This window comes from Emys orbicularis, chromosome 14 (genome assembly GCF_028017835.1).
Source record: "Emys orbicularis isolate rEmyOrb1 chromosome 14, rEmyOrb1.hap1, whole genome shotgun sequence".
Lineage (NCBI taxonomy): Eukaryota > Metazoa > Chordata > Testudines > Emydidae > Emys > Emys orbicularis.
In genome coordinates, this window is record NC_088696.1 from 37,896,406 (window position 1) to 37,967,751 (window position 71,346).

Below are 71,346 nucleotides of genomic sequence, written 5' to 3' on the forward strand. Positions count from 1 at the left end.
GGGCTGTAAAATATCTCCACATCCTAGTTTTTAAAGTTCTGTTAAATCGCTCCACAACCCCTGCTTGGACTTCGTAATAAGTAACAAAACGGTGAATGCCATTAACGCCGCTTTAACAATCTGCTTAAAGGTTTGTTTAAATTTTTTCCCCCCCCCGATCGGTTTGTAATTTTTGAGGCATGCGATCTTCACTGAAAATAGGTTTAAAGGCCTTGGATACCTCACCACCCATGTCAAGGCTGATTCCCCACTGTGGCACTTCGAGTGCAGAAGGTGGGGCCCGCAAGGATTCTAAAAATTAATACTGGCCACTCCAGGCTGGTATTAAACTCCCAAGGTTACAGCTTCTCTCTGACCTTGGATTGGTAGATGCTGCCACCACCCAAGTGCAGAACCCCTTTGAGAGCCCAGGAAGGCACACTTGGGATACCCTCAAGCCCTTTCACACCCCCTCTGGGGAAGAGCTGAGAAAGGAAAAAACGAGAAATCAGCTGTTGCCACCAGCTAATTACACAACATGTGCACAAACCTCTTAAGATTCAGGAATTCAATCCTGTTCTTAAAAAAGGTAAATTTTATTAATAAAAAAAAGAAAGAAAATACATCTGGGAACTCAGGCTATTGATGGATTTTAAAAGAGCAACTACAAGGATTAAGCACAAGAATAGCTTTCTTGAGGTCCATCTTAAAGGTTACAAGCAAAACAAACAAAACAAAAGCACCGGTGTTAGCACAGAGGACTCCACAAGCCGTAACAAAATAAAAGGGATAAACCTAATCGCGTCTTCCTAGACATTTCCTGATCTACTTACATAACTGGGGTTTTAAATGAGTAGTTTCTAGGTATGATACTGATAATTTTCATACCTGGCCCAAGCTTCTTACAGCATGCTGTTGCCCTGTCCGCCTCTCCCCGGGAGAACAACAGACAGACAGACAAGGCTTTTTTCAATTTTAAAAAGTTCTAGCCTTCTCATTGGCTCTTTTGGCCAGGTGCCCACTCACTTCCTTTTACCTATGCATCGCAGTGAGACTTTTTAACCCTTTACAGATAGAGCAAGTAGAGAACAGCTACTAAGAGGAATTTTATAGCTACTGGCTGGCTGGGTGTCCAGAAAAGGAAGCTACCCTCCCCCCCTTCATTTATCACAACCCGTCTTGTCTTTTAGGCCTAAGGCCCAGGCATATTTGGATAGAATGTCGATCACTGTTAAGATGTACTTAAAACCGCTGTTGTGTTTGGAGAACCAGTGCATATTCACCAAATCTGCATGCCATTGCGCATCCACATCTGAAACTATGGTCTTGTTTCTTTTAAAACATATTGGAGCCGGTTTGTGTAAAGCGTAAGCGTCCTGGTCTGAAAGCCAAGCTGTTGCCTGTCTTCTATTCAAAGTTTTACTATGCTTTTTGGCCGCTTGAAAAAGAGGGTTCACCCCACTGAAGCTCCCAACTTCCCCAGGGGTGTAATATATTTTCTTTAACAGAGCTGGCTGCGTAGACATGACTGTTACTTGTATCGTCTCTTACTAACACAAGTATGGAGGGGACACATTCATATTGACAAATTTAAACAAGTTTTATTAATTGCCTGGTTGAACACGCCCTTTTACAGCCGCCTGTGAAAATGCATGTCATGACCCCTACCATTAGGGAGTCTGAGCTGGTTCATTCTTCCATTTTGTCCTTTTCTGGATTTTCCTGTTGAGATCTGTGTCTCAGACATGAGCAAAACCAGCTGATGCAGGATAGATTTACTCCTACAGGGCTACCGATGTGCAAGTTCTCAAAGACCTCTAGAAAGGCATCATCGAGCTGTCGAGAGATTTTCAGAAAAGAAACCATGTAGGCCCCTTATACTACTGACAGTCCCAGCCCTGCAGAGCTACAACCTGAATTACCCGTTTGACAGACGGAAGCAGAACCGCACAGAGGTTATGTGACATGCCTGTTGTCACTCAGGGAGTCCGCAGCTGAGATGGGAACTGAATCCAGGTGTCTGAGCGCTACCCCCGCATTTTAAACACAAGCCTGTTTGAAATGGGACTTAAATGCGCCTTGTGCAAACCCTCCCCGCCCCCAAGTGAGCCCGGAGCAGAGCCGGCTCCAGGCACCAGGCAACCAAGCACATGCTTGGGGCGGCACCTGGTAAGGGGCGGCGGGGGGAGCGCGGTGCGGCATTCCGCGGGGGGGGGCGCTTTGGTGGGGGGGGGGCAGGCTCCGGCGGCGCAGCGCTCGGCGGGGGGGGGTAGCGCGGGCGTGGCACTGGGGGGGGGTTCCGGCGGCACTCGGCGGGGGGCGGGCTCCGGCGGCGCGGTGCTCGGCGGGGGGGGCAGCGCAGGGCTCGGGGCTCGGCGCTCGGGGGGGGTGTTCCGGCGGCGCTCGGCGGGGGGGCAGCGCGGGGCGCGGCGCTCGGGGGGGGTGTTCAGGCGGTGCTCGGCGCGGGGGGGCTCCAGCGGCGCGGCGCTCGGCGGGGGGGGGCGGCGCGGGGCGCGGCGCTCGGGGGGGGGTGTTCCGGCGGCGCGGCGCTCGGCGGGGGGGGGCGGCGCGGGGCGCGGCGCTCGGGGGGGTTTCCGGTGGTGCTCAGCAGGGGGGCGGCGCGGGGCGCAGCGCTGGGGGGGGGCGCGGCGTGGGGGGGGGGCGCGGCACGGCGCTCGGCGGCGCTTTTTTTTGCTACTTGGGGCAGCAAAAAAGTTAGAGCTGGCCCTGGCCCGGAGAGCCTACCAGCTCCCTCAAGTGCCGATGACAGCACCAGTGGGCCAAACGCAGCTCTCACCCCTGTAAGGCTGAGCAGTGCAGCTGAGTTCAGTGCAGTCACACTGAATTGGAGGGCTGCAGAGCCACGCACAGGAAGAGCTAGCAGAGAAGTCAGCCGCATGACTGTGGCTAGAGCCGTCTAGAGAGCAAGGGAGGAAATCCATTGGTCTTTCACTGATGGCACATGCGGCCCCCGCTGCTAGTGTAATAAACTCCGTTTCCCACACCCCGTTTCTAATGCTGGACGTGACTTTAGTCATAATGGAAGGTGACAGTGTTCGAAACAAACTCTCTGTGTTCACCGCAGCAGGGGTACAGCAGAGGCAGCTTCTCCCCCTTTCCCGCACCCCCAGCTCTAGGGGCCAGAGCGAATGGTCATTTACTCCTGAGATGGCGAACGTGGGTATCAGTTAACATCCATTGGTGCGGTGCTGGTTTTGCAAGGTGGGCACGCCAAGCTAAATTCAGCCCCGGTGAGCAGGTGCAATCCAGTGAAGTTACCAGGGGCGTGGATTTATGCCAGGGCTGCATTTGACCTGTCTTCATTAGGAAGACCCCCCACCTCATTCCACAGAGCCATCAGACGGCAGTGATTTTCACTGCCTACCAGCCAGTGACCTCGTGATGAAATGCTCCATTTTCCACTGCCAGTCCCCTGAGCAATTCTGTTCCTTTGTGAGTATGACATAACTGGAATATGCTTTGTGCTAGATATGCCATGTAACATATCTTTGCAAAGATTATGATCTAGGGAATATATTCATCCTAGTTGTAGGCAAGTATCATTTTTATATCTGAAGTTATGAGTGTTGGTTCTATGCTTGTATTTGAAGTGTTGCTGTAGGGACACATAAGGGAGGTTTGGCCAATATATTGTGAAGGGACTATTCAAGCAATGGGGAGTACTTACCTAACAATGGACTTTGGGAGACGCCAATCCACATCTGAGCTCTCCTGGGAACGTTCAAACGAACATGTAAACAATGGCGTCGGCCTGCAAAAAGCTGAATCATTCATGGACATGTGACGTGCCCAGGTGGCTACAAACTCCATCTTGTTGCTGTAATTTTGCACAAAAGAACAAAGGGTTTCCGCCCACAAGAGCGAGAATATAAAAGGCCCTGGAAGCCTCTCCATTTGGTCTTCAGCTGGCTCAAGAGATAGCCTCTCCACCCCAAAGAGATGCCTGAAAGAAAATGGAACAAAGGACTGTAACTTCGGGGCTGTGAGTGATTGCTGGACCCAGGCCATAAACTACAACATTGGTCTGAAAAGGATTGTACCTGAGATAACATCTAGGGGGCGAAGTTAGTATTTGTAACTAGATCCTTAGTGTATTAAGTTAGCCTTGTGTGTTTTGTTTTATTTTGCTTGGTAACTTACTTTGTTCTGCCTGTTATTACTTGAAACCCCTTAATAAAATCACTTTGTTTATTAATTAACCCAGAGTAAGTGAGTAATACCTGGGGGAGCAAACAGCTGTGCATATCTCTCTATCAGTGTTATAGAGGGCGGACAATTTATGAGTTTACCCTGTATAAGCTTTATACAGAGTAAAACCGATATACTCGGGGTTTAGGCTCCCAGAAAGACTGAATACTGGGTGCTGGGAAAGTCCCTGTTAACTGAGAAGCCCCTGGGCTAAGTGAATCTTAGTTTCTGTGAACTGCAGGGGGGCGTGGCCCAACCTCTTGGTCTGTGCTGGAGCCGACTGGTGTGTCTAACTCAGCAAGACGGGAGTGGAGAGAAGCCTTTTCTGGCAGGGGGTTTCTTCTCAGTGGTATCCCAGCACATCTAGTGACTGTCTTGAGGGAGTTTCTGTGACCCAAACGGTCACACCCTGACAAACCTGAATGCAAAACAATTCCTGCCAATGCAAATTAGCCAATAGTACTAAAGTCATTTGTATCCAAAACAGGCCAAAGTTGATCCTTTGACACAGCTGTAAATGACGAATATGTAAAAACAGCACAGGAGTCACCTTTGTTTTACATAAACACATATGCTTTAAAGCTTATTCAGAGCATTAACAATAGCTGCTATGCCTCCCTACAGAAACTCGTGCCCTGAAAATGTGGCAAAAGAAATGGGAAAGGGAACCTATTGTAATTGGTTCACTAGGGCCCATGATCTGAATTGGACTGGCGCTCTCCCAGAATCAAGGACTGATGGATGCGAGCAGACCAGTTACTCAAGACTTGTCGGAATAATAGCTAGGCAGTTTAGACTTGTACTCTTATTCTGCTGCTGCTTTTGGGCTCAGCAACGTGTAGCCCTAATCCAAAACTCATGACTGTAGGCCAGGCTGTTGTACAAATTAGTCTCTCTAAGACTTGCTGATATCCAGTCCATGTAGCAAGTCTTTGGTCTTCCCCTTGGTCATCTTCCAACCACAATCATGGTCAAGGCCATCCTACCACTATAACTCTTTGGTGTCTCTCCGCTGAACGTGTCCCTACCAATGTAGCCTAGCCTCCCTCAACTTGTCTTCACTTGGAGCAACCTGCTCTAGGCCCCAGCTTACACTTATACAATGGATCCTATTATATCTGGATATTTCATTCCACGGTCTAGATAGGTAGTTTTGCTGAATCCAGAACACCTGGTACTTCTATAGCAGTTGATAGTATTTATTATTTGTATTATTATAGCGTCTAGGAGCTCCAGTCATGGACCACAACTCCATTGTTGCTAGGCGCTGTACAATCACAGTCCAAAAAGACAGTTCCTGAAGAGTCACAGGAGCCAAGGGAGGACTAGCTTTCAAGAAGAGCACGGTCAGCCAGTCAAAGGCGGCTGACAGGTCAAGGAGAATGAGGCTAGAGTACTGGCTCTGAGCTTTGGGTCGGAAGAGTTATCAGAGACTTTGGTGAGAGTGATTTCAGGACTGCAAGGAGTGGACTGAGGCAGGTTTAAGATGGAATTGGAGTCAAGGAACTCCAGACAGCGATTGTACATTCAGTGAGCCCAGAGATGAAAGGAAACGGGGCAGCAGTTGGAGAGGCAAGCTGTTGATATTCAACAACCATGTCTCAGTCTGGACACACAAACAGAGGCACCCCCAAATCAATGCATCCACCCATCCTGGTGCACTCATCATAAGATCCAAGAACCTTATTCGTGGTCACTTGTGAAGGTTTGGCCAAAACAGTTTCCCTGGCAGCAAGATGGCTTTCTCCACCCAGAGACCCTAAAATACCCATTATTAGGAACTGTAAACTCACATTATGATTTATTCCTGGCAAGGACTGTTGCTTACCACACCAATTTGCACAGTGAGCGTGCTGAGCATAGTTTTTTTTTATAACACATCAGTATTTAAACCAGACTTTGAAAACAACACTGCACGTCAGGGGCGTAATTCACACTCCTGCTGCTGCTGGGGAAGTGAGAACTTTCTGCAAGAGTGGGTTTGGCAGGGCAGCGGATGCAATGGGCAGGCTCCTTGCATACTGTGAATGAGCTCAACTGGAAGCTCTTTAGGGTCAGGAGTAGTTCTTTACTATGTGTTTGTACAATGTCAGACTGAAGGAGGCCCTGAGCCCTGAATAGAGCCTCTAGGCTTTCCTGTGTGATGATAATAGTAATCTGTAAACATTATTCCTTGTACAATGCATCTGTGCTCTGAAAAGTGACCCTAACAATGGCCTCCTGGAACTCTGTCAATTACCTTTCAGTGATCGCAGGACAAATTTGCTCAGTATACAAGTAAAACTATGTGGGTTTTCCCATATTCACCATCCCCATGCACTCTTGATTCAAACAGGGCTCACAGCTTCTTTGGATCATCACCTGTAAGGGTCTGCAGAGCAAAATAGCCCCTGTCTGACGTGTGTGCAGCTCCCCTGGTCTTCAGTGGAGGCTGCCTGGGTGTAATATAAACAGCCTGGAATTTAGTACGCATTTCTAATCTGCATCCAGGTCATTCTCCCCGCAGTGTTGGCTTCTGCTGGGCTAACAGGGGTAAAAAGCAGCAACAACTCGGCTTTGTCAGTCCAGCCAGCAGATGTAAGTGCATGCAGGAAGCAGCAGAAGTGAGGGGGAAAGTGCACTAGTTCCTCTTCAGAGCAGAGCTGCACTTGAAAGTCATGTTTCTGAGAATGCTGAAGGAACCAAAACCAAAAAACGTATCATCGCAGGGTCCAGGGTTTTATAGAGCCCACAAAGCAGCGGCAGCTCCGCTAATGTGCTTCAAGCCTGACCTGCTCACCCAGTCCTAGTCTCTGCACAGCTCTGCTGACACATCTTAGTCTTGCCTTGCAGCACCTCCCTGCTCTTCCTGTCCTGGGTCCCTCAGCTGATCAGAGATTCCCCAACCGTGCCATCTCATAGGCTGGGTTTGTGATGTGGGAACTACACTCCAGGAGCCATAACGTTCCACGCGCCCCACACGAAGCGAGGGAGGTACAGGCACTCGGTGCCAGGCCGGGGAATTTACCCTGCAGGGTAGATGGCATGCTCAGCCTGTAGGAGGCAAACTCACTGCCAGCTGCAATCTGAGCCAGCACTTGAATTCCCCTCTCCACAGCCGAGAAGCTGATGCCTTAACCTGGCCGCTTCTCTACCAACTGAGAAAACAGTGAACCAAACCTGGAGAGGAGAGGGTTAGGAGAAAATTGCAGAAGAGGTGTTAGCTCAGCTCCTTCACCTCTTCAATAGCTCTCTGCCTCTGCTCTAGGGTTCCGCACAGAACACTACACCTGGAGTTACAATGTGCGGAAAGGGGAAGAGATTCTTTTGGGCCTGGTCTACACTAGGCTTTTATGTCGAATTTAGTGCCGTTACATCGAATTAACCCTGCACCCGTCCACACCACGAGGCTATTTAGTTCGACATAGAGGTCTCTTAAATTCGACTTCTGTACTCCTCCCCAACGAGGGGAGTAGCGCTAAATTCGACATGGCCATATTGAATTAGGCTTGGTGTGGATGGAAATCGACGGTAATAGCTCCGGGAGCTATCCCACAGTGCACCACTCTGTTGACGCTCTGGACAGCAGTCCGAGCTTGGATGCTCTGACCAGCCACACAGGAAAAGCCCCGGGAAAATTTGAATTCCTTTTCCTGTCTGGGCAGTTTGAATCTCATTTCCTGTTTGGACATCGTGGCGAGCTCAGCAGCACTGGCAACGATGCAGAGCTCTCCAGCAGAGATGGCCGTGCAATCCCAGAATAGAAAGAGGGCCCCAGCATGAACTGATCGGGAAGTCTTGGATCTGATCTCTGTGTGGGGCGATGAGTCCGTGCTTTCCGAGCTGCGCTCCAAAAGACGGAACGCAAAGTTCTATGAGAAGATCTCTAAAGCCATGGCAGAGAGAGGATACAGCCGGGATGCAACGCAGTGCCGCGTGAAAATCAAGGAGCTGAGACAAGGCTACCAGAAGACCAAATTGGCAAACGGACGATCCGGATCCCAGCCCCACACATCCCGTTTCTACGAGGCACTGCATTCCATCCTAGGTGCGGCCGCCACCACTACCCCACCACTGACCGTGGACTCTGAGGATGGGATATTGTCCAGGGCCGGTTCCTCGGACATGGTAGCGGACGGGGAAGATGAGGAAGGAGATGAGGAGGACAAGGCAGTCGACAGCGCTTACCAAGCTGATTTCCCTGACAGCCAGGAGCTCTTCATCACCCTTACAGAGATCCCCTACCAACCCTCCCCAGCATGTAACCTGGACACAGATTCAGGGGAAGGATCAAGCAGTAAGTGTTTTAAACATCTAAACATTTATTTTTAACAAAACTGGAATATTAAGAATAAGAACAATATGTGATTCATGATTTCTTCCCCCTGGGCGCTTAAGTATTCAGTTCCAACTATTTAAAAAAAATCTAACAGTGTCCGGTTGTGCATGATTCTGTTGCCCAAGCCGCTCCACTCTTTAGTCCCTGCCAGTGCAGCTAAATTAAAATGCGGTCTATATGACCGGGGATTGAGTTGAAATCCTCCAGGGACATCTCGAGGAAGCTCTCCTGGAGGTAATGGGAAAGCCTGTTCATCAGGTTCCTGGGGAGAGCGGCCTTATTGGGTCCTCCGAAGTAGGAGACGTTCCCGCGCCAGGAGATCCTCAAGTACTCCGGGATCATTGCCTTGCACAGCATGGCGGCATAGGGCCCTGGTCTTTGCAGGCTTTCCCGAAGAATCCTTTCCTTATCGCTGTCCGAGATCCTCATTATTGTTATGTCGCTCATGATGACCTGCTTTGAATTAGGTAGGGGACTGTTAGTATTGGGACTGCTTGCAAGTTCCTTTACAGAACTGTAACCGCTGGTTTACAGCCACGCGGTGGAGGCGGGAGAGGGGCAGCATACAGGGATCTTTCCCTGGGATATCCGCGAGGGGGTGGGACAGGGCCAGAGTTCATGCTTGGCCGATGGCTAGCAGCAGAGACTGGCATTGCTTTCAATGTGAATGGAGGCCAGTGGTACTACTAAAGTTTTAAGCAGCCACAAGTCTACGGCTTACCATGTCTGCCTGCTACAGAAATTCCGGTGTCCTGCCCCGCTTCCCAGATCGGCAGTGCAAGACCCCAGGCACTGAAGGCGAGGTCCGAAAATTCGACCTTGTCCTGAGTGCGCATGTGATAGGTGCGGTGCATGGTCTTGTTCACAGAGAAAGACTATGTTCTTTGTTCACAACTACATTTATGTTTCGGAGGAATTCACTACCTTTTTCTCATTCCCACAGCCACATCTGCGACTGTCTCCCAACCCAGCCTGGCATCACACTCCCAGAGGCTAGCGCACATTAGGCGGAGGAAGAAGAAGACGAGAGAGGACATGTTCTCAGAACTAATGGGCTGCTCCCGAGCCCAGGCAGCACAGCAGAACCATTGGAGGGAGAATTTGTCCCAAATGCACCGGACACACATGGACCGTGAGGAGAGGTGGCGACAGGAAGACCAGCAGGCGACTCAAACGCTGCTTGGACTTCTGAGGGAGCAAACGGACACGCTCCGGCGCCTTGTTGATGTTCTGCAGGAATGGAGGCAGGAGGACAGAGCCCCGCTGCAGTCTATCAGTAACCGCACTCCCCCGCCACCAAGTCCCATACCCCCCTCGCCCAAAGTCCAAAGAAGGAGGGGCGGCAGAGTCCGTGAAAACTCTCACTCGACCCCTGCAGACTGCTCAAGCACCAGAAGGCTGTCATTCCCCAAAATTTGAAAAGTCCTTTCCTGCCCGCCTCACCCAAGCCCCTGTCCGAGTTTCACCCCCCAGTTTCATGTGTGGTTGTTAATAAAAAATACGTTTCTGTTCATTACTGTTTCAATCATGTTCTTTTGTGGGAAAGTCTGTCTGAAGGGGGGGGGAAGGGGCTTGGTAATTGGACAGGACAGTCACCTTTTGCAGGGTACAGAGGCGGGGGCAGGTCCAGCAGCAGGGCACATACACAGTGCAGTGACTAGTTACCCTGGTCAGTCTGGGAGGTGGTTTTCATGTTCTGTGCGGGGGTGGGGGGGGGTTGCTCTGTGACTTTGTGGCGGGGGAGGGCAGTTGCAGATCTTATGCAGCGGTCCTTGTCCTGGATCACAGAGCCACGCAGCAGGGGATCTGTAACCCTCCTCCCACTGCCATAAAGTCACATAGCCCCCACATACACGCAGTCCCGCTCAGGAGGGCTGGCAGGCTCCGTTGAAACAACCAGTCCGCCCTTGCGAATCCTGTCATTCCTGGACTTTAGAAGGATCATTTGCATCAGTACACTACACCCGCTCTCCACCACAGTCTGCGTCCCAGGTTTAAAACATTCCCGCGAAAACAGTAATAAAGACAACGGTGTTCATTAACAAAATAAAACTGATTTTATTTTTTGGGAAGGGGGTGGAGGGGGTCTGTAACTGGAGAGGATAGTCAACATTAACTGGGTAAAGAAACGGGGGCAGGTTCAGCTTCTCTGTACAGAAACTTAAAAGTCACTGGTTACCCTGCTCACTGTGGAACCAGGCTTTCAAAGCCTCCCGGATGCACAGCGCGTCCCGCTGGGCTCTTCTAATCGCCCGGCTGTCTGGCTGGGCGTAATCAGATGCCAGGCTATTTGCCTCAACCTCCCACCCCGCCATAAAGGTCTCCCCCTTGCTCTCACAGAGATTGTGGTGCACACAGCAAGCTGCTATAACAATGGGGATATTGGTTTCGCTGAGATCACAGCGAGTCAGTAAGCTTCTCCATCTCCCCTTGAGACGGCCAAAAGCACACTCCACCACCATTCTGCACTTGCTCAGCCGGTAGTTGAACAGTTCTTTTTCAGTGTCCAGGGCACCAGTATAGGGCTTCATGAGCCAGGGCATTAGCGGGTAGGCTGGGTACCCAAGGATCACTGTAGGCATCTCCACATCCCCAAGACTTATTTTGTGGTCCGGGAAGTAAATACCTTCCTGCAGCCGTCTAAACAGACCAGAGTTCCTGAACACGCGAGCGTCATGAACCTTGCCCGGCCATCCGACGTTGATGTTTGTAAAACGTCCCCGATGGTCCACCAGTGCTTGCAGCACCATTGAAAAGTAGCCCTTTCGGTTAATGTACTGGCTGGCCTGGTGCTCCGGTCCCAGGATAGGGATGTGAGTTCCATCTATAGCCCCACCGCAGTTTGGGAATCCCATCGCGGCGAAGCCATCTATGATGACCTCCACGTTTCCCGGGGTCACTACCTTTGAGAGCAGTACCTTAACGATTGCGTTGGCTACTTGCATCACAACAACCCCCACGGTAGATTTGCCCACGCCAAAGTGGTTCGCGACAGACCGGTAGCTGTCTGGTGTTGCAAGCTTCCAGAGGGCTATGGCCACTCGCTTCTGGACAGTCAGGGCTGCTCGCATCCGGGTGTCACTGCGCTTCAGGGCAGGGGACAGCAACTCAAAGTTCAAGGAAAGTCCCCTTCCGCATGCGAAAGTTTCGCAGCCACTGGGATTCGTCCCAGACCTGCAGCACTATACGGTCCCACCAGTCCGTGCTTGTTTCCCGTGCCCAGAATCGCCGTTCCACAACATCCACATGACCCATTGTCACCGTGATGTCCTCGGCGCTGGGTCCCGTGCTTTCTGACAGGCCTGTGCTACTCTCAGACTTCAGGCCCTCACCGCGGTGCCGTAGCCTCCTCGCCTGGTTTATCTGCATCTGCCTCTGGGAAAGGTGGATGATAACCTGCGAGGCGTTGACAATGGCCACAACTGCAGCGATGGTCGCAGCGGGATCCATGCTCGCAGTGCTGTGGCGTCTGCGCTGGCACCGACCGGAAAATTGCGCGAACTGATTTCCCGCCGGCGCTTTCAGGGAGGGAGGGAGGGCGGTAGTGACGGACGGATGACTACAAGTACCCAAAAGCACCCTCAACCCTTTTTTTTTAACCCAGAAGGCATTGGCGGCTCGACCCAGAATTCCAATGGGCAGCGGGGACTGCAGGAACTGTGGGATAGCTGCCCACAGTGCACCGCTTCCAATGTCGACGCTTTCCCCGTTAGTGTGGACTCACAAAGTCGAATTACTGTCCTTAGTGTGGACACACACGTTCGACTTTGCAATATCGATTCCACATATTCGATTTAAGTGAAATCGAAATACCCTCGTAGTGTAGACGTACCCTTGGTCTGACTTGTTCTCAGCCCACGGCTGTGAGAAGTGGGTGATGTCCCTTACTAGGTAGGCCCCCACGACCAGCTCCTCCACCATAAAACTTCCTCCCCTAGGGCCAGCTCCTCCACTGCCATACAGCAGCCCAGCTCCATTAACTTCAATGGAGTCACTGCCCCTTGTGCACCAGCAGAGGACCCAACCTCTAGCATTTCCTTTTTTAAAACCGTCTGTTGGTTTAATCTCTACATCTGCATGAGAGCACTTCCTTCCCTGCTGCACAACACTGTCTCCGGGACTTTACGCTGCTCTCAGACATGCATGCCTTGTGCAGCGATCTAGGCACAGAGCGAGGGACGGGAGACCATATGCACTAAGGGCAAAGGGAGAAACGAACCTGCTTGAGGAAGTCACCATCCTGCAGGAGGCTGCAAGTAAGTCCTTTGGTTTGAACTGTGTTGGCCCAGTTCTGATCTTGCATGCAGCAGAGTAAATCAGGAGTGGCTCCAGTGCAGTTACATTGTGTAAAAGTGGTGTGAGAGGAGATCAGGCCCACTTATATTGTGCTTGGTGGTCCCCTCAAAGGCTCTCCTGGAGCCACAGGAGGCAAATGGGGTTGTCAGCCTCTTGGATGCAGCCTGTGAAATGCCCAGTGTATTAAAGGAAACAGAAAAAAGTGTCAGACCCTAGAACTGATCTGAGTTGGGGTGTGCGGTGGGTAACGCAGGAGTGAGCACTACAGAGAGATGATTGGACTTTCACATTAACTCTCCGTCTTAGAGATTCCAGTGGCACCTATTGCTGGGGTATCTAAGGGTATGTCTAGCCCCTCACAGGGCTAAGGGACTATTTAACTGGGGTGTAGACGTTCGGGCTCCGGATGCACCCCGAGCTCTAGGACCGTCCCACCTTGCAGGGTCCTAGAGCCTGGGCCCCAGCCTGAGCCCGAATGTCTACACCACAATGAAACAGCCCATTGGTCTGAGTCCTGCGAGCCTGAGTCAGCTGGCAGGGGCCAGCCGCGGGTTGTAATGGCAGCGTAGACAGACCCTAAGTGCTCAACAGGTTATTTCTAACTGCAAAGGGCTGCCCATAGTGGATCCAGTTGTTTGCCTCTCCCAGTGGAGCTTCCAGTTCTTTCTTATTGTCCCGCCCCATGTCTGCTGGGGTGCAAAGGGGTTTTCTTCATCCTTTTCCAGTTTTTCCCTCCCTTTAAGCTGTTTCATTGGGGGAAGAAGGGAGGTGCAGCATACGAACCCCAGTGGGAGGAGGGTCACAAACATGCTTCAGGGGGCTCCAACCACCTTCCCTTTCTTTCTGGCTATAGGGTAGTGGATGCTGGAACCGTGTTCTGCTGTAACACGTAGTCCTAGAAGGAGAAGAAGGTGCGAAGCACCAGGGCCGCCCAGAGTGGGGGGCAAGTGGGGCAAGGGGCCCCCGCGAGAATATAGTATTGCAACTTTTTTTTAATGGAAGGGGCCCCCGAAATTGCTTTGCCCCAGGCCCTCTGAATCCTCTGGGTGGCCCTGCGAAGCACTGATCTGTTTCTTTCTTTAGCACACTGCATCTTTCTCTCCTTGCCGAAGTGAAGTGATAAGAAGAGGGTGGGTGGGTATGGCTACCCTGGAGTTGGAGATGTAATTTCCAGCGCAGTGAGACGTTCCCCCACTAGCTCTAATGGCACTAGCACACTAGCACAGTATACACTACAACAGCAATGTGGCAGCCACGGCGCACAGACTGTCTGTCTCAGTACAATCCCACCCAAGCCCCTGGGTGTGTATTCAGGGGACTAGCCACCTATGTAGCAGCAACGACACTCCTATTTCTAGCACAGGAGCTAGGAGCTAGTGGGCGTACATCTACCCGAGCCAGAAGTTACACTCCCAGCTGCAGCCTGGATGCCCCCTGTGTGTCTGTAGGAGAGGCAGAGTTCATGCTTTGCTGGGAAAGCCTCAGCCCCGGTTCCCTGGGAGCACGGGCCAGCTCGTGGGGCAAGCTCTGTGCTGGAGAGCATGCTAGGCCACAGAGCCTTGGCTCTTGAGTTCAAGCTGTAAAAGCTTGAGCTTTGGAGGTCCCTGGTTCCATCCCCGGTGTGTCAGCCAAGATAGCAACTGTCACGAGAGCACTCTCGGAGCAGCGCTCCATGCCCCAGCTTGTGCTCACACTCAGCTGTAGGCCAGACTGCCACGGCAAGGAGCATCTGCCCCATGCAAAACCCAGCCTCCGCTCCATCGATGGAAAGATCTTTTCCATTGGTTCATGCGCGTACAGTGAAAATGACATTTACCAATAAAACTCTAATCCTTCCAAGCCTACTTGTTGGGGTTGGGTAGCTTTAATCTCTGCTTGTGGAATCAGCACATCTCCCTTTCCGGTCCGTGCCAGGTTGTTGCAGGGCCCCAGGATGGAAATGGGATTGACAGCAACTTGTGCCATTGCATTCACGCCCTTGGTGCACTTTCTGCTGTTGTACCCAATGGGCCCAATTCTCCTCTCACTCGGAGCGATGTAACTCCACCAGCTTCAGTGGGGCTACTTCTGATTTCCACCAGTGACAGAGTTAGAGTCTGAAACTTACTATGAAAATGAAAAACTGTAAGTGGACACTTACTATTATTGACCAGAATAAAACAACTCCACCGATTTTAAATCCAAAACCACTGCAGTGAAGCTCAAAACTAGCTGACGTCACTTTATCACCTAGAAACAGTGCTCAGACTAGCGTAGCAAAGTAACACTTTTCTCTATTTGATTCTTACCTATTTTCAGACGTGCTTACTAGCCAGTTGTGTTTCTAAATATTGCTGCATACCAATATGCTGCTGTCTATTCCCTTTCCATGGCCTAATAAGGTAAAGGCAAAAGTTAATTAAAGTGCTTGGATCAAAGTTGTGCTCTCCTGCCAAAAGAGGTTATAAGTGGGTGTTTGTGTCCACTTTTCTGTTACATTGGAATCACTATTTATTGCATTACATGTATGTATTGCTGTTTCGTATTGGTTTAATATTTTTGACAGTGCTTTTGGGACTGGTCTACCTGTGCCCTGAAGATGCCACTCTAAGTGGCAAAAATTAATTTATTTCCCCCTTAGATTGTACATTAAAGTAACACAAATGAGCTGTCCAATGACAAATGGATTTGGGGACTGGCTGGGTCAGAGGGAAGACACGGGGATAATGGAGCCTTTCACCCCTAGGTTGCCCATTCTAATCTGCTCCAGGCTGCAAACCACTATCAGCTGGTGCCTCTGGGAAATGAACCTGTTCTTAGTGGACACATGTCCACATCATTACAGCCGTCCTCCTAATTGCTAGGCCTCCTTCGTGGGACTCTCACTAGTGAAGACTAAAAGGCCATGGTGACTGAACTATCATCTCTGGGCTGTCGCGAGAGGATCCCGGCAGCTTTGAGCTGCAGTGGCAGGGCAGTGGGGAGCAAGTGGGGGTACTTGCACTGCTGCAAACACTGATAATAATCCTCAGCCCTTTATGTAGGCGCTTTTCATCTGTGGATGACAAAGTATTTCTCAAAAGGAGGCCAAAGTCCTTATCTGTGGTTTATGGACAGGGAAACTAAGGCCTAGAGACTTGTCAGAGAGAATCAGTAGCAGAGTTAGGAGTAAACACAGGTCTCCTAATTTGCAGGCCAATGCCCTACTCACATCACCTCTCTAGGCAGCCAACAGCTTCCAACTCCAAGACCATCAATTCAGCCCCTTGCAGCAGAACTGAGATATTGGTTAAAATGCATCAATACTATGTTGAAAATTCATACTGAAAAATATATCATTGAATACAGTGAGCATATACGCAAAGCTTAGGGAAGGGAGGGTCCCTGGATGAGGTTGCTACCCTAAAAAAATACCTCCCCTTCTATTTTTGTATATTCACCGTGTTTATTGGTAACAAAGAGCAGGGCAGGAAGGGGAAATTTTTACCATGCTACAACTAATTTCATTCTCATACCATATCTTCCACCCTTATCACAAGTGTACTTCCTCTTCTAGATTTAAGCAGTAAATCCAGGCTGCAAACCACTATCAGCTGGCAACCCAAGGAGTTGTGCTGGGCCAGCACCGGCCCTCCTTGGGTTGCCAATTCCAAGATCACACGAGCTACCTTTAAACTTTCAAATCATCTGCCAGCAGTTGACACCATGTTAACGGCTGTCTGAGAGACATTTGTCGTTGTGTGAGCTATACATAGCTAGTGCGTAGTTAGAGTAAGAGTGAAGCTGAGGAATTGGAGAGACACTTCATGGCCCTCTAAGAAATTCCTTCTTTTGGGGCACACAAGTTGCTCAGTTCCCAGCCTGGGAGCATGATGTATTTATTATTCGTACTACAGCCGAATCGACTGCCCAACTCAGACTGAGTGGCTATTGTGCTAGGCGTTGGCACATACATAGGAAGGGACAGGCTCTGCCCCCAAAAGTGTATAATCGAGCAAGATAAGAGAGACAAAGGAAGCAGCATTTAAGGAGGGCAGAGAGATTAAGTGTCTTGCCCAAGGTCACAGAAGACATCAGTGACAGAGCAGGGAATTGAACCCAGCCCACTGCCTGAAACACAAAACCACCAGCTGCAAGTCAAATAGATGATTTCTAGTCCCATCAGTGGAACTCACATTGCTAAATTCTCCCACCCACTGGTTCCAGTTGTTAGAGCGTTTTCCCTTCACCATCTCCCCTGGTTCTTGTCACGCAGACAGAAAGCAGAAGACCAGAAGTCCGAAGGGCAGACAATGCAATGTTTATTGGGGTTAGTTTTCAAGCAAGCATGTTCTGAAGCCCTCACACCAGTCGGGCTTCTCTCTATAAGTCAATAGAGTCTGTTCCCCAGTGTTCCCTTTCCAGCTCCGACGCCGCAGAGCGTTTACCCTGCGTCCCCCTTCCCAGCAGAGCCTTGCCTGTGTCCCTGTTCCCTATTCCCTGTTCTCGTCCCGCCCCTTAGCAAACATGATTCCAATTTCCCTTCCCCCCCCCCACTTGCTGTTTGACCCCAGTTTGTATAGTAATATTCTCAGCTATATCTTAACCCATCATTTTATTGAAATTTAACCAATCCTAACATATTGTAACAATTCTCTAACCAATTCTATCCCACTACCCTAATTAACTTACACCTAGCAAAATTAATTATACAGCACACAGAAACAATTAGAGAACCAGACAGATTAACAATAGAAAAGTGCGAGCCATAAAGATAAAACAATACAGAAATGAGGGTTTCACAACCATTGATAAGTGATTTCTTGCCAGACAGGATGCTATCAAACTAAGTTTTCTTTAACCATCTTAAGATCTGTTTCTTTATCTGGTGGTGATGATTCTGTCCTGATAGTGCCCATCTTCCTAGCAGCCCAATAGCACCTTATTTCCATGTGACTGGTTTGGGATGTGAGGACGTGATCGTTCCCTTCCCAGCTTATGGCTGCCCTTGCTGCTTAGCCAGGCCTTAGCCTAAGAACAAGGCCTCAGACTATTCTAGGGAGAGAAGGCGCATACACAGGCAGACTGTGAGTTTGATTCTTTGTTTTTATACCTCTATAACTAGCTAAGTGATAAAAATACACCTACGTTCTTAAAGTAGAGGCCTTTACAGGCAGGCCTGAAAATCTATATTCTAACACCAGCACTGACATGGTATTAGCATTTTGGGTGCAAGATCCTTCCCTCTCATCAGTAATGATGCATTACATTAGCTAAGCATTCCATCCATCTACGCTCAGAGAATATTGCTAAGTCACCAGCACAACGTCACCTGAAATGACTGCGCACAAGAGCACCAAACTAACGGGGCTCTTGGCTACCCTCCCTGTCAGTCCCAGACACTGGATATTATTGCAATCTATTATAAAACAAGGAGAATTTCAGCACCTGATAGCGCAGAAAAAAAAAAATCATATGTTCTCCTCACTGCAAACACTATTGGTGAGTCCAATGTTACCCTTACCCAATCAAGACCGTGGAGCTGCCTGGATCTAGCGAGGGGCAGAATTTGGTCCTATATGTCCAGTCCTGACTCCTTTTCCCCACAGGCCACTCCCTCCAACAGTTATTTGTTTTAGCCATGCCCACTGGCAGTTATTTTATTCCCCACTCCCAAGGTGGGATCCCTGGAAAATGCCCAGGAAGCAGAGGTACCATCTAACCCTTGCCAGGCAAGAAAAACTGTGACGTTGTCTAATTAAAATGTAACCATGCAAACCATTGTTGCTACCACTGCTATATAATTGCAGCAAATCTTATACAAAATATAACTCGTGTCCAGAAAGGGTTAAACAGCCTGCAGGCTGAAGGACCCAAAGCCCACTTTTAAAGTCATGTTAGAAAGGTATGTGAATGGTAACGAGGGCCAGTCATGCTCAGCAGGCTAGAACTTTGAAATGCAAACTGTATGGTTGGAAGTTAGATGCAATACTAATGATGTGTATCTTAAATGCTACCCGTGTAAACAGATAGTTCCTGTCTGTCACTACAGCTACTAAGTCAGAGATCAAAAGGGAATATTAACATTTAGATGAGTCTTGGGTAAAATAATGTCATTGTCTAAATGTTTCTTTTAAGTTTGTAATAGACTGACTACTGGATAAATTGCCCTATGTTAATTTGTGTAACTAATTACTGGTGGTGTTTAGAAAGCAGAAGGTTACATCAAAAGCCTATTGTTTAACCAGGACTGCGTGGTCAAGTGGATGCTAGAACACTGTATAAAAAGACCCGTGGGGCCTGATCCTGTATCTCAGATCTGTGTAGGCTTCTTCAGGGGAAGTTTGAGTCGCAAGACCGAGGTCCCAGTTATGCTGGTACGCCCTGAATATGAGATTTGGACATTGGACTATAACCTATGAACTATTTCTAAAATAACTCTTGTCAACTACAAAGCTCACATCTCTGCTATGAATCTGCACCTAAGTGAACTGAACTCATATCTGACTGTTAGAGCTGTCAAGCGATTAAAAAAATTAATTGCGATTAATCGCACTGTTAAACATTAATAGAATACCATTTATTTAAATATTTGTGGATGTTTTCTACATTTTCAAATATATTGATTTCAATTACAACACAGAATACAAAGTGTACAGTGCTCACTTTATATTTATTTGATTACAAGTATTTGCACTAAAAAAAACAAAATACTATTTTTCAATTCACCTAATACAAATACTGTAATGCAATCTCTGTATCATGAAAGTTGAACTTACAAATGTAGAATTATGTACAAAAAAACCTGAATCCAAAAATAAAACAATGTAATAATTTTAGAGCCTGCAAGTCCACTCAGTCCTACTTCTTGTTCAGCCAATCGCTCAGACAAACAAGTTTGTTTACATTTGCAGGAGATAATGCTGCCCGCCTCTTGTTTACAGTGTTACCTGAAAGTGAGAACAGGTGTTCTGATGGCACTGTTGTAGCTGGTGTCGCGAGATATTTATGTGCCAGATGTGCTAAAGATTCATATGCTCTTCATGCTTCAACCACCATACCAGCGAACATGCGTCCATGCTGATGATAGGTTCTGCTCAATAACCATCCAAAGTAGTGCGGATCGACGCATGCTCATTTTCATTATCTGAGTCAGATGCTACAAGCAGAAGGTTGATTTTCTTTTTTGGTGGTTCGGGTTCTGTAGTTTCCATATCAGAGTGTTGCTCTTTTAAGACTTCTGAAAGCATGCTCCACACCTCATCCCTCACAGATTTTGGAAGGCACTTCAGATTCTTAAACCGATGGTTGAGTGCTGTAGCTTTAGAAATCTCACATTGGTACCTTCTTTGTGTTTTGTGAAATCTGCAGTGGAAATGTCCTTAAAATGAACAACATGTGCGGGGTCATCATCTGAGACTGCTATAACATGAAATATATGGCAGAATGCAGGTAAAACAGAGCAGGGGACATATAATTCTCTCCCAAGGAGTTCAGGCATAAATTTATTTAAACATTATTTTTTTAACAAGCGTCATCAGCATGGAAGCACGTCCTATGGAATGGTGGCTGAAGCAGGAAGGGGTATACAAATGTTTAGCAGATCTGGCACGTAAATGCGTTGCAATGCCAGCTACAAAAGTGCCATGCAAATGCCTGTTCTCACTTTCAGGTGACATTGTAAATAAGAGAGCAGCATTATCTCCCATAAATGTAAACAAACTTGTTTTGTCTTAGCAATTGGCTGAACAAGGAATAGGACTGAGTGGACTTGTAGGCTCTGAAGTTTTGCATTGTTTTGTTTTTGAGAGCAGTTATGTAACAAAAAAAAGTCTACATCACTAAATTGCACTTTCACAACAAAGAGATTGCACTACAGTACTTGTATGAAGTGAATTGAAAATTACTATTTTTTTGTTTATCATTTTTACAGTGTGAATATTTGTATTAAAAATAATATACAATTTGATTTCAATTACAACACAATACAATATATGTGAGAATGTAGAAAAACATCCAAAATATTTAATAAATTTCAGCTGGTATTCTACTGTTTAACAGTATAGTAAAAACTGCAATTAATCACAATTAATTTTTTAAATCGTGATTAATTTTTGTGAGTTAATTGCATGAGTTAACTGCAATTAATTGAGAGCCCTACTGTATGTATGTTGATCTTTTAACCAGACTCTCTCTTTTGTTTTTTTAATAAATTTTAGATTAGTTAATAAGAATTGGCTGTAGCATGTATTTGGGTAAGATCTGACACATTCATTAGCCTGGGAGGTGATGTGTCCGATCCTTTGGGATTGGTAGAACCTTTTCTTTTATATGATGAAATAAGATTTACAAAAATTTTCATTATATTTGACGTGGGTACCTGGATGGAGGCCTGAGGCTGGATCACTTTAAGGGAACTGTGTTGTTTGGACTTCTGAGTAACCAGTAAGGTAATAAAGAAGCTGTTTTATGCTGGCTTGGTAAATCTAAGTATTGGAATATCCATCAGCTTTTTGGGGATTGTCTGTCCCATATTTTGCAGTTCACCCTAATTGAGTGACCACAGCTGGCTCCCCACTGGGACCCCGGTCACAAAAACATTAACTCTGGGCTTCTTGCGGCTACAGCTCATTGAATCTGCTCTTGTCTTGGTGTATATCAGGAATAACACTAATGCACACTGGAGTGCACTCAAAATAAAGGGCCCTGGCTGTTGTCAGAAACATTCCCTCTTTCCCCTAGTCTAATCCTAAATGGAGCAGCTCCCTGTTATGGAAGGAGATCCAATCCTTGAGTTGTCTTTGGAACTAAGCAGCAAGGGTTAGGAAGAGACAGGGTGTGACAGACACACAGTTCAGGGCTTCCTGAATGTGGTTACCACCACTAAGGTTATCATCAGAATCCAAATCCTCTGTTTACGGTCATCTGATAAACCACCACGCTGGTTACAGTGAGGACGATATCAGAGAGTTTAAAAATGCCCTGCGATAGGGCCCCCCTTGGGTTTTGGATCATTTATTTAGATTGTAAAATGCACAGAGCAGAGATTACATCTCTTACTGGCTTGTACAGCACTGTCTGTGCACGTTATCAGCACTTTAACAACAGTGGTAATTGAATCCAGAAAGCAGAGCCTGTATGTCTCTTGCAGGAGATGAGCGACATTTGGAGCACCACGCAGAGGGACTCACCCTTGCGGACCAGCCTCTTCTTGTATCTTGCCGCTCTTCTGCTCCAACAGGCAGGTATGGATAGTTCTTTATTCAGAGCTCTGACATCTCTGCTATCATGTCGCCTAGAAGGCCACCCTGACATCTGCCGACAGTGAGTACACCAACCTGGGGACAAGTCTGGCATCCCAGTCAGGGCCCCCCACATCTGCTCTCACGGGAGTCGCTGAGCGATTGCAGTCACTGACATTTTCCTGCCAAAGGTTTCGTTTCTGACGAAGTGGCCTTTTCCAGCAAAACAGCGGGTTTTACACACACACACACAGCGGAAGGTCTCTGCGGATCCAGGGGCACATGGGGAGTTGTGGTGAGAATCAGTCTCCGTGAAAGCAGCAGCGTGCAGGGCTCACCTCAAGCCCCTCTTTCATCTCCCCAAAGGCCTTTGCGACCCTCCTCCCTGCCCTGGTGGCAGGCCACCTGCTCCAAGTACAAATTCATTCACGAGGTGCAGCTGTGAGAAGATTGCAATGGCGGGATGGAGCGCTCATGGCCCTAGCCCAGGAGGGGGAGGGGACGCTGTTTATCTAAGCCGAGGAGAGGTGGGGGGAGCTCTCCCTCTGCTTTCCTCGTGCTCTCCTGCATACCTTTACTCTGACCCCCAAGATCTGTCCAGGGCCGCCCAGAGGATTCAGGGGGCCTGGGGCAAAGCAATTTCCATAAAAAAGTTGCAATACTATAGAACACTATATTCTTGTGGGGGCCCCTGCAGGGCCCGGGGCAAATTGCCCCACTTGCCCCCCCTCTGGGTGGCCCTGGATCTGTCAGGTGGTGGCGTGTCACGGGATGGAACAGGGCTCAAACCTCCCCCACAGGGTGCTGCCGCTCCGCCCATCCCAACACAGCTCGTTTCCCTCCCAGGCCCCATAGAGGCCCAGAAACACTGTCATGTACCCACACAAGAGATAATGAAAGAGGAGGCGAACATGGTGGCTGACATGGACGACGACATGGAAAAAAGATGCCCTGCACCGTCTACACAGTGTGGGAAGCTGGACAGGTGAGTGGGGAGCACGCACAGGGGGCTTTGCCAGACTACACTCTGGGGCCAGCTCTCCGAGTCCATCGCCTGCAGCTAGGGCTGCCGGGGAAATTTACAGCGAGGCATTTTGAAGCAGAAAACAGCCTTTTGATCAAATGGAAATTTGAGTGAAAAAACCTGTTTTGGTCAAAAATTGGGGACGGGAGGGGTTGACAAACTAAAAACTTAGAGATAAAACAAATCAGTTTTCAATAAAAAGGCAAAAAAAAAAATTTTTTTCACAGAACGTTTGCCACAAATGAACATTTTTCTCTTTTGCTGAAATGTTTGAAAGGGGAGAACAATTTATTTCCAGCTGGATCCACAGCCTCCGTCAATGTCTAAAGCAGGTTACAAACCTCGCTCCCTCCTCATAACGCCCCAGGGAAGCGGCTCAGTATCATCACCCCCATTTTACAGATGGGAAAACTGAGTGCGTCTACCCTGCAAAGAAAAACCCAGGGCACTGAGTCTCGGTGCCAGGATCAATTGACTTGGGCTTGTGGGGCTCAGGCTGCAGGACTAACAATAGCAGCCTAGCTCTTCGGATTCGCACTGGGGCCCAGGCTCCAAGCCCCTTCTCGAGTTTCTGTGCCCAGAAGGTCCCAGTGGCGCTCTAGGGCTGCTCCGAGCACTCAGAGGTTAATTGTGTCAGAGGAATGGCTAAGCTTGGAGGAGGAATTAAGGCCCCCATGTAAGCAGCTTCTCCAAGAATGCTCTACAGTCCATAGGCTCAACGCAGACAGCCCAGAGTCAGCCCCCTGCCCCAGACCAGAGAGAGGGGGAGAGACCGGATTTGCTGAAGGTTTTTAGGGCTAGCACAGGGGAAGAGGAGAGTCAGGGTTAGCGCAGGGGGCTGAGAGGTGAAGGGGAGGAGGTGGAAAGGGCTGGGGTTCACTCGCCAGGGCAGCTGTGTGGCATCAGGCAGACAGCAGGCAAGCGAAGCTGAGACTCCCTTGCTCTCCTTCAGTGGATCTCAGCTAAAGGGGGAACTTGTGAGGGACCGATGAAGAAAAGCCAGGCCCTCTGTCATAGAATGTCAGGGTTGGAAGGGACCTCAGGAGATCATCTAGTCCAACCCCCTGCTCAAAGCAGGACCAATCCCCAGACAGATTTTTTCCCCAGTTCCCTAAATGGCCCCCTCAAGGATTGAACTCACAACCCTGGGTTTAGCAGGCCAATGCTCAAACCACTGAGCTATCCCTCCCCTTCCACTGAGCTATCCCTCCCCCAGGTCGCCACTGCCCATATCAACTTTGCATCCAGATTTGGGAAGAAACCAAAATTTCTAACCATTGGAATTTTCTGTGGGATGGCTCGTCTGTTTTTCGACCAGAACTAGTTATTTCTAAGTATAATTCTAAAGTCAGACACCCAGTATAATACAGACTCGGATCTGCCACACCATCCCCTACAGACAGGAAGCCTCACGGACAGGCTTGGCAGAGTCTCACAAACAAGGCAAGCCCAAAGCAAACCCATTCCATAATTTGGGTGAGGAACGTTTAAAGCCGACGGTGACAGGGTCTGATGTTTGAGTCTGTCTCCAATTTTAAAAAGTAACAGAGGGTCCTGTGGCATCTTTAAGACTAACAGAAGTATTGGGAGCATAAGCTATCGTGGGTAAGAACCTCACTTCTTCAGATGCAAGTGAAGTTCTTACCCACGATAGCTTATGCTCCCAATACTTCTGTTAGTCTTAAAGGTGCCACAGGACCCTCTGTTGCTTTTTACAGATTCAGACTAACACGGCTACCCCTCTGATACTCTCCAATTTTAGTGCCCCTAGTCTGAGGCAACCTCTAAGGCGTGACGATACCTTCTGGAGATGATCTCAAATACACATCTTCAGTGTCTCTGCCTCTTTCTTTCCTTCCTCCTCGTATTGTCTGCCCCAGCCCCAGCCTCTCTGGCCTTCTCCGCCCCTCTGAGCGCTGATTCTTGTTTCTCCATTCTAGGTTAAAACAGTTAGAACAGAAGCTGTTGGGAGTCCGTTTCCAAGAGAACAACTTCACTGTCATATGCCCCAACATTCAGACTTTAGTCATCAAGATTACGCCACTGTTCCCAGGGCTGAATCTCAGCAGCAAGTCAATGCCGGTCAGTATCCACCTTGCTCTAACGGCGGGCTTTGCTTTCTAATCACTCTTCCCAGCGTAGGGCCTCGCATACTGACAGCGTTCTTGCGCACGGCGCGATAGCACGAGCTTTCGTTTCCATAGGAGTCTGATCTCTATTTCCATTCCCCCATTTCTCTGTCTCCCCCGCTCCATCACACCTGCCTCTTCCTCTTTTTTGGCCAAGTACCTAAAGTAAGATCTACAAAGGAGTAATTTCCGGAAGAGACCAGATTAGTTTGGTTCCTTCTGGCTTAGTTCCCTCCTTGCTCAACTGCCAGAGCTGCTGCCCACAAGAAACCCCATTTGCATCCTGGCTGAAGTCGTTTGAACACGTGAGGTGTGCCCAAACGCCAGGCCCAAGGACCAAATGGGGCTTCATTGACAGCTGAAGTCTGACTCCAGTACGTCTGACCCAGCAGATATAAATATAACATGGGCAGGCTGGATGGATAGACAAGGTGAGGTGGGGTGCTGAAATCTGCCCTGCCCCACAGGGGATGGCTCAGAAGGGTCCTTAAACCTTATCTTACCCTCCTTTTCTAAACCAAGAAGGAGTCACATCCATTCCCAGCTGTGTCCAACCACATGCAGCAGTGTTGGCTTGGATGGGTTTTCTTTTCTATGTTAAGCCCCTCCCACAGGCAAGATTATAGTAATTAGGGGCAGAGTTGGGACCCTGGCCAAGATTGAGCATTTACATTTGGGGAGCCCAACCTAAGTCTCCTTGAAGGGTCCCGGATTTCAGAAGGTGCTGAGCCTCTCCCCTCTGGAAACCAGGCTGCTTGGACACAACAAGAATCACAAGCCACTTGTGAAAAACTCTGGGCCTCTCAGCACACTCTGGTCAGGGGCATCATTTCAGAAAAATTCTGGTGGGGAGGACAAAGCTGTGTCAGTATATAGACTGGTCTTTGTGGTCATATTATCTCCTTCAACGTCTGCAGGTGGGCGGAAGCAGAGCACAGAAACCTATGAAAAGTTGGAGGGGGGGGGACCAATGTTGGGAGAGCAACTGCCCCTCTTGCCTGTGTTTTTGCCCTGTACATGTCAGCCCTTGGCCCTGGGTTTTTTTCTCAGGCAGCCTGGAGGTGTCTCCCCCAGCCAGCCAGCCGAGCCAGTTGGAGATGAGAGCCGTGCACTCTCCCTTCCCACAACCCAAAGCTCCAGGCGCCTGCCTTCCCAGCCCAGTCCGCTCTGGCGGGTCATTAGAACGGTCTCCGGTGGCCAGCCGGGGTCTCAGTCTCCACGTCTGCCCAGAGTGCTTTGTGCCTTGCTATGTACGCCGGGAATGCGACGTGCTGACACTTCCATCCAGGGAAGAACTTTTGCCAGAGGGCAGCGGGGACAAGGGAGAGATGTCAGCTTTATCTTCTTTGACTGAAAGCCATGCAGTAGTGGGAACGGAAAATCATCCACATGGCCTCTAAAGCATCTGGGAGACTTCCTCAGTGTTAGTCCCGGAACAGATCAGACCGCGGGTTTCCTGCATCTCTGCTCTAATATTATTTTGGGTTGAATTTCCTTCTCTTTTTAAAGGAACCTTTCTGCAGTGAAAGTGAGCACTTACATTATCATCACGAGAAAGCGTGACAGGGGATGGAACTGGGGACCTCCAGAGCTAAAAGCATGAGCCGCACTCCCAAGGGGGCTGTAACAGACTCAGAGTCATTGCGGATTGCACCCAGAGTGGGAACAAACACTCACAACACACATGGCCACACCTCTGCCAATCTCCAATCCCGACTGCCCCTAGAACCCACTGTGTCCGCACGTAGATTGCATGTTCAAAGCCCACATGCAAATATGCCATTCACTACACAAAGCAAATACGGATTTTCAGTCTAAAATGATTTGTCTCACATTAGCTAAGGGAAAACAAGACCAACATCTCCAGGGCCCAGCTTCATCAAGGTATGTGTGCGCCTCTAGAGGAGCAGACTCACCCCTGCGGCGCCTCCTGCTGGTTACTTCCGGGAATTAGCTCTTCCAGCGTCTGGAGCGCCCCCTGCAGGCTGGTGATCCACCTGTCCTCTGGCCCCGAGCCCTCCCAGGACCCCGGTGCCCTTTTACCTGGCAGTAACCCCTCAGTCTTAGGGTCTCCCCTCCTCGGGGAACCCTCACCCACTATTCCCACCTCACCTCAGTATAAGGCTACTGCCAGTCATCGTCTAGCCCCACACCCTGGGGCAGACTGCAGTATCAGCCACTCATCACTGGCAAGGTTGGGTTTGGACCTGCTACCTTGGCCTACCCCTGGGCTGCCCTCTGCAACCCCCAGAACTCCTTGGCCTTCTGCTAGGCCGCAGCCTGGGGCTTTCCAGGCTGGAGCTCCCCGGCTCCTCTGCCTTTCCCCAGCCCTGCTCCACTCAGATACCCTGTCTCTAGCTTCCTGCAGCCAGGCCCTTCTCTTTCTAGAGGGAGACTGCTCTGGGCCTCTGGCTCACAGCCTTTTTATACAGGCCAGCGGGGGCCTGATTGGGGCGTGGCCCAGCTGCAGCCACTTCCCCAATCAGCCCAGCTTTTAGAGCTGCCGCCCTCTGCAGGGCTGCTTTTAACCCCTGCAGCCCTCTTTCAGGGCTGGTTTCAAGCCCTTCAGGGCAGGAGCGGGTGTCCACCCCGCTAGAGCGCCTATTGAAATCAATGGACGTTAGAAGCCTAAATACCTTTGTGGAGCTGGGCCCAAGATTTTAGAGAAGGATGCACCAATGGTTAGGGCACTGATTTAGGCTTCCTGGGTTCAAGACTCACTGTGCTACCTGGGGCAAGTCACAGTCTGTCGGTACCTCAGCTCCCCATCTGTGAACTGGGGATAAGAGCACTTCCCTACCACCCAGGCGTTGTGTGCGATGCTCAGATGCCAAGGGACTGGAGGCCGTATAAGTGATAGGAGATAGACAGGAGAGAGCTCAAAGCGTGTATCTCTGCTGCAGCCATTTCTGGGAGCAAACTGGTTGCCGAACTCTGCACCCAGGGAGTGTTCTCAGAGATTTAAAAGTGCATGTGAGCGTGGCTTTGAAATGCTGGATCTGACTATCAGGTTACAGACAAGGGTGGGTGAGCTAATACCTCAGGGCATTTAGGGGTAGGAGTGTGCATCCCACAGGGATCAAAATCCAGCATCAGGAAAGCATCATGCAAAGGTGCAAAAGGAATCAATTTTACCACCATTCTACTATTAATAAAGGGTGATTTGGGGCACTTCAATGGCAGGGGCACAGCTTGAGACACCTTAGAAGGGTTTGATTTCCAGAGGGAGGAGCTCCAAAAGTTCTGAAATCCAGGTCCCTTTAAGGTCTCCAGCTGGGCCCCTAAAGATTGATGCATTCAGAATCACTAGTCACTTTTGAAGATCTTGGTACAGCCTAATTTAGGAACTGGCCTGAACCAAACCCTTTGATCCAACAGCACCCCTGCAAGGCGTGGCTCCACACTTTGCAAACTGGGCCTGACCTCTAAAGCAAATGGTAAGACACGGACCCAAGAGAACCATTCAAATGTTTCTGTAAATGAAGGTCTGAATGAGGGAGCCTGTGGCTTCCGTCTGCCCTGTCACTTCTGCCATAAAGTGACCTAGAAAGTGGTGAGCCTCACTCACAATCCCAGTCACAATATTTGTTGCCACCATACAAAGTCCTAAACTTATTATGGAGCAATAGGACATCCAGGGCTTCCAAATCCTCTTGCTCCAGCTTCTCAACCTTTCCTCTTTTTGACCCAGGTGGCAAGACAGAGATTCCCAGACACTATTTCACCCAAAGCTCTGAGAAAAAGCTTCTACTAGTCATTTATACCACACCCGTCACCATGGTATCCTCATATCTGTCTTGCCGGAGCCCTGCCTCACAGACCTTGCCTCTCTTCATTTCCCACTCTTCTGCTCATCTGATACTGGTCTCCTCGCTATACCTCCATGCAACCTCACCACCTTCTCCTCCGCACCTCCTGCTGTGATTGTCAATCATCTCTATTACCGTAGCATCCAAAAGCACCAGTTAGGATCAGGCCCCCATTGTGCTGGGCAGCGTACAGACATAGATGAGGAGACATCGTGGAGAATGGGGATGTTTGTCTCCCTTCTAGTAGCTGGTCCATAAAAAAGGTTTAGGAATCAGCTACAGGGCTTCACTTAGTTCTTTACCTCAAGGGGTGGCAATTCATGCTTTTAGTGCAGAAAGTCCTGGGTTCAAACCACACCGTTGGCCCAGATGGGTTCAGGTACATGAATAAATCTCTCTCCCTCCAGCTACAAGCACATTTGACCCAAGCACTGCTCTTTTCATCCTTGCCTCATTTCACTTCTCCTTCCCTCCTCTATCCTTTATCTCACGCTGACGCTGTGCTTCGCTCTTTCCAGCATGCTGGCACACAGGGTGTTTGAAAGATGCTACAATTATTATTGAGTTGCATTGCAGCCCCCTGCGATCGCTCTTTCAGCACTTGCTTCTTCTCTTTAAATCATAACCTGACATTTGTCAGTTTGTGCCAGGGAATGTTTCTGTTTCAACCTCACAGCCCAAGTCCAGAAGGAATACACCAACCCAACACTCCATGCATTTCCCAGCTGCACTGGTGCCGACATGGCGGAGTACACCAGCAGAAATGAAACTCATCTGCATTTATCTCAACACCCCTTGCCTGTTCCAGGTTAGACACTCTGAAGTTTTACCAGCGCGGGTGGGTTGGGGAAGCAGAGAAAAGACATTAGTTTGCATGTACGCAGCCCTTTCTTTCGAAGAGCTGTCTAGACTAATGCATCAGACCATACGCATGGGGCCCTTCCCCAACACCGAGATGCAGATGAAGCAGGGCAGCTGCTTAACAGCACGCGGCACCCCTGCTCATTTATGCCGTATCCAATTGGAAGTGCAGGGGAATTTAGAGAGGGCAAGGGCCCCAGGTATATTGGAATTGTCCCAGGGGAACCCCAGGGGAACACCTCTCTTCTGGTAATTAAAGCCCCGGGAAGCTGTAAAGATGTGGTCAGCCCACGGTCAAGCAACAGCAAGACTTGTCTGGCCTTGCTCACCAATTGGCTGCTGCAGCCCCCTATGACCAATGCTAAGAAAATAGCTTCCACCGGTGTTTCAATGAGATGAGCAGGACGGTGTCTCTAGCCCATCCGTCTATCTAGCCGGATGCTTTCATTAACAACATATTACATGCAGGTGCCCACAACACCCACACATGCAGCGTAGAGGACTCTTACGTATAACATGAGAAGCAGCAATGCAAACTTCTCTGTGCAACCTCAGTAAGATGTGTCATAAAGGGACACCTCTTAGAGTGGAAGGGTAGTTTGGCCTCTCTGACCATTCCGTTCATGGCCTCCCCGATGAAGTGGTTAAGCATCATGGTGTGGAAGGTTTGCAATGTGAGCACCTGCCTGCAAGGAACTGGATTGAGACCAACAAACTCATTGCACATAGGCCATCAGATTGCCCATGGATAGAAGCAGCGTTGGTCATCTGCAGATGAAAGGCTCCCGATACCAGTGACCTGCTCACTCCTGGTAATAGTCTTTATGGGTCTGCGCATTGTTTCTTCTGCTCTGGCTTTGCAGGACTGGAAGAATAGCTCCCTACTGAACAATGACATCTTAGGGGCCACCCTTGAAAACTACAGCGTCACCAACCTCACTGAGCCTGTGGAGATCCGGTTCTGGCATAACCAAAAGCTGGTGAGCTGGTGATCGTGGCCCTCAAAGGCATTTAACAGCAGCTATCACTCTGGGCAAGGGAAGGCAAATAGCTCTCCAGGACACCGGAGCGGGGAGGTCAGTGTAGCTGAAGTCTCAGGAACAGCCAGGGCTCTTGAAACCCAATGGGAATTCAACCTGTTGCTTGAAGGGTGGATTTGGGCCAGTATCTCTCTGCCTCGGTGTGCAAAGAGGTGGGAGCGAGCGCATAAGGAGCTCCCCCTCCCTGAGCCCTGGCACCATTGACTGCCCGGGATCCCAAAGGGGAATGTAATTCCTGCTCCCTGCTAGCAGTGTGCTCAGATGCTAGGGTCCTGACAGGGAATGGCAGGCTAAGAGCAAGATCTCCCCTGCTCTGTACCACCCAGTAGAACTGGCCTGGCACGGAGGAGGAGTATGCCACTTTCTCGAAGGGGATGCAGCGGGCATGCGCATGTGTGCTCCCTGGGAGGAGTTCTAGCTGAGGCAGAAGCTATAGCAGAAAACAGAGTAGCTGCTGCAGGGATGGAGTGGGGCTTTTGAAATGCTTCTCTTCTCCTCTGAGCTTCCCTGGAGCTACGGGAGAGTGGGGGGAGGTCCTGGCTCATTGCAACCAATAAGGCGTGTGGTGGTTGGTTGGCTTTTAACCACAAAGCCAGTGCAGCCCCACTGACTCCTGCCAACTCTTCTCTGTGAAGTATTGCTGAGACTCTGAGGGTCAGCCCGCATGCAAGTTGTCTTTGTCCGGACTGGGGAGCAGGTGGGAATCTTTAGGTGGGAGAGACGTGCCCGCCAAGTGGGCACCACGCAATGTAACCCAACTGTGCAGACGTAGGAGGAAGCCATTGGCCCTTTGTGCTCTCGGGTATATTGGGTATATTGGAGGCACGTCAGAGAGCAGCAATGAACTGATTACGGGGATTTAGAGGAAAAGATTGCGAAGCAGAATGGTCAACTGCTTGAGAAGTATGTAGGGCCAGATCCTCACCTGGTGTAAATTTTCCTGCTGAAAATCTAGGTGTAAGCAGGGGGAAAGAAAGAAAAGAGCGTAGGGTACTCCAAAGGGGTATTATTACTCCAAGGGGGTATTATTACTAACTCAGAGTAACGGGATAAAACTGATTAACTATCAAATATTTCCTCACTACACGGCGGAATAGTCTCCCAAGTGATGCAGTGGATTCCTGTGATGGGGCTTCATGTTAATAGTGGGCAGGAAAAAGTGCTGGGAAATATGCTGTAGGGAACAACGCTGCATAGGCAGGAGGGACCAGTCACAAGACTTTTCCCTAACGAGCCCAGGTTACGTACATTGCTTGGAACTAAGGGAGCACAGACACCTCACCATGTGCCTCATGTTTTCTCCCCCCGCCCCCCAACCAGGATAACTCAAATGCGATCTGCGTCTTTTGGGAGGAAGGACCAGGTAATTATGACACTCACAGCATCACGCGGTACCCGTGCATGCATGCAAGGAACGAGGAAGAGGCAAAACAGAGATGGTGGGAGTCATTCAATGGAGAGCGCATTGCCTTAGACACCAGGGGGACCTAAGGACCAAACATACAGCTGCAATTTACCAGACAGACTCTGAGGTTTCATGCTATGACCGTCTCTGTCTGCTGCCAGACTATACTCACCCCAGCCACCTTGCCAGGAGAACTTGGGAACCCCGACCTCCCTTGGCTCCCAGCGACAAGCATCCTCCTGTCATCCCAGAGCTGCTTACGGTGCGCCCCCCTCTGTGCACAGAGCCTTGCCGAGCGTAGGGCTATATGGAGACCCACACTGGCACCTATTGGAGGACTAAACCCCACACCCCTCAGGGGTTTCCTGAGTGAGTGCCATTGTCGCGCACAAAGCGGGTGGAGAGCGGGCCCAGGTCAGCCAGAGCCACCTGCAAACAGCCAAGCAGGGCACAGGCACTTCCCACAGGCTTGTAAAAGCAACTCCCATTTTTATGCCCTTCTTCCAAGGAAGGAGTCATATAGAGACCCAGGGCCATAGAATTTAAGGCCAGAAGGGACCCCCAGATCCTCTAGGCTGGCCTCATGGATCATCGGCCACTAAAAACACAACCAAGCACCAAACCACCACCCGTAGAGCGGAACGTTACAGCCCTCAGAGACTGAACAACTGTGTGCCACAGGCAGAGAACAGGGACTCAGGTTCCCCCGGTGCCCAGGGGTGAGATGCACCCAGATAAACCTGGCAAGTGACCTGCCCCCCACGTTGCAGAAGGCAGCAAAAACACTGCTCCAAGGTCCTTGCCCCTGAGAACTGGAGGCTCCCTGCTCTTAGAGAGCCTGTAGGTGCCCAGGGCTGGATCTTAGGGGATTGCAGAGGAAGGTGCAGGGAGGGGGACATTTTGTCCTGCTAGCTTTATTCCTTCCCTCCACTATATGCCTGAGAAGAAGCTCTCCAGGGTTCGGCACCAACCCACATGAGCCCTAGTGCTGTGCAGCCTTGAACCACAGGTAGCCCAAACCCAACTCCGATCCCAATGCTGGCCCATGTCTAGTGTCAACACCCCCATGTCGCAGTAGCACTACCTGAGCTCACCCCTTGCCCCACACTCTGATTGTTTTTGCGGTTGGAGACAGGGGGTAACATTTTCAAAAGTACCGAAGCCCCACTGAAAATCAATGGGCCTTGGGCTCCTAAGTGAGTTGGTGCTTTGGAAAATGTTGCCTATGGGTTTTTCTGAGGCTCGGCCTCACTGCTCTGTGGCCGTGGGCTGTTTTCCTTAAGGCCGTTTCTCCCTCTTGCAGAAAATGGCAGCCTGGGGAACTGGAGCAGCGCTGGCTGTAAGACCATCCACCGAAAAGACGTAGTACTGTGCCGGTGTAACCACCTCACCTACTTTGCCGTGCTGCTGGTAGGAAGGCTGTTTCTCCCCCACTGTTCTTGCTCTGTTTGGGGGTGTATGAGGCTCCCCCCCCCCAGCCATCAGACACAGTCTTTGCTCCCTCTCAGTCCCTGTCTCTCAGGTGCTCTAGATCAGTGGTTTTCAAACTTTTTTTCTGGCGACCCAGTTGAAGAAAACTGTTGATGCCCGCGACCCAACAGAGCTGGGGATGAGGGGTTGGGGGTGTGGGAGGAGCTCAGGGCTGGGGCAGAAGGTTGGGGTGCGGAGGTGAGGGCTGCGGGGTGGGGCTGGGAATGAGGGGTTCAAGGTGTGGGAGCAGGAGGTTGGGTTGTTTGAGGGGGTCAGGGCTCTGGGCTGGGGGTGCAGGCTCTGGGCTAGGGCTGGGGATGAAAGGTTTGGGGTGCAGGAAGGGGCTGTGGGTTGGGGGGGCTCAGGGCTGGGGCAGGGGATTGGGGCGTGGAGGTGGGGCTTATCTCAGGCAGCTCCCGGTCAGCGGTGCAGTGGGGGTGCTAAGGCAGGCTTCCTGCCTGTCCTGGCACTGTGGACCATGCTGTGCCCTGGAAGCGGCCAGTAACAGGTCCGGCTCCTAGGCGGAGGCGCACAAGCGGCTCCGCACAGCTCTTGCCTGCAGGCACCTCCCCCCAGCTTGGTTCCCGGCCAATGAGATTGCGAGGCCGGTGCTCGGAGCGGGGGCAGTGCGCGGCGCCCCGGAGCTCCCCTGCCTAGGAGCCGAACCTGCTGCTGGCTGCTTCCGGGGCGCAGCGCGGTGTCAGAACAGGTAGGGACTAGCCACCGCCGATGGGACTTCTAACGGCCCGGTTGGCAGTGCTGACCAGAGCCGCCACGACCCAGTGCCTTCCATTGGGTCGCGACCCGCGGTTTGAAACCCACTGCTCTAAAGCACTCATCCCTCTCCCAGGGCTGTTTCCTGTTTGCCTTCTCCCTGACTCATTCCCCGCCAGCCGCTCTCAGTGCGTGCTCTGAGCGGCTCATTTCCCCGCAGCTGGGCTCCACCACGAGGCCCTGCTTCCATTTCCCTTTCCTCTTTCACACCCACCCTGCAGGGGCTGAGAGACGTGCAGCACCATCCTCTGGGGCCGCCTCGCCCCAGCACCTATTACACTGCGGGGGATGGATGCACACGCGTGCACCCCCACAAGGGTTACACTAGGACACACTCTGCCCCGCCCCCGCTCTGGAGGGAACCTCTTGGACCTGCTGACCAACCCGTCTCACGGGGTCAGGATAGGGGGTCGAGCTTTGAGGCGGTTCCCTCGTCCCCCTCGGAGCTCTGGAAGGGGGGAGGAGATAGGACAGAGGCCAGTGACATCCAGCAGCCTCAGGGACGGGTGCCAAGCTGCGGGGGTGGAACAGGCTCCAGGCCTGAAGAAGCTGGAGGGGGTTGAGGGGAGAATGAAAGGCCAGGGTGGCCGTGAAGGCTGAGGACCAGTGCCAAAGGGCTGCATTCATTCCTCACCCCTTCCCCTCCTCATCCCACGCAGAAAATCTCCTCAGCGCCCATAGACGAGGCCATCCTGGCTCCTCTCACCTACATCTCCATGGTGGGCTGCAGTGTCTCAGCCGCTGCCTCGCTCCTCACCATCCTCCACTACCTCGCCTCCAGGTAACCTGGCTGAGCTGAATCAACAGGGGCTCCCTCAAGAGAGATGCTAAACCAAATTCATCCCAATGGGGACTCCCAACTGAGGCCCCTGGGGTTACACCCGGGGTTAGTTTGGCCCTTTTTGGAGAGTTACACTTGCCATTCCCACCCCCAAGACGTCACGTTCCTGCTTGAATTTCTGCACCGTTCTCCCATCTGCTCCTGGAGGGATCCAATTATCCCTGGCCACATCCCTTGCAGCAGAGACGAGACAGGGGCCAGAGCAGCAGCAGGTGTCAAGCAGCCGAGCTCCATTGTAATCTTTGGAACATGCCAGCCCACAGCAGCGGAGGATCTGACCCAGAGCTTGGCTGTCATGAATTCTTCACCGAGGCTGCTGGACACAGACAGATCTTGTGGTTTTCTGGCTTTTTAGCTCCCAGCCTCACTCAGGCCTTATCTACACTAGAAAGGGTTTGCTGGTATGCCAGCCAACCTTCCTAGGGCAGGCTCACCCAGGGCCAGCTTAACTCTCCTGTGGGCCTGGGGCTATTAGATTTTGTGGGGCCCCTGTATACAAGTCTTTTTCCTGGGAGGGAGTTTGGTGCAGGAGGGGGCTGGGGCAGGGGGTTGGGGTGCAGGAGGGGGATTCTGACCTGGGGCAGGGGGTTGGAGTGGAGGAGGGGATGCGGGGTCTGGGAGAGAGTTTGGTGCAGGAGGGGGCTCCGGGCTGGGGCACAGTGTTGGGGTGCAGAAGGGGGTGCGAGGTGTAGGGTCTGGCTGGGAGGCGCTTACCACGGGTGGCTCCCAGCCGGGGGCACAGCAGGGCTCAGGCAGGCTGCCTGCCCAGTTCCCGGCCAATGGGAGCTGCGGGGATGGTGCTGGGGGCAGGGGCAGCGCGCGGAGCCGCCTCCTGCCCCGCCAGGGGCTGCAGAGACGTGCCAGCAGCCAGCCGCTTCTGGGAGCGGCGTGGGGCCAGGGCAGGCCACCTGAGCGCCCCAGAGATCGCTGCCTGTGATTTATTTTTCTGGGAGCCCCCTTGAGCCAGGGCCCCGGGCTGCAGCCCCTAAAGCCCCTGCCTTAATCCAGTCATGGGTTTGGCTATACTGCAACTGGTATCGCTTATACCTGCTGCCCGACGCACTTTGAACGGCATCTACACTAAGGGTTTGGCCTGTAAAGAAACAGAATAAAAGTCACACCCCTAACAGACATTGCTAGAGTCACCAGTGGTTCTAATACAGTGTGCACTGCCTGTGTATCGCCAAGTGGTCTTATGGACTCAGCCCCCAAGGAAGGGACAGGACATTTCCACACCCCCCCCAACGTGGGCCCTATTGAGATATGAGACAGCTCTGGCGTTCTCCTGCAGCACACGCTGACTGGAGGGGATGTCCCAGGTGGAGGGGCTGGGGTGGGGGGCAGGAGTGGATTGCGTTGCCTGCTTTGCACCCCCTCCCGTTCCCCATTTCGAGGGCAGTCAGAAGGAACTGAGTTCTATTTGCGGTGTTCATTTTAGGAAAAAGAGCAGAGATTATACAACCAAAATCCACATGAACCTGCTGGGTGCCCTCTTCTTGCTGAATGTCTTCTTCCTGCTCAGTGGGCCCCTGGCATCGGTTCACTCCACATGGCTCTGCAGAGGCACTGCCGCCTTCCTCCAATACTCCCTGCTCTGCTGCTTGACCTGGATGGCCATCGAGGGCTTCCACCTCTACCTGCTCTTGATCAAAGTCTACAACGTGTACATCAGGAGATACGTCCTCAAGCTGTGCGCCGTTGGCTGGGGTAAGTGCAGGTTCTCTACCCAGAAAGATGCCTCCCTCACAACCCACAAGGAGCTCCGTCCCTCCTGCCAAAACCACAGCCCTTCCGCTGCACTCTCTGCAGTGTCACCAGATTCCAGTGAGAGATGGAGCCACATTTCAATCACTCAAGATCTGGGGGGCGGTCAGAGCCAGGCATTGGCCTGTGGGAGGGAGGCTGTCCACTGCTGATCAAAGTGCTCCTTTATCTGTGTTCTGAGAGCCAGAGGACCTCGGCTCTAGAATTAGATAGTAATCGTCTGTTTGCAATGCATTAGCTTGTTGCATAGTAAAGAAGTAGGGGCTGGTTGCAGAGTTTATATCCAGATTTGGTTTCCAATCCCTCCCCAAATGCTCAGGGGTTTTGATGGGGCCCACCTCTCATGTCTACATTTCCCATGCGTGATAGGGGTGTGGGGGAGGGAATCTACAGTGCCCTACCAACATCTAATATAAGACAGCCTGGTTTACCTGGAGTGTGCTGGGACAGCAGAAACTTTTTTGAGGGACATAACTGCATCTTGCTCACACAGCCACGACCTGCCTTTGTGTTTCTGCTCTCTAAAATGGCCCCATATTCCATCACCACTTGTCCCATCTGCCTTACTGGATTTTTCCTTCCTCCAATATACTTCTCTTCCTACCTATGTCCAAGGACCAACTCCTTTGAATGCTACCCAGTTTCCTACCCTCCAATTACTTAGGTCCTTCTTATGTATTCCCATCATGTTCAATCATAGCTTAGTCGGTGTGTATCTCCCGCCCCCACAGGACTGCCAGCCTTAGCTGTGGTTAGCATTCTCATCTTCAAGGAAGAGACATACGGGCTGCACATAATTGAAACCAACACGGGCTACGACAATGCAACTATGTAAGTGTTAGACATGGGTTTGATGGTCCACACACAATCACGTTCTGCCATAATGGGGACCAGCAGGGGTTGAGGCTGGGTTCCCAGTGGTACAATAGGTCTCCTAATCATTAAAAGCTTCTGTGCTCCCCAGTCCCTCCTGGTTCTTTTCCACATGGTCCTATCTTCTGCAGAATGCAGGATAAAAAATGTGGTTCTATTCTCCTAAGCCTTGTATCCTACCTCCAAGCAATGTGCCATCCATGGAGTGCTCTAATCAGATCCATGGGCAATGAAGATTAAGGCTCTGGCTAGGCTACAGAGCTTACGGAGATGCAGAAGCTCTCCTGCCAACATAGCACACTGTCCACACCCGTATTTAGGTCATTATAAGTTACATCACTCGGGGGTGGCTTAGTCACACCCCTCAGTAACATAACTTATACCGACGTACGCTGTCGTGTGTACATAGCCTAAGTCCAACTCTCCAAAACATGGCGACTTTCCCGGGTGCATGATGCTGGTTTAGAACAATTGCGCCATTTACCCAGCATTGTCCTCTTTCGGCCTGTCCTAGGATTGTGGGATGGTTTGAAAACTACAGTGCCATTCACACCTCACTAGACCATTTCTGGTGGATGGTGCTGTCCTCTACTCGGAGTATGGTGCTGTCCTCTGCCCAAGACATGCTCCGACTCCCCAGAGGCAGTGCAATTTTGCAAGTATGTTGCCCTTCCCAAAGAACAGGGCAGGTCTCCAAAGCCTGGTTCCAGCCCAGAACCACGGTGCCATTTCCCCACAAATGGTGCTGCTCCCTTTGCATTGGCACTGAAATCCCATCTCAGCTATGGCGCGATAGGCTTCCCCCAACACAACACCCTTCCCATGCACTGCTGTGGTCCCCCCTTTCCAAGGCGTGCAGGCATTTACTAAGGCAAATTAGAGCCTGAACTCACCAGCAACACTAAGCAGCCCAAAAAGCCTTTCCACCCCGTCCGAGACAGATGTCCCTTCTGTCCTCCTCATCGGGAATCCCGTTTGCTGGCACACAAAGCAGCTGGCTCCCCAGCAGCCTTGCACGGATGTCTGCTACCCTATCTGGGCTCTGACCCCAAGGCCTGGATCCCCGGGGCCCTGCTGGAATGGTGTAATTCTCATGGCATGGTGCCATTCCCAAAGCAAGACATCCCTCCCCAGCCACGGGGCCAATCCCCACAGTGTGGCATCATCGTCATTAGCATACGAGAGTCTCCTCCTCTTCTCCCACAGGTGTTGGATCACAGACAAGGCCCAGGATGTTCATTACATCCTCAACGTGGGCTACGCTGGTATCACCATACTCTTCAACATGGTCATCTTAGTCACCGTCATGAGGATGCTGAGGAACCTGAGATCCAACATGAACAGTCAGAAAGAACGAGTGAAGAAGGATCTGGTGACAGTGCTGGGACTGACGTGCCTGCTAGGAACGACCTGGGCACTGGCCTTCCTCGGTTTCGGTGTCTTCTTGATTCCTCAGCTCATCCTCTTCACTATCATCAACTCCCTCCTGGGTCAGTGAGGCTGCAGGGCCCCGTGCTCAGGCAGTGGGATGAATGGGATGGAGCCAGAAGTAGCTTAAGACCTGAAGCAAAGCCCCGTCAAGGGGGATTCTGCAGAAGGAGGATCAGACGGCAGGGCTGGATTAGCTCCAGGGTTCTAGTACCACTGATTTAGGAGCAGCAGAGTCCCCTCGAGGTTTCTGCTAGCTCCTGGTCATTGCTGTTATAAGTAGCACGGTTCTCAGCCACCACCTGGTCAGTGCACTTCTGCTGCTGCTGCCCCTGCCTCTGAATCCAGGAGTGGGGAGGGGAAAGGACATGGAGGTTTCGGTGAGGTCAGAAGTCAGAGGGCCCTGCTGCTATGTTACTCACTTATTGACATGGGCACCATGGAGCAACCCTAGTGACCGAAGGCTTACAATGTGCTTTCCACCTGCAGGGTTCTTCATCTGCCTCTGGTACTGCACCGTCCGCCGCCAGCCGGACACCGGCCCCTCCACCGGGAGTTCTCAGATGACAAAATAACCAGGCCAGGCAGCTGGACTGTGCTCCCAAAGGGGCACAGCTCACCCCCCAGGAGCAGATTCACTTGCTGGAACTGGCCTGCCCCAGTTGCCCCACGCAGGTCTGCGCTTCTGATGGGGGATTTAGCAAGGAAAGAGACACACTCCTCAGTGCCTTCACACACGTGGCAACAAACAGCGCGACAATGAGCCTTCCAAGCAGCTTATGCAGAGTTTGTCGAGTAGGCGAACAGGACCTGGGCAAGACTGGGGGGTCCCTCTCACAGCACAGGGAATTGCTGTTCCCTAGGAGGCTATAGGCAGACAATGCGTGGGGCGTTGATTCCCCCTCCATTGCACCTTGTGTCTTTATTTACACCTGCGCACAGTGAGTGCAAAGAAGGTGCACATCGCTACCAAACCAGACCTCCCCACACACTCACACCAGGGGTAACGTCGTGCAGTTACTTCACACACTGAGGGGGAAAGCAAGGAGAATCAGAGCCTATGTGCCTGTCCCCCTCCTCCCCCCCAGGAAGCTATAAACACCCCGGTTTGTTACATTTCCTTTTGAAATCATGTGATGATTCTCCCGTCCCGGTCACTTCACCATGGAGAGAGATTCTGTACTCAGCTAACTGCCTGGCACAGGCCCCTACCATTCAAGCTAAATGAGAGGATCTGTTAGCAGTACGGGGCTAATGACATACATCGGAGCAGTTCTGATTCCATTCAGTAGAGGGCAGTGGTGTATGCAGGTTCGTGCACACAACAACCTGCTCACCCCAACACCAACTCATTACGAACAAATCAGATGTACCCAAACACCCTGACTTTTGAGGAGGTTGAAACCCAAATCCTAACCCTGCTGCTCAAGCCCATCTCTGATTTAAAGAGGACAGGCGAACAACAGGGGAAGGAGATGGAAGAAAACTGCAGAAAGGAAAGAACTAGAAATTGGAGAGGAGGAATTACAGAGCAGGGCAATAAAGAAACAGACATGGTGAAACAGGGAGTGTAGGGAAAGGAAGTAATAGCAAAGGGGCTGTGAATTCCTGGATGCTGGAGACTGTATTGCGGGACATCAGCCGCCACTAACTGGTCAGTGAAGAGATCTTGCCGCAAAGGTAGATGCTGCAGCTGAGTTCTCTCTCTCTCACAGACAAGTCCTCGACCTGGATGGACTAAGCCTGGAACCAATGTGCTTTTGCTTTTTTAATGACCGTGTGGGGAGTTTATTGCTCTTTTGTACCCAACCAGAGGTTTCCATTAAACTGCTTTACAATGGGGCATCCACCCCACCCCCATCACTGCCTTCTCTGGCCAAAGCCCATTCTCGGTGTTGGACTTTGTTGCATGCAAATGACTGGAGCCCGCCTGCTGGAGTAATAAAAACAAACAATGACCCTAGTGGCTGCTCTTGAAGCCTGCCAGTCTGTTATGCATTTGAAGCTGGGCCTGGGTTGAAATTTCCTTGCTGAAGGGTCCACCACAGAATGAGTCTGCTTAACCATGGCCCTGCTACTCATGCCCCTTGGAAGGCTCCACAGACACATCACAGCTGGGATAGTATTTGCAGCGGGGTGGTCCTGTGATCATAGGAGTCCTTGTGGCACCTTAGAGACTAACACATTTATTTGGGCATAAGCTTTTGTGGGCCAGAACCCACTTCATCAGATGCATGGAGTGGAAAATACAGGAGCAGGTATAAATACATGAAAAGGTGGGAGTTGCCTTACCAAGTGGGAGGTCAGTCTAACGAGACAATTCACTTAACAGCAGGATACCAAGGGAGGAAAAATAACTGTTCTTGAAGTTTTTGAAGTTTTTTTGTTGAAGAATTGCCACTTTTAGGTTTGTTATTGAGTGACCAGGGAGATTGAAATGTTCTCCTACACTTTAATCTCACTGGTCACTCAATAACAGACCTAAAAGTGGCAATTCTTCAACAAAAAAACTTCAAAAACAGACTCCAACGTGAAACTGCAGAACGGGAATTAATTTGCAAACTGGACACCATCAAATTAGGCCTGAATAAAGACTGGGAGTGGTTGGGTCATTACAAAACCAAAACCTAATTTCCCCCATACTAATTTCCCCCTACTGTTACTCACACCTTCTTTTCAACTGTTTGAAATGGGCCACTCTCATTACCACTACAAAAGTGATTTTTCCTCCCTTGGTATCCTGCTAAGTGAATTGTCTCGTTAAACTGACTTCACACTTGGTAAGGAAACTCCCATCCTTTCATGTATTTATACCTGCTCCTGTATTTTCCACTCCATGCATCTGATGAAGTGGGTTTTAGCCCACGAAAGCTTATGCCCAAATAAATTTGTTAGTCTCTAAGGTGCCACGAGGACTCCTCGTTGTTTTTGCTGATACAGACTAACACGGCTACCACTCTGTGCTTGTAGGGATTCCTTTGCCTCCCTCCCCCTTGCCCCCTATCTGACAGCCCTTCATACAAGTGATGGGAGCCTAGAACACATGCATGGTGCCACGGGGCAGAGGGGTTTTATATCCATCCCTCTGGGCTCATCAGTAACAGTGTTACTGTTACAAGTACAGAGCTACTAAAGCTGGTTGGAAAAAAAATATATTCCTGCGGAAATTGGATGAAAATGGAAAAAATAATCATTTTCTTATAAATTTAAGTCTCCAATGACTGACTTGTATGTGGAGCAAGTGAGAACAGCCCCAGTGGTTTGGGACACTGGCTTGCTGGGGACAGGTGGGTCATGGGTCTCACTAGGTTTATAGGCAAAGCCACTGAAAATTTATTTATTTTTTGGCAAAAATTCAAAAAATGGAATACTTTGGTCAACCTCCCAAAATTTCCATTTGGATATGTTGCCAAAATGCCGTCTGGGAATCCTGGTGTGTCATGTACTCATTCCCATTACAGACTAGGGTTCTCCCCGAGGAGAGACGGGGGTGCATCCCGGGAGATGGAGTCCAGCTTGGGAGCCTGGTCCATAGAAGAGAAGGAGGGACATGAGGCAATTGAACTACAACTCCCATAAGGCACTATGGCAGCAAATCCAAACTGAAATGTTTTGGTTTTCAGTTGAAATATTTCAGTTTTCGGGTGCTCAGTTTTTGACAGAAAATTGAAGTTTTCCATGGAAAGCAAACACTCTTTGTGAAAAACTTCTGTCAAAAACCAGTTCTGATGGGAAATTTTCAGCCAGCCCTAGCAGGGATGCAGTCCGTATTGACTAGGGACTGCTCCAATATTTATAGCTATTTTAACACAACATCTACCATTTTCTGACTCTGTCTCTGCGGCATGCTCCTCTAGTTACAACTTCACTTGGGATTTTTATCCCTAAATGTCCTTGGCACCAACCTTGCCCATGGCAGTTTGCTGCAAAGGGGAATCCCGTTAAGGCCTTCCCAGCCAGAAGGATGCTAGTGAAGTCTTCCAGTCTCTGTCAGGGACCTGGAGTAGAAGATGAAGACAAGCTGTAGAGAGAACTTCCCAGGTTTTATAGGCTCATAATTCACCTACTAGATGTCACTCGCAGTTCAAATGAAAGAAGTCTCCAATAACAAACTTGTACATCTGCGGCAAGAGAGAGCAGCCCCGGGGGGCTGGGACAGCTGCTTGCTGGGGGCGGATGGGTTGCAGGAGGGCTTGCTGGGTTAACAAACAACGCCAGCTGCCTCAGGGGAGAAAGCGAAGACCGCAAAGGGAAGTGAGAGCCACGACTGGGCTAGGGGCCTACTTCTCAGGTGCCATTCCTGTGGCACAAAGCAGCTGGCAACCCTGAGCTCAGACCCTCTCAGGATTCCCCCGGGCAAGGGAGAGCTCCAGGGAGCTAACCCGTCCCTTTCCCAGCCCCCAGCAGAGGGGGCACTTCTGGGGAGAAGACATGGCCGGAGCATCCTTACTCTCGGCTGTCAGAACAGCCCCTTGGGTCTGTGGGCTGCTCTACCTTGTGCCAGAGGGCTAGACCCAAACTGCAAAATCACCTGGATCGCCCTTCCCCCCAGATCTGTGCGGAGTCTCAGAGAGTCTGGGACCAAGCGCAGGAAGAGAGACTCTTCTCCCCAGGAAACACTGGGGACCTGCCATGCCAAGAGACGGGGAGACAGAAGCAGCCACAAGAGGCCAGCACTCAGGACAGAGAAGCTCCACCCTAGACAGCTATAATATTGCCAACCCTCTGCATTCAGGTCACGAGTCAGCCCCCTCTTCACCACCACCCCAGTCATGGGCTTGGGCTTAAAAATCATGAGATTAGAAAAGCCACAATAGTGTGGGTTTGTTTATTTATTTATTTGCCCTCCAGTTTCTGAGCCCGTAGGTTACACTCAGACCATGTCTTCAAGATTTCTTCCTCTGCAACCACAGGGTTGAGAAACTTCTTTAAAAAAACAAAAGCCGAGATCCTCAGAAAACACATGACTCCAGGAGCTGAGGCTTTAAGCAAGATACCAAATACGATGGCACAGTCACTAGAATTGCGAGAGCAACCCTAGATTTACGGCAAGCTGGGGACGGCTGTGTCTGGCCTTATTTCACACGCGTCAGGGACGCTGCTGGGCTAGAACAGAAAGTCAGTGGGACTTGCGCTCTGGAGTCACATAGGAGTTTGAGAGTCCCATTCTGATTGCTTACTAACTGAGGATTCCTGCTTGTAGCAGGGTGGTCACCCCGCTCCTGCCTGGAGGGGTTAAAACCAGCCCTGGAGAGGGCTGTGGCTGGGGAAAGCAGCTCCCAGGCTGATTGGGGAAGCAGGCACAGCTATGGCCACGTCCCAAACAGACCTCAGCTACTCTTATAAAAGGGCAGTGAGTCAGAGGCTAGAAGAGAGAGTCTCTCTGCCTGTAGAGAGGGAAGGGCCTGGCTGCTTAGGAGCTCACAGGGTACCTGGAGTGGAGCAGGGCTGGGGAAGGCCAGAGGAACTGGGGAGCTCCGGCCTGGAAACTCCCCCAGGCTGCAGGCCTTGTTAAAGGCCCAGAAGGGTACTGGGGTTGCAGAGGGCAGCCCAGGGGTAGGCCAAGGCAGCAGGTCCAAACCCCCCTTGCCGACGATGAGTGGCTTTTACACTGCAGACCACCCCAGTGAGCAGGGGCTAGATGGTGACTGGCAGTAACCAAAGACTGAGGCGAGGTGGGGATAGGGGATTGGGAGTTCCCCGGGGAGGGGAGACCCAGTGAGACTATGGGGTACTGCAGGGGGCACCCCAGCCTGAAAGGGGCACTGGGGTCCAGGAGGGACTCGGGACTCAGCGGGAAGCGGGACACTGGCCTGCAGAGGGTGCTCCGGAGCTGGAAAAAGAGCTAATTCCCCTGACACCAGCAGAAGGCGCCGCAGGGGTGAGTCCCGCCACGCAACACTGCTCTAATCAGGAGCGCCGCCAGCTTTGGCGGCGGAAGGTCCCGCCCTGAAATGCCGCTCCCCCACAGAGGCGGCGGAAGGTCCCGCTGCGGAAATACCGCCACGGTCACCGCCCCCCAAATCGCAGCGCCCTAGGCGACTGCCTAGGTCGCCTAATGGGTTGCGCTGGCCCTAGCTCTAATACCACCTCCTTTTCATGTGGGCCCCTTAGCCCATAACCCTCCCAGGAGGCAGTCAGCCAGTTTCACCTGTATTCTCTCCTGGGGCCTGAGAGCATTTCCCTCTGGTCTTGGCAGGGAGAGGGGGAGCCCATCTGATTAGAGCAGAGGCCACAGCTGAAGAAGCAGTGTAGGAAAGTCCATGATTAAATATCAGAAGAGGGCGACTTCCCTTCTTGTACCAGAGGAACATGGGCCTCGCAGTGTGACACTGGTGCCCTCTAGTGTAGCAATGTGGGGGAAGCCAGGGCTGAATGTGGGAAATTCCTTTTGCCCCAGGGGACAGTGAGAGATGAAGGTCCTCTCGCCAGGGCACGGCCAGGTCTGTGCAGCTGCTGCGGTCCTTGGCTGTAAGCAGGAGTTTGTTACAGTTCCACCCGCTGCACAAATATCCCCCACCCACCTAACACATGGCCTGAGCAGAGGTCAAACTGGCCCTGGGGCACTCAGCTCACATCAGTGATACAGCTAGCCCAGGGGTCGGCAACCTTTCAGAAGTGGGGTGCCGAGTCTTCATTTAGTCACTCTCATTTAAGGTTTCGCGTGCCAGTCATACATTTTAACGTTTTTGGAAGGTCTCATTCTATAAGTCTATAATATAGAACTAAACTATTGTTGTATGGAAAGTAAATAAGGTTTCAAAATGTTTAAGAAGCTTCATTTAAAATTAAATTAAAATGCAGAGCCCCCCGGACCGGTGGCCAGGACCTGGGCAGTGTGAGTGCCACTGAAAATCAGATCGTGTGCCGCCTTCGGCACCTGCGCCATAAGTTGCCTACCCCTGAGCTAGACACTCAACAGATAGGAGACGCTTGGTGAGCTCAGTGCATCCCCCATCCAGTATAAATACTGGATCATGTAGGGATTCTCAACATATCTATGGATGACTTAAAGAACATTAATGTTCAAATCCAAATTATGCCATGCCATCTGCCGCTGGGAATTCTCCCTAGGTTTGCAGTAAGGCCTCTGATACAAATGATACATGCAGGTAAATGATAGGGTGCACTGTAAATATCTAGGTAGATGCAATCAGCCAGGTAGCCTGGTGCAGTACTAGTACTATGCACGCCACCTTCCATCTGCGGATCGCAGAGCACAGCATAGAGAGCAATGCAGTTAGACAAACATTCAGAGCCCCATTTCACAGACAGGGAAGTGGAGGCACAGAGTGGTTCTATGCGTTGCCCGAGGTCACACAGTGAGTCAACAGCAGAACTGGGACTAGAACCCAGCAGTGCTGACTCCCATCCGGTGCTTTAGCCATAAGACCCTCCTTCCTCTGATGGGGAATTTGTTTTGTACAATCCCTAAACGTTTGTTAGGTTAAAAGAATAAAGTGAATGACTGAGGCTCCTCCGGTTCTAAACTGGGTTTATTCCAACTGAGTGTGGTTCCTCCCCGCACCAGGGAGCTCCACTAAGGTGCACACACACCTATATAGCATTATACATACTCAGCTGCAAATGAACTCTCTACTTGGAAGGTGCAGGAGGGAGGCCAGCACAGAGCTTCAGGGAGAAAATTGCTCCAAGGTTCCAAGCGACGTTCAAGGCTTCAGTCCTGATCTTCATAGTACCGCTTGGAAGAGGCTAAAGCTACCCAAGGGGCTTCCTCACACTCTGATCCCGACTGCCCTTTGCAACAATGGACCCATCACGTAAAAGGGAAATGCCAAGTGCTGGAGATACGGCTCTCTCAGAACGACTATGCAACTCAGTCCCAGTGGAGACAAACATCCACAGGTCTGGCTGCTGGGAGAACGTAACATGCTTCCTGCCCCTCCCCCCCGCCAACAGCAGCAGACACAAGACTCTCCACACACAGACCAACTGACGTGGGCGTTTATTTTAGAATCCAGCAGGCATTTAGAAGGTGCAGTGGAAAGCAGCTATCCACCTCCCAGTCTGACGCCTGTATCCTCAACACCCCCAAGAGACCGAGCAGGGCTGTTAGCCCCCCTGTCCGGGGGGGGGGGGGGGAAACCAAGGCACCCAAGAAGCTAAGTGACTTGCCTAAGGGAATCTGTGGCAAAGCAGGGAATTGAGGCCAGGTCTCCCAAGTCCTAAGCTAGTGCCTTAACCGCTGAGCATCCCTCGTCTCTGACTCTGAGCCCCAGCCCTGCTGTACATTATTCCTGCATGTATCTCGGTTTTTCCTACGGGGTGTTACTCACTTTGTTCCCTTTCAGTGGTAGCTGGTGAACAAGCCCAGGGGTTAAGTAATGTTTTAACCCCTCTAGGCACCAGCTCTGTTTGAGAAGCTTCTCCTAGAGGGCATGTCCAAAGAGCCAGCTATCTTTAGCCAACAGAGGGCATCTCACTTCACGTGCAGGAGCTCCATCACAGCCTAGTGTCTGAGCAAAAGGCAAAGGGGTGGAAAGCCCAGGGTGGAAACCTCACAAGCAGGCAGCAGCTCATGGCCCAGCACAGAGACAAGGCTGGACTTCGGGAGCCCAGCGTTGGAAAAAGAAATAGGGGTGTTAAGGCTACTCCAATGACAGCTGCACAAACATTTTGCCAGTGCTACACGGTGACTCATTCACTTGTGCAGCACATCGGGGTGGGGTTCTATCACCTTGTCACAGACATTACATTGTCACCAGGCTGGCTTCATTCTCAGTGCAAGCGGTGGGTGTTAATAACTGGTATGTTACAGAGACACTGAAATGCAGTTGGGTTCAAGACTACTATTGACAGTAACACTCATTTGTTTTCTGCTTTAGATTCAGAGCAGGGGAAACCAGGAGTTCACCTGCTAAAGACACCAGTAACATTCACTCAGTTCCCCATGGCAAGTCCCAAAAGGATGTGACCCCCTTGCCTATCGAGAGCCAGCCAGGATCGATCGCTGGCTATGTCCTTAAGGTGGTCTGGCTGGATAATCAGTCCATCTTATCACACCAGGGCTTTCGGCACCCATCCGATCACTGCCATGTAGTGGATTCTTTGGTAGTGTCGCAATTCACTGGTCTCCATTCTAACAATACATCCATACCAAGAAAGCCGCCAAAACTGAACTAGTGCTGATGGAGGTGGCTGCTGCGTTCAGCTTTGGATTTCCCCATTTCTGATCTTGTCCTGCCCATGATGAAGATGAGAATCACGTTGCATCATAGCGATTCCATTAACTTCTCTGCATCTCTGAAAATGGCCAAGAGACTGGGTCTGTCTAAAGCTAGTCCCTGGCCAAGTAGGGGTCACATGACAATCCTTCTCTGTAGTATGTTCGGTGGGGAGTTAGTCATCGTTTCATTAGAAGGTGGCTTCTTGTTAATAAATATGAAAACTGATGTTCAGATTCCTTGTTTCCCAAAGATCCCTGGTTAGAATGTGCCATTGCCCCAGAAGTAAAAACGGGAACCATAATGGGTGGTAGGAACATAGGAACAGCCGTTCTGGAGAGGCCTGTAACCTCTCTCCACCAGTAGCCAGTACTAGTTGCTTGAGATCCAGGTGTAAGAAACCCAAAAGTGGGCAATTATGGAATAACCCACCAAGAGGAGGATGTTTCTTTCCAACCCCTTCAGCCAGAGGTTGGTTTATGCTCTGAAGCGGGGGGGGGGGGGGGTTTATCTCTTGCTTTTGAACCTTACCCTTGTAAGTCTGGATGTCCTCATTACCCATAAATGCCAGTCTTTAAACCCTGCTCTGCTCTTGGCCTCGATGATACCCTGTGGCAGTGAGTTCCAGGGGCCAATCATGCAGTCTGAGACAGCCATTTTTGGTAGTACCGAATGGGAGCATTAGTTTGAAGTGTGCTGCCTTTCATTTTCATCGATTGTCTTCATGTTCTTGTGCTATGAGAATGGGCGCTTCTACTCACCTTACCTACCTTCTCGATGCAACTCACCTGTCCTTTTCTATCCCAGTCGTCATCTTATAAAGCTTTATTTGAGCCGATTAAAAAAAATTGGGGAATTTTGAAATTCCAATGAGATGTTGACCTTTGAAATTTCAAAATTAAAATGAAAAATTCAAATTTTTCCTGAAAAAAAATTCTAGAGTCAGATAAATGTCAAACATCACAATATAAAGGAAACATTTTCGTGACTTTTTTCTCCCCCTCTTCTTCCCTCCCCCTCCCCCCAAAACTGCTATCATGGCACCTCTCAGGCTTATAGCAACAGAGAGTCCTGTGGCACCTTTAAGACTAACAGATGTATTGGAGCATAAGCTTTCGTGGGTGAATGCCCACTGCGTCTGACGAAGTGGGTATTCACCCACGAAAGCTTATGCTCCAATACATCTGATAGTCTTAAAGGTGCCACAGGACTCTCTGTTGCTTTTTACAGCTCCAGACTAACACGGCTACCCCTCTGATACTCTCATGCTTATGTAACCCTTCTGCCCGTGACAGTTGGCAGCAACAAGGACCGGGTTCACTATCTAGGGGTCCCGTTTCAATAACACAACGCAAAACCGGCTCGAGCCCCCACCCAGTGACCTGGGACAATTACATACCACCCCCCTGGGCACCTCTAAGAGGCACTACTTCCCCTCTCACAAGCACAGAGTCTGAGTGTAGCAAAAGCCTTTAATAAAGGAGGGAAACAATGCGGCATTATGTGGGGAAACACCACGAACAGGATTCATAACACAAACCATGAGCAAAAGACCCACCCCCCAGTAAGTTTGGCAGTGTCCTTTTCCCCTCAGGGTCTTAAGTCCAGCAACCCAACAGTCACCCCACCCAACTTGGTCAGTGCAGCCCCCAGAGTTCAGAAGTTCATCTGCAGAGTTTACCTCCCAGCCTGGGTGGAAGGGGGGATGTATGGGGGGGCCTTACATGCTCCGCTGCTTGGGTCGACGGCTGATTGCCACGCCTCTCCATGGGGTTCTGCTGCAGTCTTCACCGCCAGCCGCGCCTCTCCAGCAGCCGCCCAGCTGGCCGCTCCTCTCCGCTAGCCGTTCTACTAGCCGCTCACCAATATGTCTTCAGCCCACCCACCCCCCACTTAACACAGCGCTCAGTGATTTCAGCTCTTAGTAACTTGAGCTCTCAGTGATTTTGCTGTTAGTAGGGGAGCCTCCGTGCTGGTGCACTCAGAACCACTAGCCCAGTCGTTCTCCAACTTTTGTACTGGTGACCCCTTTCACATAGCAAGCCTCTGAGTGTGACCCCTCTGATAAATTAAAAATGCTTTTTTATACATTTAACACCATTATAAATGCTGGAGGCAAAGCTGGGTTTAGGGTGGAGGCTGACAGCTCACAACCCCCTGTGGGGTCCCAACCTCCAGTTTCAAAACCCCTGCACTAGCCCAAAGTAGATCTAATGCTTCAACCTAGGTATCAGTGATTTCAGCTCTGCGGCATGTAATAAGACTCCTATTAGAGTCAAAATTAGCTCTGTTATTACACTGTAGAGAAATCAAAGCAGAGCCATCACAGGGAGCTCATACTGCCAAGTCCACATACATGTCCCCAGATTCCCTCTCAATTCACTGGGCTTTGGAACCTATGTCCCTTGCCTAGCGAGTGCTACTTAGATGAAGGCGAGTCCCTCCGTCATAAAATGCCAAGTACAGTTCTACTGTCCTTGATTCACATAACCAGGATAACAACCCTTTATTACTCCTGCCCCAATAACAAAGAGATGGGGGTCCCACAGCAGCCAAAGTGACCATTTGGGCAAGCAGTCCATCATGCTAGGCAGGGTGGGTGAGCCTACGCAAACGAGATCAGCCCCTGAAGTCCTTTTCCACAGCTCACCACCAGATGTCAGGGTAGAGCTCATTCTGACTCTGCTTACTCTTACAAGTACACACCGGCAGGAAGAAAGGAGATGCAGCAGCCAGATGCAAAATGATCACTTTAGAGCTCTAGTGACTTTGTGCTGACAAATATAAAGGGTCAGCCCCAGACAGGCATGCCGGAAAAAGCTCCCTATACAACAGCAGCCCTTTCCTGGGGAGGGAAAGCAGGGACTGGGTGGTTGTGAAGGAAGGTGCAGGTAGAAGAGGCTGTCTCTGGGTGTTGTATATCACCACTACATCACACTCCTCCTCTTAGGGTGAAGCTCTGACCTCATCCTCCCCTTGGAGCATGTGAGTGTGCTGCTCATTCAGATGTCAGTGGTTCTCAAGCTGTGGGTCGGAACCCCAAAGTGAGTTGCAACCCTGTTTTAATGTGGTCATCAGGGCTGGCTTAGGCTTGCTGCCAGGGGCGGCTCTATGTGTTTTGCCGCCCCAAGCACGGCAGTCAGGCCGCTTTTGGCGGTGCGCCTGCGGGCGGTCCGCTGGTCACGCCGATTCGGCGGCATGCCTGCGGGAGGTCCGCCTGTGCCGCGCCTTCGGCATCCCCGCCGCCGAATTGCTGCTGACTCCGCGGGACCAGCGGACCTCCCGCAGGCATGCTGCCGAAGGCAGCCTGACTGCTGCCCTCACAGGGACCGGCTCGCCGCCACCTGCAGCTTGCTGCCCCAGGTACGCGCTTGCTGCGCTGGTGCCTGGAGCCGCCCGTGCTTGCTGTGGCCTGGGGCTGAAGCCAAAGCTTCTGCCTCACCTCCCGGGGTCAAAGCTGAAGCCTGAGGCCTCTGCTCTGGGCAGTGGGGCTCAAGTTACTGGCCCCCTGCCTGGGGCTGACGCCCTTGGACTTCCGCTTTGGGGCAGTGGGGTTTGGGCTTTAGCCCTCCTAACCCAGGGCAGCGGGGCTCGGACAGGCTCCGGCTTTGGTCCCCCATCCTGGGATCGTGGAGTAATTTTTGTTGCCACAAGGGGGTCACGGTGCAATGAAGTTTGAGAACCCCTCAACTAGCTAAACATTCCAGACGGGAGGGCAGATTAGTCAAAAGGTTCCTATGGGACAGAGATCCCTTTGGGAGCTGGGTTACCCTGTCACTCCAATCCCCACCAGTATACACCACTTCCGACCTGACTGAAAGTCAGGTAGGTGGCAGAGGGCGCCAATTAACTCAGTAGTGATACAGCAGAGGTGCTAATTGGGTGGAAGTAACTCCAGCAGGCACAGCTGGGATTACATAAACAGACAGGAAGTGCTGGAGTAGCAGGACTGGCGACTGCTAATTCTGTCCCCTTCCTGAAAAGCAAGTGGGGACATCTCTTGATTGACACTCCAGGCTGTGGCTTGCTGAAGGGATGTCAGAAAGCACAGAGGTGTAAGAACACCTGGGTTGTGGTGGTCAGTTACTGAGACTGGAAAAGACTTTCAGGGGACCATCCTGTGACAAGCTGTACAAGAGATTTCCCAAGATGGAGGGGAGAAGGGGGGAGCAGATATGGCAAAAATAAATACAGTGGAAAGTGCGAAATTCACTCCTGTGCCGAGGGGCCCGTCTGAAGTCCCACTGAATCCCCCAGAATGGGGCCGGAAGAGCGTGTGGGCCGTGGGCCAGCCCACTGCGCAGGGTCACTCTGCTCTCCTGGATACTATGCTTGTGAAGAGCAAGAAGAGGTGGTACATGGTGAGCTGCACCAAGTCCCCCCACCGCCAGTTAGTCACGACAGCTGCCTGTGCAAGCTAAGCTTGGGAGAGGGCTGAACAGAGGAGATATAGAAATGGGTCCACATTAGAGCTGGGTGCAACTTTTCAACCAAAATCCCCCCCTCCCCGAGAAAAAGGCAGATTCGGGGACATCTAAACATTTCATGAACTTGCATCAATTTCACCAGCTTGCACATTTTGATTTTTTAGGATACTTTTTTCAAAGTCAGTAAGTTTGAAACAATGCTATTCTAAACACATTTCCCTTCCCGGTTATTTATGAAAAATATGAGAAGCATTAAAATACTCAAGATCACAACGAGTATTTTGTTCGACCCACAATGATTTCTCACCCCAATTTCTCAGAATTTCCTGGGAACAAAACAAAAACAAAACAAAAAAGAAAAACAAGTAAAAAACACAACCCTTATTTGCTTACCTCAGGTAATCACTAGATGGCAGCCACCCACCGGGGAGCTGCTGCGGAGAACCCGCCCGTCTGTCTGTGTGGTTGATTAAATTGAGATCATCAGCGGTTAGTGACTTTGGTTCTGCACAGTGCTTCTGGTTTCCTCTGGGACAGCACGAAGTTCAGCGGTGACTGGTCTTGCGATTGTTCCTTTGACACACGCATTAACTAGATAGTCCCTGCAACTGTTCTGGGAGGCAGGCAACTGCACTCATCCCGTTTTCACAGATTTGGGAAGCTGACTCAGAGATGGAGGCATTTCCTCAAGTCGGCACGCTGAGTCAGAGCAGAGCTCATCTCAGTGGCTCCTGGCTCAGGCCACTCCCAATGACTCTGCCTCTCACAGGAAGGTGACAGAAGGAAGACTAAGGAAAGATATGAAAAAAAAACTACATCAAAAATATCAAGGCAAACGTTATTCATGAAGTACAAGCACATCAGCAGTATAAGCCCTGAAGGAAATCCCTTATGGAAAATTCTTACAGAATTTAATAAAGAGGGAGACTATTTCTATGGAATTTTGGGACCATCCTAAATAGATGAACAGATTTCTATCCCTGCTATAGAATTCCATAGGATTATTCAGAAAACCTAGAGAAAGAACTGAAGGGAGCAGGGGTAGTGGAACAATTTTTATAGTGGGGGCGCTGAGAGCCATTGAACCAAACTGTAAACTGTGTATATAATGGAACCCACTTCCAGCCATTTCCACACACACCCTGCCCCAGTTCCAGCATCTATGGAAGGGAGAGTGAGAACCTATAGGTTTTTAATTGTCCTATAGGAGTGACTATTGAAGTTCTATAGAACGTCATCACTATTCAGTCTGATGGGGCTCTTCAGTTATGAGAATGAGTGGGGTCAGGGTACCTAGCACCAAAGAGGCCAGGTAGAGCTCAGAGTAGCAAAACAATGTCTCGCCACATGCAGCTGCGGCCAGAGATGAGGAAGTGAAGCGCTGGAGAGGTGATTAAAAACAGACGTGATAAGAAAAAAACTTATGAAATTTAGACTAAGTAAATGTGCAGTGTGACAGACCCAGACCAGTGGGGTACAGGAGTCTGGTAGAGGGCAAATATACTGGTCACTGGATGATTAGTTTTCTGTTCCTTGAGTGACCAGAGCAGGGGCTGCACTAGAGTAATCAGGAACCTGCTAGAACCAGTTAAGGCAGGCAGGCTAATTAGGACACCTGGAGCCAATTAAGAAGAAGCTGCTAGAATCAATTAAGGCAGGCTAATCAGGGCACCTGGGTTTTAAAAGGAGCTCACTTCAGTTTGTGGTGCGAGTGTGAGGAGCTGGGAGCAAGAGGCGCAAGGAGCTGAGAGTGAGAGTGAGAGCTGCTGGAGGACTGAGGAGCACAAGCGTTATCAGACACCAGGAGGAAGGTCCTGTGGTGAGAATAAGGAAGGTGTTTGGAGGAGGCCATGGGGAAGTAGCCCAGGGAGTTGTAGCTGTCATGCAGCTATTACAGGAGGCACTATAGACAGCTGCAGTCCACAGGGCCCTGGGCTGGAACCCGGAGTAGAGTGCGGGCCCGGGTTCCCCCCAAACCTCCCAATTGACCTGGACTGTGGGTTCTTCCAGAGGGGAAGGTCTCTGGGCTGTTCCCCAACCCACATGGTGAATCTCTGAGGCAAGAAAATCCGCCAATAAGCGCAGAACCCATAGACTCATAGACTCATAGACTTTAAGGTCAGAAGGGACCATTATGATCATCTAGTCTGACCTCCCGCATGATGCAGGCCACAAAAGCTGACCCACCCACTCCTGGAATAATTTTCTCCCTTGACTCAGCTGTTGAAGTCCCCAAATCATGATTTAAAGACTTCAAGTTGCAGAGAATCCTCCAGCAAGCGACCCCTGCCCCATGCTGCGGAGAAAGGCGAAAAACCTCCACGGCCTCTGCCAATCTACCCTGGAGGAAAATTCCTTCCCGACCCCAAATATGGCGATCAGCAGAATCCCGAGCATGCGGGCATAATTCTCCAGCCAGACCCACATTGACCATTGATACTAATTACCAGCGATGGCATGTTATTGACCTATTGACTAAAATCACGTTAACCCATCAAACCATCCCCTCCATAAACTTATCAAGCTTAATCTTAAAGCCAGAGAGGTCTTTCGCCCCCACTGTTTCCCTCGGAAGGCTGTTCCAGAACTTCACCCCTCTGACGGTTAGAAACCGTCATCTAATTTCAAGCCTAAACTTCCCGACGGCCAGTTTATATTCATTTGTTCTCGAGTCCACATTAGTACTGAGCTGAAATAGTTCCTCTCCCTCCCTGGTATTTATCCCTCTGATATATTTAAAGAGAGCAATCATATCCCCCCTCAGCCTTCTTTTGGTTAGGGTAAACAAACCGAGCTCCTCGAGTCTCCTTTCATACGACAGGTTTTCCATTCTTCGGATCATCCTAGTGGCCCTTCTCTGTACCCGTTCCAGTTTGAGTTCATCCTTTTTAAACATGGGACACCAGAACTGCACACAGTACTCCAAATGAGGTCTCACCAGTGCCTTGTATAACGGAAGCAGCACCTCCTTATCCCTACTAGAAATACCTCGCCTAATGCATCCCAAGACCGCATTAGCTTTTTTCACGGCCACGTCACATTGCCGACTCATAGTCATCCTGCGATCAACCAGGACTCCGAGGTCCTTCTCCTCCTCCGTCACTTCCAACCGATGCGTCCCCAGCTTATAACTAAAATTCTTGTTAGTCATCCCTAAATGCATCACCTTACACTTCTCACTATTAAATTTCATCCTATTATTATTACTCCAATTTACAAGGTCATCCAAGTCTCCCTGCAGGATATCCCGATCCTTCTCCGAATTGGCAATACCTCCCAACTTTGTGTCATCCGCAAACTTTATCAGCCCACTTCTACATTCGGTTCCGAGGTCAGTAATAAATAGATTAAATAAAATCGGACCCAAAACCGAACCTTGAGGAACTCCACTGGTAACCTCCCTCCAACCTGACAATTCACCTGTCAGTACGACCCGCTGCAGTCTCCCCTTTAACCAGTTCTTTATCCACCTCTGGATTTTCATATCGATCCCCATCTTTTCCAATTTAACCAATAATTCCTCATGCGGTACCGTATCAAACGCTTTACTGAAATCGAGGTATATTAGATCCACTGCATTTCCTTTATCTAAAAAATCTGTTACTTTCTCAAAGAAGGAGATCAGGTTGGTTTGGCACGAACTGACTTTCGTAAAACCATGTTGTAATTTGTCCCAATTGCCATTGACCTCAAGGTCCTTAACTACTTTCTCCTTCAAAATTTTTTCCAAGACCTTGCATATTACAGATGTTAAACTAACAGGCCTGTAGTTACCCGGGTCACTTTTTTTCCCCTTCTTGAAAATAGGAACCACATTAGCTATTCTCCAGTCCAACGGTACCACCCCCGAGTTTACAGATTCATTAAAAATTATCGCTAACGGGCTTGCAATTTCTCGCACCAGTTCCTTTAATATTCTCGGATGAAGATCATCCAGTCCGCCCGATTTAGTCCCATTAAGCTGTTCGAGTTTGGCTTCTACCTCGGATACGGTAATGTCAACCCCCCCTCCTTTATTCCCCTCTGTCACGCTGCCTCTATTCCTAAACCCTTCATTAGCCTTATTAAAGACCAATGCAAAGTATTCGTTTAGATATTGGGCCATGCCTAGATTATCCTTAATCTCCACTCCATCTACAGTCTTCAGCGGTCCCACTTCTTCTTTCTTTGTTTTCTTCCTATTTATATGGCTATAAAACCTCTTACTATTGGTTTTAATTCCCCTCGCAAGGTCCAACTCTACACGGCTTTTGGCCTTTCTCACTCCATCTCTACATGCTCTGACCTCAATAAGGTAGGTTTCTTTGCTGATCCCTCCCCTCTTCCAGTCTTTGTACGCTTTCTGTTTTTTCTTAATCACCCCTCTGAGACGCTCTCCCATCCAGCTCGGTCTAAATCTCCTACCTACGAACCGTTTTCCCTTTCTCGGGATACAGGCCTCCGACAGCTCCTGCAACTTCAACTTGAAATAATCCCAGGCGCCTTCCGCCTTTAGATCCATAAATATGTTAGTCCAATCCACTTCCCTAATTAGTCACCTTAATTTATTAAAGTTAGCCCTTTTGAAATCGTAAACCCTAGTCTCTGATTTAATTCTGTTAATCCTTCCATTTAGTTTAAACCGAATTAGCTCATGATCACTCGAGCCAAGGTTGTCCCCTACAACCATTTCCTCAACGAGGTCCTCACTACTCACCAAAACCAAATCTAAAATAGCATCCCCCCTCGTCGGTTCAGCAACTACTTGATGAAGGAATTCATCAGCTAGCACGTCTAGGAAAATCTGAGCCCAATTATTGTTACTAGCATTTGTTCCCCAACCTATATCCGGAAAGTTAAAGTCTCCCATGATTACACAGTTCCTATTAGTATTTACTTCCCTAAAAACATTAAATAGTTCTCTGTCCATATCCAGGGTAGATCCCGGCGGTCTATAGCACACCCCAAGCACTATCCCAGGGGAGGCTCTAGTAGTTTTTTTACCCAATGTGAGTATTGCCCAGACTCCGTCTTATCCATTCCATCACTTATTATTTCTTTACAGTTTACCTCATTATTGACATACGATGCTACTCCCCCACCTTTACCTTTGTTCCGGTCATTCCTAAACAGCACATACCCTTCCATACCTGTACTCCAGTCATGACTACCGTTCCACCACGTTTCGGTTATTCCTACGATATCCGGTTTCATTTCTCGGACCAGGAGCTCCAATTCCTCCATTTTGTTACCTAGGCTTCTCGCATTGGTGTATAAACATCTTAATTTATGCCGATTAGCCTCTCTCACGTTTGTTATCCAATTTGGTACGGACACCGTACCGCCAGTATGACCTATTAGTCTAGTATCCATCCCCCCCGTCTTCCTTATGTCCAATCTCTTCCCCCCGGCTATATCAGTTCTTATCTCGTCACCCTCCTTCTCAATGTTGTAATCTGGCGTGGAGATTAACTGGACATCTCCCAACCGTCTCCCCCAAATTCCTAGTTTAAAGCTCTTTTGATGAGATGAGCCAGCCTCCCTCCCAGAAGTCTATTTCCTTCCCTACTTAGGTGAAGTCCATCCCGTGAGAACAGTTGTCTCTCCCCGAAAGCCTCCCAGTGGCCATACATCCCAAAGCCCTCCTTATAGCATCACTCCCTTAGCCAACTATTTATCATCACAATCCTGTCAGCCCTTTGCTGCCCTTCTCTAGGAACTGGCAGAATCCCACTGAAGATGATCTGAGCCTCGATTTCCTTAAGTGTCTTCCCCAGTCTGGCATAATCTCCCTTGATTCTGTCTAGTGAGAACCTGGCAGTGTCATTCGTTCCTACATGAAGGATGATCAAGGGGTTCTTACCTGCTCCTTTTAGGATCCTTTTCAACCGCAGGTCCACATCCCGTATCTTAGCGCCCGGTAGACAGCACACCCTTCTGTTCTCTGGGTCCGCCCTGGTCACAGGCCTGTCTAACCTCCTCAGTAAGGAGTCCCCAATCACATAAACCTGCCTTTGCCTGGTGACAGTGCGATCTACTAATCTATCCCCTGTTCCCTCTAGTCGCAACCCCTGTCCGTTCCTATTTTCCCTTATAATCCCCCTTATGCCATCCTGTATCCTCCCAGGGCCCAGATTTGGTGCTGTCTCCATCAACTCCTCCCCTCTTTCTATGGGACTAGCTGCTCTTCTCTTCTTCCTCACCCTCCCACCTTCAGTTACCACCTGCTGCACCCCTTCCTCGTTATCCAAACACCCAAACCTGTTCCTGAGCTCTATTTCTCCTTCACTGGCCCTCCTTTTCCTTGGCCTGCTTCTCACGGTCACATGCTTCCACTGCCCTTGTTCTCCCCCCGACATTCCCCCCTCACAGACCTTAGCCCCTGCTTCCACCTGTACCCCTGAGCATTCCCCTTCAGCCACTCCTTGCCTTTGCTCCATTAGCTGCTCGAACCCCCTTCTAAACTGTACCAGGGTATCTACCTGCATCTCCAACCCTCGGATCTTTTCTTCCAGCAGCTCTATTAGGTGGCATTTCATGCAGACATACCTCTGGTCAGGCACCCCCGCTAGGACCATGTACATACCGCAGCTGCCACATGCAATCATCTGCATTGTGTCCCCCGCTGCTTGGCTCATGGCTGCTGTTGTCCAGGCCCGCCTGCTCACCTGTGCCCTCTGCACCTGGGGGAACAGAGCACACGGGACACTGCGCCCTCCTGCCTCCCCTTCCACCTCCCCCTGCAAACTCCCACTCAAACTCCCCTGTTAGCAGCCCTGTTTGCCGGCTCCTGTGCCGCTGCTCGCATCAAGATAGAGGAGGAACTTTGTCACAGCAGAAGTAAACGGCATTCATCTCCCTTCCCCTCCCTCACCCCCACCCCACCCCACCCACCCCCACAGTCTGCAAGGCACAAAAAGACTGAAGTACCAGTAGATGGGCTTCACACATCTCATTTGTCATCAAAGACAGTTACCGCGGGTGACTTATGTCAGGTAGCATGACTCATATTTGAGAAAGGATGAGGAGCTCATTAATGGAGCACTAAGCACTGGAATGACTAACAACAAGGACACATTGCTGTGATTTCTGGAAGTGTATGAGGCGTCTTTCTAACCTGCTAGAATTTGACAACTGCCCAAATACACAGTGGCTAAAGAAGCCTGACTACATAAGTCTGATTAGACATTTTAAAGCTGCTTTGGATAGAGGGACTGCCCAGAGGGTATTAAAGGGTGGTTACGGTGACTGAAAATGGCATTGTGGGGTCCCATATTTACTACCTCTCAGAAACTCCAGAGAAAACAGAGGTGCCTAAATGCTCTTCAGAGTTTACCAGACCCAGTGGAGGGAGATGAGCCAGAGACATTATGAAGTCCCCTCTTCGACAATTTTACGTGGGAGGCAATCAGATCTACAATGAAGGCACCAGTACAAAACTAAGATAGACAAATGGCATTTTTTGTCAAATTATATGCATTGGGGTTTTTTGCAGTACCCAATGGCTCTATTTGGCCAGGTCTACACTACAAAATTATGTTGACCTAAGTTACATCAGCATACAGCTGCCACAGCGATTACATCACCTCTGAGTGTCCACACTACACTCTTTATGTTGGCGGTGCGCATCCTCACCAGGAGCGCTTGTATCGATTCAGAGTGCGGTGTACAGTGGGTGGCTATCCAGCACAGGGTGTTTTGGGAAGTTTTTGCCTCGCCTCATGGGGCCAAAACAAGTCGTGCAGGAGTGACTGGAAGCATGGGTTCAACTTCCCATCATCCCGTGTTCTCCATCCCATAATTTCATTTGCATTCCATACTATTTCGCGCCTCTTTTCAAAATCCCCGCAAACCCGCGTGTCCCTCCTTGCTATCTGCCATCCCAGCTCTGCACTATTGTGATGAGCAGAGTGAGCATGGGTCACCTGATCCTGCAGTATTTGCAGAGCCGCAAGAGGAGCTGTGGGGAACCCAATTCCTTGGCGGCTAGCTTGCTGTGGGACGTAAAAGGAGCAATTCAAGGTTGTTAGCGGCGCTCACAGAGCAGCTGCAGATGGTGGGGCGCTGGTTCGGGGCCCGAGAAACAAGCACTGACTGCTGGGATCGCATTGTCATGCAGGTTTGGGATGACCAGCGGAGGCTGGAGAACTTTTGGATGCACAAGGCCGCATTCCTGGATCTGTGTGCCGAACTCACCCCAGCCCTCCAGTGCAGGGACACCAAAATGAGAGCCACCCTGACAGTGGAGAAGCGAGTGACGATTGCACTTTAGAAAATTACAATGCCAGATTGCTACCAGCCAGTCGGGAATCAATTTGGAGTTGGGAAATCCACTGCGGAGGCTGTTGTGATGCAAGTGTGCAGGGCAATTAATCGCCTCCTGCTATGCAGCACTGTGACCCCAGGCAACATGCAGGACATAGTGGATGGATTTAGTGCAATGGGGTTCCCGAAGCATGGTGGAGCGATAGACGGCATGCGTATCCCTATTTTAGCACCAGACCACCTTGCCACAGAGTACATCAACAGAAAGGGCTACTTTTCCATGGTTATGCAAGTGCTGGTAGATGGCCAGAGATGCTTTCCCAACATCAGTGTTGGCTGGTCAGGGAAGGTGCATGCCACTCGCATCTTTAAGAACACAGGACTGTTCAAAAAGCTGCAAGCAGGGACATTCTTTCCCGACTGGCAGATTACCATTGGGAATGTTGAAATGCCAATAGTGATCATGGGAGACCCAGTCTACTATCCCTTGCTCCCTGGTTCATGAAGCCATGCACTGGCCACCTCACCAGTGCTTCAATTACAGGCTAAGCAGGTGCAGAATGATGGTTGAATGTGCCTCTGGTCATTTGAAGAGTTGCTGGTGTTGTCTACTTACGAGATTGAACCTCAGTGAAAAAAAAAATCCCCATGGTTATAGCTGCCTGCTGTGTCCTGCATAATATCTGTGAAGCAAAGGAGGGAACGTTTCTGCCAGGATGGAGGCGGAGCGGCTCTCTGCTGAATTGGAACAGCCAGATTCAAGCGCTCAGTGCAGAGCTCTACGGCTCAGGGAGGCTTTGAAAGCCCCTTTGAATAGTGAGCCTGAGTAATGTGTCAGTCCTGGTCGTGGGCTCCTAGGCTGAGAAGCCCATTTCCAAAAAGGGGTAACAGTCAGTTCCCAGACAGCGCACCAAAGAGGCCAAGGAAGGGACCAATGCTGCAGCCTGCTGAGGGATCCAGAGAAGAGAGGCTTGGATTCTCCCACACAGCAAACCTAATGGGTGGGCTGGAGGAGACGGTCGCTAGGATCTGTGGCTTATAGACTGATGAGTACTGAGTTTGCCTTCTTGAGAGATCACAGCTAGCTAGTCATCCCTGTAGATACCTCAGTAGAGCCCTCCGCTGTAGATACAGCTTAAATAGTAATTGTAATAGAAGTAAGTATATATGTACAAAGGGTAAATGCAATTCATAGGACTCAAGAGTGGGCCAGATTCTTAGCTTTGCTCCATTGACTTCAATGGGGCTATGCTGACTTACGCCAGCTGAGGATCTAGCCCAATATCTGTATTTATATTTGGTAGGCTAAAAGAGGGATATCGATTCTCATGCTTCGGGGCGTAAGATGACCTCCAGAGGAGGTCAGGAAGTAATTTCCCCCTATGGTTTAAGGTAACGTTTGGACAGGTGCCTTATGGGTTTCCTCACCCCCTGGTGACACATCCAGCTGAGGCCACTGTCAAGGACAAGATGGAACCAGTGCCCAATATGGCAATTCCTTGTAAAGTTAAAATGTCTGAAGATGAGAACGCTGACTGGCTACTGCTCTCCAGTACTGAGTAGGAGACTTGGGTTCAAGTCCCAACCTCCAGCTCCTCTGGCCGTGAACAGGAGTAAGACAATGGTGTATTCTCATGGTAGAGAGCAATGCCTTCGGTTTCTCAGTGTAGTGACTCCTTCACCCTACTGCTGATTAGATAGGCTTGAATGGCCTCTGCTCAGTTCAGTGGCTCAGAGCTAACTGGCGGATTCCAAGGAGTAGCTGGCCACTTGGGCCTGCTGAAGGAAATCATGGGGAGTTGGCTTAGGAGCTCATGCTGCCCAGCCTATGACGGGGAGCAGTTCCAGGCCCTGTTCTTACTACCGCTTTTAACAGCGTGTAACCAGCTGCTGCATGGTTGACGCCAAACATGGTTTGCATTCACCCACAATAGGATTAACACTCTATTAGGAATCATGATGGCTAGCGGTGCGTTAGCTCCACAGGTGGCTACACCGAAACATGGTACCTTCCTGTAATTGGACCAGCAAGCTGTCTATTTACAGACAGGACCCCGTAACTGTGCCCTGTAACCAAGTTGCCAGGTTCCCCATCCTCACCCTCTTTGTGGTAGGGCATCCCAGCATGCATTGCTCCAGGTGCTGCTGCTCTGAGTCCCCTTTCCCACGCTGAAGCCCTGGCCACATATTCCCAGACTGCAGTAATGCAAGAAGGGTTAGACTGTAGTAGGGGTGGGAGTACAAAGGGCAGCTGTGCTGTGACAAAAAGGCTGTTTCTCTGACATTATTCAACAACGCTGAGTGTAACAGGGTCAGATGAGCGTGTTATGAGCTGACTACAAACATATGGTTCTGCTTGAACTGTAGAAGAACATGGGGATGCAGAAGGAGACAGAAATAGACCTTGGGGGAAGAAGAATATGGACTTGGCAGCAGCGCCGGAGTAGCTTGCTAACCGACACTCAGATGGGTTCAATCCTGCTCTGTTATTCACCCATGCAAATCCAAAGCAACTTGACACCAGAACCAAGAGCAACGTTTGGCCCAGAAAACACACTAGGGCGCCTGCCACTAGTGCTGAAGGAGCCAGGCAGATCAACAGCTTCTCCATGATTCTGCCTAGAGTACCACAAAACATTCCCGAGCTGAAAAGGAAGAATGAAGAACAAATAATTAAATGCTGATTTCACTGAGTTCTCTCGCCTCCCACTAGAATCCAAACAGAACTGAAAATGAGTGAACTCTTCATTTGGGTTTAGACAGCTGAGGGGAATGAAAATAGTTTAGACAAAACCAGTGCACAGAAGTTTAGGGAGTGGTATTCATTTAAACAGCTGATATAGTGGGGGTAAAAGGAACCACAAGGGGCTTGTCTTCCCTAGAAAATTGGCTTACTTTAGAATGATGCCAAGGAATCATGTTAGCTTATTCCTATTTTTATTGCAGTCGTGCCTATGAGTTGCAGTCATGGACCAGAATTCCATTGTGCTAGGCGCTGTACAAACAGAACAGGATGTTATCCTAATGTGATGCTAACCACAATGTTGCAGTGAGTGGAAATGGGACAAATCGTGTTTAGCATTCAGATAGCTGAGATTTAAAGAGTAAATTGGATGCAATTATTTCAGTTCCATATACACCAACATCTATCCCTTAAATAACTCGAGGCCTCAACATTCCTAGAGTTTAAATCCAGAAGGGAAAATTAGATAATCTAGTGTGACCTCCTGTATAACACATCTCATTGACTTCAAACACCACAGCATGTCATAAATCTGATCTAGATTCCCTTGTTTAAATCAACTGGTTTGGTCCAAAGTGGTTTTTAGCTATCTTAAGCCCCTGCTACCTCCTTCCCACTTTTCCAGTAACTTTACTGGCATGACACTGAGTACAAGTGTTTCCAGAATTAGCATCCCCGCACCGGACAGGGTTTCACAGTGGCACACAACGTGCCCATTTTGTAGTATTGTCCATTTCTCATTTGGTGGCAGGTGGCCAAATATCACAAGGCAGTTTGCTGCCTGACTTTCTTTCTTTGCAGTTTTTTATGGAGTCCTTCCTTCCTCCCTGTTAAATGGGAAGTCAGACGATTTGTGGGAACATAAAGAAGTCACTCTCTTTCTTTGTACGGTGAAAGAGAGAGTCTTACTTTCAATTTCTCCTCTTGGGGTGATTATAAATTCATTCCTTCTCGGTTTGCCAATTCCTCTTTGGGGAGTTTCAGCATTTGATTTGCTATGTCAGCTGGGCCACAAAGTCTCCAAGGGGTTCACACTTCAGGAGGTTTCCTTTATTGCTAAGGGCCTGTCTAGAGGGGATTTTCCTCTCCTCAGGCACCTCCCTTTCTCCAAAACAAGCTCTTCCTATTCCCTCAGACAGTCTTTTACTTTCCCTACCTTAGGCACTTATATGGTCCCCATTACTGGGGTACCTCCACTCACCCCTGTGAGGTGGGGAAGTGCCATTATCCCCATTTCACAGATGGGGAACAGAGTGGTGAAGGCTCAGATCCTAACTCTGACTGATTTCAACTGGAGGTTGAGCTTTGAGGATCTGGACCTAAATGACTTGCCCACAGTCACGCAGGAATTCTGTAGGAGAGCACAGAATTGAACCCAGCTCAACCAAGTCCTAGCCTAGTGCCTAAGCACTGGACTCTCCTTCCTATCTTTTCTTCACCATAGCTTTCTTCTCCCTCTCTCCTCTTTGCCTTCACAAACTGCCCCTCTTCCACTCAAGCTGTCCCCTTCTGCCGGGTTACAAGACAGCTCCAGGGCCAGACCCATGCAAGTTCCCATGTTAAATCACTCCTGCATGGACCACACTTGGTGCCAAAAAGTAATTCAACGCCCGTTTCCAACGGTGGTTTGAAGAGTTGTCTTTTCACGACTATCCGGCAACAGCTCTCTAGAATCCTGAGTGAGGAGGAATCTAGAGGTCCAGGATGTGCTTTTCAGAGTCACTTAAGAAAAACAGCTGTGTGACGTTGCACTCCCTATGTTTTATGGAAATATGTTTCTAAGTGTGAATATGATGTAACCGGAATATGCTTCATGCAAAAGATCTCTTGTCAGGTATCATTACAAAGCTTATGATCTACCAAGTGTGTTCATCCTATTTGTTTGCATGTATTAACTCTGTCTTGAGTTAGGAGAATAAGATATAAACTTGTATTACTGATGCAAACATGTTAAGTGGAAGCCATTAAGGGTGCTTCAGAATCAATGAACTGTGAATGGGTTTGTTTTTCTGCAAGCCTTCCTATGTACCTGTCTTCCAGCTACTAGGTAATGAAGAAGGAGGTCTTACAGTGACATGTGATCATGTCACCTGAACTGGAATCCATCTTTAACCTGGTGCTTTTCCATTTAGAGGGAGGGGTGGGAACTCAGAGAGAGACAAAGGATTCCCGCCTTGTGCCAAAGATATAAAAGGGGGTGGAATGGAACAAAAGGGGCTGCCAGTCATGAGAAATCCCTGAGTTACCACCTTATCTGGAACTAGCAAGGGCTGTACCAGGGGAAAGGATTGGGCTCAGTAGTGTAGCTAGGGGGGTTCAGGGGAAGCAGCCGCTTCCCTTCAGTACATTTTTCAAAAGCGGCGCCTGCCGGGCCGCCGCTGGGGTCCTGCAGGCAAGTGGGGGGGCAGCATGGCTGGACTACGGAGGAGCCATTGGGGGGGGGAGGCGGGGGCGGCCAGAGGAGCGAAGCTGGCCGGGGAGAGGGGATCTGCCCACCAGCTGCGGAGCTCTTGGCCGCCGAGCCCTGAGCCGCCGCAGGAGGCGGCCACGCTGAGTGTGGGGCGCGATGGCCGAGGAGCCCAGCCGCTTCACTCCTCCGGCCGCGCCCGCTGCCCCCCCAAATGGCTCCTCCGGAGTCTGGCCGTCCTGCCCCCCCCCCTTGCCTGCAGGAGCCCAGCGGCGGCCCGGCAGGCTCTGCTTTTGAAAAAAATGCTGGGCTGCCCGGGCCGAGAGAACCAGGAAGCTGCCGGGGAGAGGGGATCTGCCCGCCAGCTGCTGCCCGCCCCACTGCTCCGCTCCCCCCAGTCCCCGGGAGAAGCGAGCAGCGCCCACCCGCCACCCCTGACCCCGCCCCCGCCCCCCCCACCGAGCCCCTCCGAGCAGGGGCACAGCATGGCTGCAGCGTGGCCAGAGGAGCCAAGGGGGGCGTGGCCAGAGGAGGAGCCAAGGGGTGGGTGGCCAGAGGAGGAGCCAAGGGGGGGCGCCTTTTTTATGTTTGCTCCCCATGCAGTGAGAAGCTGGCTACGCCACTGATTGGGCCCAGACTAGGAAGGAATCTAGTCAGTGAAAGAAGCTTCTTGGAACATCTCTGAGGGTGAGATTTACCTGTATTCAGTTTCTTAATGTATTAGGCTTAGACTTGCGTGTTTTGTTTTGGTTTTTTTTGCTTGGTAACTTTGTTCTGTCTGTTATTATTTGGAACCACTTAAATTCTACTTTTTATACTTAATAAAATCACTTTTGTTTATCAATCAACCCAGAGTAAGTGATTAATACCTGGGAGAGCAAACAGCTCTCTATCAGTGTTATAGAGGGAGGACAATTTATGAGTTTACCCTGTATAAGCTTTATACAGAGTAAAACAGATTTATTTGGGGTTTGGATTCCATTGGGAACTGGGTGTCTGGGTCCTGGGGATAGGTGACCAGATGAGCAGTTTTTGGTTAAAGTCTGCAGCTTTGGGGGCATGGACCAGACCTGGGTCTGTGTTTACAGGTGGCTAGCATGTCTGGCTCAACCAGGCAGGGTTCTGGAGTCCCAAGCTGGCAAGGAAAATGGGCTCAGAGGCAAATTCAGCACGTCAAGTGACAGTCCCAAGGGGGTCTCTGTGACCGAACCTGTCACAAGCTGCCTCTGTGGTATTTTATCATCCTATCGTCGGTCTGACCCCACCATTGCATCTGCTTGACACAAACCGAAGACCCCGTCCAATTAAAGAAACTGCATCATCTCTAGAATCCTCAGAGTCAGGACAGCAGGAGCACATGCGCTGTGAGGTGCTTTAAAGCCCTTTGCTGGTACAGGCCACAGGTTGGACAAACAGCTGCAGGGATGGTCTAGGTTTACTGGCCCTGCCTCAATGCCGGGGCAGGACTTGATGACCTCTCATCATGGTCCCTTCCAGCCCAACTGTGACACCGCACCCCATATTCTTCACAGTGATATTATTAGGACACGATTATGACATAGTTATGATGTATTCTATGCAAGATAAGTCATGTGAGATGTCACTGGAAAGGTTAGGATTTGCTGAATATAATTATCCTATTTGTATGCATGTATCATTTTTGTTTCTGCTGTTATGAATATTGACTATGTATCTATTTCACATGTAGTTACACCTGGGTAACGCCCACTAGACAAAATGTTTTCATTCTAGACAGTGAGTGGGGAATGGGCCATTAGGAACACAATAGGCCTTTGGAAAAGCTTATCTCCCACCTGGGGAATCTTCCTGAGAACGCTACAGACAGCCTCTGAATATGGCTGTTATGACTCTACAAGGACATGTGATATGATCACATGTCTTTAGACTCCATCTTGGACTGTCAGTGTTTTTCCACAGACCACTCTGGGAACCAAGCTTTGGAACAAAGGGTTCCTGCCCTATGAAAAAGCTATAGAAGGCGGAGAGAGAGAGACTGGGGTTCTTTGCGCCCCACACAAGAAGACCCCTGAAAACACCTGAGGAACAAAGACTGACCTGGGGGAAGTGCTGGACCCAGGCTAAAGGGATTTTTAGCCTGCGAATGGAACACGTGGGGATTTCAAGCTGTAAGCAAGTGCAGCTTGCCCCTTAAGAATCTGCAGCCTGCTTGTACCATCACTTAGGATGAAAATCTGCTATTCATATCCAATCTATTTAGTATATTAAACATAGTCTGTGTTTTCTGCTTATTTACTAGGTAATCTGCTTTGGTCTTTTGTAGTTAATACATTTGTTTTTGCTTTATCTAAACCAGTCTGTGGGAATCCTAACTCAGGGGCAGAAAGCTGTTGCATATTCCTCTCCACATTGAGGGAGGGGGCGAATATCATGAGCTCACGCTGTACAGTTCCCTGTGCAGTGCAAGATGGTATAATTTTGGGTTTATACTCCAGATGGGGTGGGTGCCTGAAGAGTTGGTTGTTGCCCTAGCTGTTGCCTGCAGCTGGGTGTGTTCCTGCCTGTATGTATGTTGGTGAAAGTGCAGGCTGAAGCCTGGAGGCCTTGACAGCTTGTCACAGCAGTACAGTGTAAGAGAGCCCAGGCTGGTGGGTCAGGGAGGCTCAGTGGTACCCCACTTCCAGCTGGCACCCCAAGGGGAATCCATCACACCAACATCTCTACGATTCTACATAATGAACTAGAGGAGAGTAGCTGGGGCAGGCTGGGATGCTATTATGTTAGAACAAGGCTGTAGATGGGAATGCAGGGATGGGGTTTATCTGTAACCTCGCTCCCTGTAAACTAAAAGTTTCAAAACTGAAACTGTTGCTTCGAAACTGGGGACAATCAGTACGTGCACAAGACAAACTCCGAACCACAGACCCTGGGGGACCGGGAACAGATATTGCTGAGAGCCCAGATATTGGTTAGCCAATTGAGTCAGGGATGTTTCTTCTTTTCTCTTTACTAGTATCAAGCCCAAGGTTAGGGTTCAGGTTCATCAGATTGGGGGGGGGGAGGAAGCTTACCCTGATCTTCCTCGGGGCTACCACGATGCAGCCACTCTGTAGGCTGCAGGAGCAGTAGGGGTATACTGCAATGCTGTTCTGTAGAACCGGCAGATTCCTTGGCCACAACTTCCTAATCCCCCCTCGCCCTCCAATAAACACTCTGCAGGGAGCCCATCCCCTCAGCATAGTGGGAACTCAGACCCAAAACCTACATCCATCTGCAGTGCAGTTGCATTGGTTCCACTGCGTCTGGGGCCTTCAAAGCTGTGGAGAAGGGGCAGGATTTGCCCTGCAGAAGTGAAACAGCAGGTAAAAACAAGCAGGAGGATCTTGGAACGCTGGGCCAGATGCTCAGCTGGTGCAAATCAGCCTACCTACACTGCTAACAATGGAGCTATGTTGATTTACACCAGCTGAGGAACCGGCCCCAAATGTTCCCTTAACCTAAATATAGACTTGGAGGGGCGGGGGTTTAAAGTTAACAAAGCATTAGAAACTGGCAATTTTTGCAAAAAAAAAGTCTCCTCTGAAACAACAGCCTCAGAGAAACACAGTTATTGTCTCAGATCTTATCATGGCAGATGAGGTGGTTTGCCATCCCCAGCCCACAGCATCTACCTCGTGCAGCTTCTTTTAGATCAATGGCTGTCTGAGATAAGCCAGAAATATCTTCTAGCTGAGGCAAGCTGCTGGGTCAGACAAAGCAAGAAAGGCCCCCCGCTGCCTCCGTTAGCGGAATGACACACTAGAACCCTGGAGGTTTTGTGCTCATCCCACCTGCGGTAACACACATGCTTGCACAGCTCCCCCACCACCCGAGTGGGGAAAATCTGCTGCTTATGTCTGTTCTGCTATCTGGCCACAAGTCAGCTTACACAGCAAGTTGCATTATACGGGTCAAATTCAGGGCTGTCATGGAAGTCAATGGAGTTGCACCAGCTTACATATGGCCCATGGTTCCTCAAAGCTGAGGGAGGAGCCGTTTCCCATCACAGGCACGGCCATGCGGCTGACTGCTAGGAAACTAGGAGGAGAGGGTGACAAAAGACGCCTTTGTTACCTCCCTTCCTACAGAGCTTTCAGTGCAGCCTTTCCTCTCACTCTGCTCCTCTGGAGACAGACGCAGAGATCCCAGCGCTTACTCATAACTTCTGAGGCTTGGAACTTGTCACACACCTCAAGAGAAACCTCACCCGCACAAACACCCTGACAAAGAGAAAAGTTCCTTCTGTCTCACACGTGGTAGCGCTACTGCGAAACAGGGCCGTGCTCAGAGCAGCAGACTTCTGTGCTTTACCAAAGCCACTAGTACGTGCCGAACATCAGTTCAACCAATTCCATGTGTATTTGTATTTCAGTCGCCTCTGGAAGTCCACCCCATGGTGTTAAGTGCTGTACAAATGTAGAACTAAAGGCAGTCCCTGCCTTGAAGACCTTACAGTCTAAGACAAGATAGAACAGGTGGACACTGGCAGATAATATGCCTAAGGAAACAATGTGACTTTTGCGGGGGGAAGAGATTTCCTGAGGTTTCATAATTGTGGAAGAGGGAAATTGAATCATAATACAGCTGAACCTTGTTAGACCGCACTAGCATCTGGAAGACCAGCTGTGAGTCACCACAGTCACTAACCAGTGCGATAGGGTCCCATAGGGCCTTCTAATTTGGTGAGTGTGGTGGGGGGAGGTAGCAAAAATTCCCCCCTCTGTACCATCATAGAGTTACATTGGTGTAAAAGAATGGAGCACCAGTCCCCTGGTCTGGGGGTGGTGGGTGGGGATCCAGGGAATGGGGAGGGCCAGCTCTGTGGCATGCTTCTCTTTCCCCTGGCCCAGCAGAAGCCTCTCCATGGGTTCACCATGATGATCAGGATCTGTAGGTGGGGAG

The 71,346-nt window shown here is 50.2% G+C and overlaps 1 protein-coding gene across 1 annotated transcript; it reads left to right on the forward strand.

Moving 5' to 3' along the window:
• Positions 1-12,647: 12,647 nt before the first annotated feature.
• On the forward strand, positions 12,648-39,995 carry ADGRG5 (adhesion G protein-coupled receptor G5). Its single transcript, XM_065416739.1, has 13 exons — positions 12,648-12,762; positions 21,912-22,005; positions 22,849-22,987; positions 24,967-25,108; positions 29,641-29,772; positions 30,689-30,805; positions 32,186-32,228; positions 33,574-33,680; positions 35,174-35,295; positions 36,794-37,062; positions 37,851-37,950; positions 39,199-39,482; positions 39,910-39,995. The coding sequence occupies exons 2-13, from the start codon at positions 21,915-21,917 to the stop codon at positions 39,993-39,995; spliced, it is 1,632 nt and encodes a 543-aa protein (XP_065272811.1). The 5' UTR covers positions 12,648-12,762; positions 21,912-21,914.
• The last annotated feature ends 31,351 nt before the right edge of the window (positions 39,996-71,346 follow it).

Excerpts from the sequence above, each read along its gene's own strand:
- ADGRG5 (XM_065416739.1), top strand. The coding sequence starts at position 21,915 with ATGAGCGACATTTGGAGCACCACGCAGAGGGACTCACCCTTGCGGACC. Across the intron at positions 32,229-33,573 it reads CTTTTGGGAGGAAGGACCAG|AAAATGGCAGCCTGGGGAAC; the intron begins GTAATTATGACA and ends TCCCTCTTGCAG. Across the intron at positions 39,483-39,909 it reads TATCATCAACTCCCTCCTGG|GGTTCTTCATCTGCCTCTGG; the intron begins GTCAGTGAGGCT and ends TTCCACCTGCAG.